At 41.0% G+C, this 60,948-nt stretch overlaps 7 protein-coding genes and 1 pseudogene across 7 annotated transcripts; 4 read left to right on the plus strand and 4 right to left on the minus strand.

Annotated features, from left to right (window-relative positions):
- Positions 1-18,965: 18,965 nt before the first annotated feature.
- LOC106582333 (gamma-crystallin 1-like) lies at positions 18,966-21,299 on the minus strand. Its single transcript, XM_014165315.2, has 3 exons — positions 21,171-21,299; positions 20,415-20,745; positions 18,966-19,322 (listed from the first exon to the last, which is right to left on the minus strand). Exons 2-3 carry the CDS (start codon positions 20,427-20,429, stop codon positions 19,050-19,052), a joined length of 288 nt encoding a protein of 95 aa, XP_014020790.1. The 5' UTR covers positions 20,430-20,745; positions 21,171-21,299; the 3' UTR covers positions 18,966-19,049.
- Positions 21,300-25,346: 4,047 nt separating this feature from the next.
- Positions 25,347-27,045, minus strand: LOC106582332 (gamma-crystallin M2). Its single transcript, XM_014165314.2, has 3 exons — positions 26,848-27,045; positions 26,376-26,618; positions 25,347-25,760 (listed from the first exon to the last, which is right to left on the minus strand). The coding sequence occupies exons 1-3, from the start codon at positions 26,854-26,856 to the stop codon at positions 25,485-25,487; spliced, it is 528 nt and encodes a 175-aa protein (XP_014020789.1). The 5' UTR covers positions 26,857-27,045; the 3' UTR covers positions 25,347-25,484.
- Positions 27,046-30,240: 3,195 nt separating this feature from the next.
- Positions 30,241-34,294, plus strand: LOC106582331 (gamma-crystallin M3-like; annotated as a pseudogene).
- Positions 34,295-35,224: 930 nt separating this feature from the next.
- Positions 35,225-36,071, minus strand: LOC106582311 (gamma-crystallin M3-like). Its single transcript, XM_014165266.2, has 3 exons — positions 36,016-36,071; positions 35,648-35,896; positions 35,225-35,550 (listed from the first exon to the last, which is right to left on the minus strand). The coding sequence occupies exons 1-3, from the start codon at positions 36,028-36,030 to the stop codon at positions 35,269-35,271; spliced, it is 546 nt and encodes a 181-aa protein (XP_014020741.1). The 5' UTR covers positions 36,031-36,071; the 3' UTR covers positions 35,225-35,268.
- A 2,004-nt stretch (positions 36,072-38,075) lies between these two features.
- Positions 38,076-39,020, plus strand: LOC106582329 (gamma-crystallin M3-like). Its single transcript, XM_014165311.2, has 3 exons — positions 38,076-38,120; positions 38,350-38,598; positions 38,695-39,020. Exons 1-3 carry the CDS (start codon positions 38,112-38,114, stop codon positions 38,974-38,976), a joined length of 540 nt encoding a protein of 179 aa, XP_014020786.1. The 5' UTR covers positions 38,076-38,111; the 3' UTR covers positions 38,977-39,020.
- Positions 39,021-48,470: 9,450 nt separating this feature from the next.
- LOC106582327 (gamma-crystallin M3-like) lies at positions 48,471-49,506 on the plus strand. Its single transcript, XM_014165309.1, has 3 exons — positions 48,471-48,534; positions 48,732-48,974; positions 49,107-49,506. The coding sequence occupies exons 1-3, from the start codon at positions 48,523-48,525 to the stop codon at positions 49,410-49,412; spliced, it is 561 nt and encodes a 186-aa protein (XP_014020784.1). The 5' UTR covers positions 48,471-48,522; the 3' UTR covers positions 49,413-49,506.
- A 3,918-nt stretch (positions 49,507-53,424) lies between these two features.
- Positions 53,425-54,352, plus strand: LOC106582330 (gamma-crystallin M3-like). Its single transcript, XM_014165312.2, has 3 exons — positions 53,425-53,520; positions 53,657-53,899; positions 54,023-54,352. Exons 1-3 carry the CDS (start codon positions 53,509-53,511, stop codon positions 54,302-54,304), a joined length of 537 nt encoding a protein of 178 aa, XP_014020787.1. The 5' UTR covers positions 53,425-53,508; the 3' UTR covers positions 54,305-54,352.
- Positions 54,353-58,570: 4,218 nt separating this feature from the next.
- On the minus strand, positions 58,571-59,664 carry LOC106582326 (gamma-crystallin M2-like). Its single transcript, XM_014165308.2, has 3 exons — positions 59,513-59,664; positions 59,050-59,292; positions 58,571-58,928 (listed from the first exon to the last, which is right to left on the minus strand). The coding sequence occupies exons 1-3, from the start codon at positions 59,540-59,542 to the stop codon at positions 58,632-58,634; spliced, it is 570 nt and encodes a 189-aa protein (XP_014020783.1). The 5' UTR covers positions 59,543-59,664; the 3' UTR covers positions 58,571-58,631.
- Between the last annotated feature and the right edge of the window lie 1,284 nt (positions 59,665-60,948).

The raw sequence follows: 60,948 nt of genomic DNA on the forward strand, positions 1-60,948 counted from the left end.
CCTATTCACGAAGAACACTTTTCACAGAGAGGGAGTCTGCTCTGTTACCTGTCACTGCTTTCTACCCTGTAACACAACCTACCACTAGCCGTGTCCAGGCAGACAAACACATGCTGATTTCTGGAGGTCGGACTTGCCGACAAACTCAATTTGGGTTGCCAAAAATAGTTTGGCTTGGTAACGTTTGTTGTTATGAATTCTTAAAGTGGAAATGAAGACCTCATATAGAATAGAAGCTTCCAGTTAAAAGACCTGGACAACAGAACAGAGGGCAACAATGAGAGGAGCGGAGGTTCAAAAACATACCACTCTTTATTTAAGCAATAAGGCCTGAGGGGGTGTGGTATATGGCCAATATACCACGGCTAAGGGCTGTTCTTATGCACCACGCAAAGCGGAGTGCCTGGATACAGCCCATAGCCGTGGGATATTGGCCATATACCACAAACCCCTGAGGTGCCTTATTGCTATTATAAACTGGTTTCCAACATAATTAGATGTTTTGTCATATCCGTGGTATACAGTCTGATATACCACGGGTGTCAGCCAATCACCATTCAGGGCTCGAACCACCCAGTTTATAATATCAGATAGATACTGAATGTCTGTTTTCTTCCCTGAGCCCAGAGGTCTAACAATAGGCATCCACTGAGGGAACTTTAATTCCATTATTTGCTTGTTTTTCCATTTGTCTCCATGGCAATTCCTTCAGGACACATTAAAGGTTCACTTCAAATACATCCAAAAATACACACACAGAGGAAAGACTGACTGACTGACTGGTGAAGCCAGGGAGGGTATTGGTTAGATTCTCATTTCCTGAGTATTCTCTCCTAGAGGTCTCATGCTCCCATGGCCCTCCATAAGGGGTTGGGGGTTATGTATGTGTGTGTGTGTGTGTGTGTGTGTGTGTGTGTGTGTGTGTGTGTGTGTGTGTGTGTGTGTGTGTGTGTGTGTGTGTGTGTGTGTGTGTGTGTGTGTGTGTGTGTGTGTGTGTGTGTGTGTGTGTGTGTGTGTGTGTGTTTATTAGGACTAATTAGGACTCACCACTATCATATCACAAAGCAGAGCTGGCAACGACCTCAAAAACAGGGAGGATTACCCTTTTCATTCGTATGTCAGTATCGTTTGTTATGAAGTGTAGAGTTTGAAAGTGATATATGAAGGGAATATTACGTAATGTTAAAAGGCAGAAGGAGCTATATTTTGATCACACTCTACCGTCTGTTGTGGTAACCAGAGGAAAAACACTGTCAGGGCAGCGAGAGTGTCACTGAATGCATTACACAAGAATGCCATACACAAGACTGCAGTACAAGGTACATAATAATGTCTGCCTACCTTCACAATAGACCCTGACACTGCTTGGGGTTCCAATGTCTCACTCTCTTCGAGACACAAAATAAACATAGCTTGTTCTAGTAGTCGTTCACAGAGACAATTCCAACACCATTACGTCACCCTAAAATTCTGTGACGCAATTTCGCTCTCAATGCGGCATAAACAAACAGTGAGAGAACAGAATCCAAAAAATTAAAAAAATTAAATGGAAATTCAGGGGGGACAAGACAGGGGTTCCCATCCCAATTCCCAGCTCGTTCCATTTATTTACAGCACCGTCAAAGCTTCTATAGAAAGAGCGAGGGAGAGACTTTACAGAAGGAAAGGGGATACCTAGTCAGTTGCACAACTGAATGCATTCAACCCAAATGTGCCTGTCTCATTTAACCCAATCCGTCTGAATCAGAGAGGTTCGGGGGGCTGCCTTGTTGTTGGGGAGCAGTTGTTGTTGGGTGTTAATTGCCTTGATCAAGGGCAGAACAGCAGAGGCTACCTGTCACCCCTTTGCTTCATAGCAGCCTTCCAACCCACACACACACACACACACACACACACACACACACACACACACACACACACACACACACACACACACACACACACACACACACACACACACACACACACACACACACACACACACACACACACACACACACACACACACACACACCCTTAAAGAAAGAGTTGTTTCATAGCCACCATCCAGATCCCCTTCATAGTCATTATTAGAATGCACCTCCCTCCCTCCCTCCCCCTCCCTCCCTCCCTCCCTCCCTCCATACTGCGCAGAACAACAGAGAGGAATGATGAAAGCAGAGCTAAAAATATCACCCTCCTAGGATTCCCCCCGTCACACTGTAAACACTATGAGCCAGCCCAGTGACAGCACGCAGCATCAATGCACTGGCAGACACTCTGCAGCCCTACAGCCTTGGCTTCTCTGCTCCTCGTCCCATATAAACCACTGTTTAGATTGTCAGGCAACACATCATCAACTGGGAGAAGAAAGGAGGCATACGATACATTGAAAGCCATCTGTGGTGTTTTACTTAAAAAGGCTCAGAAGCATGTACTGGACAATCAATGTTACTGCAATCTCTCTTGCAAAAGAGATTGCATAAATAAAGGTTGAATAAGAAAATCAGTGACTGGCGATCATTTCAATTGGGTGAAACCAGAAAGACCAAATCAAGGTGAAAAGCACGGGGGCCCCTCACTGGTTGATTATAGAGAGAGGATCCTGTGAATGTGAGCTACAGAACAGAAAAGTCTGTCTGTCTGTCATTTTATCAGAGACCTCTCCTCCATAAGTAAGCTGCAACAGCTCCAGCCTGATAATGCCCTTTCCCTGTAGTCTGTTTACTCAAGTGACTTAACCACCAAGATAATGTTACAGCGTTACATATTGTACACACACACTACGCACTGTGTACAAATACACACTGTTATCAAAACAACAAATCTCAGATTAATTTGCCAGGATCATATAAAAGATGATGTGAAAGTAACATACTGTATCAAGCATTTTAATGACTGGAACAGGACAACTCCTGTTATCTTATTTATGTAGCATAGTCTTACGACTTAGATTCAGGGGGTTTGGAAATAACAATATTAGGCTACACTAAAATCTGTGACACCTGGGCTCTGATAGCATATCACAGTAATTACAAAGGGCCGTTGAGCTAATTTAATACAATACAACTTTATTGTCCAAAGTTACAGTAAACAACAGAAATGTGTCTTCTGCTCTCTTCATTTCTCAACCCCCATGCACACATCACACAGATACACAGTTGAAAGGAGTGAGGTTATGGGCCTTGGTCAAGGGCCCAACGGTAGGGGATTGTTGTTCATAGGAATGGCTGAACAAACCAGTGGTAAATCATTTCAAATTTTTAGGACTACAAGCTGGCGAACTCTATTCCCTACAGTCTGTAGGGCCTGTAATTTACTCAACAAACATCTACACACACAACGTTTTGCTGCAAGTAACTCATGTAATTTCTAAAACTTATGGCCTCAGGCATAGTCTACATGAAGACTAATAGGCCTACACTAATAGGCCTATGATCATGAAGACTAATAGGCCTACACGATAAGACAGCGTGCTAAAAGGGATTCAGTGTTAAGGTAAAGAAACCTAATTCACTAATGTGTTTGTGAGATCATGTAATAGACCTAGATCATGCATGATTATGAGAGAATTTTCAATTCTTGATGTGATGTGTGTGTTTGCCAGGAGTCTGATGTCAGAGGACAACTACTGCTGGAGATACAGCAGCATGGGGAAACTGGGGAAATGGGTTTCCATGGCAATACTTTTTTCATTTGGTTGACGTCACATCAGCGTCTCTGGTAAATCCTTTGCACAAAGGTGTGTGTGTGTGTGTGTGTACGTTGTGCATGCGAGGTGCATGCGGGCGTCATAGAGCTATAGACAAGGAAAGGCATCTGACCGCACAAATCTATACTCCCTGTAAGATGACTGTAATTTGAGTAGTCTGTTGACTGCCTTGATTGAGGACAAAGTCAGTCACACAGTCATAGTGCTGCTTTTGCATAATTGTAGGCTACACCTCACCCTTGTTTTAGTCTGGTTGGGTTGTAGGGCTTTATAACAGCATTATAAATAAATTAGTTAGGAAGCTACAGGATACCTTGTTAAAGAATTGTACTGAACAATATTTTTGTATTTATTAGGATCCCCATTAGCCGACGGGTCCGACATATAACGAAAATTACATGATGGTATGTTATCTGATGCAATACAGACACATCAAATCGAAGTTTATTGGCCGTGTACACATATTTTGCAGATGTTATCGCATGTGCCGCGAAATGCTTATGTTTCTATCTCCAACAGTGCAGTAACACCTAACAGTACATACATACAGTATTGACAGGGACACATCTTAACTCTGCTGACTTTTAACACTGAGCCATGTCACAACTCATATATAAAATGGTAAGACTACTATGCAGGAATAATGCTGTGAAGGTGCCCAGTTCGGACAGACGTCATAATGTTCAAAGTCAAACAACAGTCAAAGACTGTATGAGCAATGTCGCCACCTAATGGTAACAGCATAACATTGTAAAGGGGTGTACAAAAAGGAAAACGCTTGACCTACTGCTCACATGGAAACAGGTAACATAAAGTAAGCATGTGTATCCAATGTACTCTCTGTGAGGGATGTGGACTAGATTATTCTATCACAGTTGTGAACAAATCCCTTTTGTTACTAGCTACACACCTGTAATCCCTGTAACATGAGTTTTGACAGAAGAAACGCAGCCCATCCACCCGTGCTGTGCATGGAACAAGATGTGATTTGGTGCCTGTATACTTCATATGTACAAACATAAAATACTGATGTGTGTGTTCCCCATGTCATTTTATTTGATTAAAAACCAAGCATAGCCTCCCCTCCTCTCAATGAAGTATGTTTTCTTTTTGTCCTGCCCAATTTAATCAAGTAGGCTAGTCACGACCTTTATTAAATTGTTTGCCTCATGAGACCGCTTGGAAATTAATGTTAATCTTTGTTAAAAGCTTTATTAAAATGTCAAGTGTGAGAGGAGCAAAACAGTGAGCTGACGTTCCCTTTTTCTATATGTATTGTAGGCAGGCCTGCATTATTTTAGCCATGCTGTCACGTCTACTTCCTCTCCAGCCTCTAGGTCATCAGGCTGCTGATTATCCCGCACACCTGTCACCATCGTCTCGCGCACCTGCGCCTCATGACACTCACCTGGACTCCATCACCTCCTTGATTATCTTCCCTATATCTGTCACTCCCCTTGGTTCTTTTCTCAGGTGTTATTGACTCTGTTTTCATGGCGGTGTGTTGTTTGTGTTACGTGTTCATAGTATTTATTAAGACACTCACTCCCTGAACTTGCTTCCCGACTCTCAGTGCACTCGTTACAGAATAACACCTCACCTAAGGGAAGCATCAGGGAGTGGTTTTTTTTTATTTATATTTTTTGTGTCAGAGAAATGATGTCGGGTCCGTGAAATGCTACAGGCTCTCATGCCTCAGCCGGACCGTCAGGCTCTCATGCCTCAACCGGACCGTCAGGCTCTCATGCCTCAGCCAGACCGTCAGGCTCTCATGCCTCAGCCGGACCGTCAGGCTCTCATGCCTCAGCCGGACCGTCAGGCTCTCATGCCTCAGCCGGACCGCCAGGCTCTCATGCCTCAGCCGGACCGTCAGGCTCTCATGCCTCAGCCAGACCGTCAGGCTCTCATGCCTCAGCCGGACCGTCAGGCTCTCATGCCTCAGCCGGATCACCAGTCTCCCCTGCCTCAGCCGATCTGTCAGGTTCCCACGCCCCAGCTGACTCGACAGGTTCCCGTGCCTCTGCTGGCATGACAGGTTCTCGCACATCAGCAGGGGTGACCAGTCCGCTCCTGATCCCCGGGTTCATCCCCTTTGTCGGCGTTCTGAGGCTGAGCCACGTGTCGGGGAGGGGGTACTGTCACAAACTTCCTCTCCGGCCTCTAGGTCGTCAGGCTGCTGATTATCCCGCACACCTGTCACCATCGTCTCGCGCACCTGCGCCTCATGACACTCACCTGGACTCCATCACCTCCTTGATTATCTTCCCTATATCTGTCACTCCCCTTGGTTCTTTCCTCAGGTGTTATTGACTCTGTTTTCATGGCGGTGCGTTGTTTGTGTTTCGTGTTCATTGTTTCTTGTATTTATTAACACACTCACTCCCTGAACTTGCTTCCCGACTCTCAGCGCACTCGTTACACATGCATGATGTAGGCTGTGTCCATGCTCATCATGAAACGAGAGATGAGAACCTTGGTGAGTATGGGTGACCTCTTATTTAGAAGTTATTTTCCTGTAACTTTTGTTTTCCGTTTCATATTTCTAAAACCAAAACCATCCTTAGGCTTCCTTTACCCTTGGCCTACTATAAAGAAGGCTGTTTCAACAGCAATTTGTCTTGTCTTTATGCAGCTCATTTTTCTGATATCATTACATGTATTTATTGTTTTTGAAAAACTAACAGATTGCTTGTTTTTCGTAATGTTATTCAAATCAAACTTATTATAATGATTCACTGTCCTTCCGTGACACGCATGCAATGCAACTTCTGGAGAAGTGGGAATGCGATCTGTAAGTTTAACGTGAGACATTCTCCCTTTCTCTTTATGTTGGATCTTTGTCAAACTACTGTGAAATGTTTGGATGTGAGTAAAACCCTCCATACTCTGTTTTAATATTATATTCCCAATGGAAGCAATTATGGTGCCTGTAAGTGTACTTAGATAGCCTATTTATAACACGTTTTTCGTTTGGTTTACAATTTGATTAGAATTATTCTATTTTTAAGCCTTATCAATAATAAATGGAATCTTGCTCAGACATGATGTAATTTACAGCAGGCCTAGCCCCAATATCAATGTGAATGCTATGTATACACACTGCTCAAAAAAATAAAGGGAACACTAAAATAACACATCCTAGATCTGAATGAATGAAATAATCTTATTAAATACTTTTTTCTTTACATAGTTGAATGTGCTGACAACAAAATCACACAAAAATAATCAATTTATCAACCCATGGAGGTCTGGATTTGGAGTCACACTCAAAATTAAAGTGGAAAACCACACTACAGGCTGATCCAACTTTGATGTAATGTCCTTAAAACAAGTCAAAATGAGGCTCAGTAGTGTGTGTGGCCTCCACGTGCCTGTATGACCTCCCTACAACGCCTGGGCATGCTCCTGATGGTCTCCTGAGGGATCTCCTCCCAGACCTGGACTAAAGCATCCGCCAACTCCTGGACAGTCTGTGGTGCAACGTGGCGTTGGTGGATGGAGCGAGACATGATGTCCCAGATGTGCTCAATTCGATTCAGGTCTGGGGAACGGGCGGGCCAGTCCATAGCATCAATGCCTTCCTCTTACAGGAACTGCTGACACACTCCAGCCACATGAGGTCAAGCATTGTCTTGCATTAGGAGGAACCCAGGGCCAACCGCACCAGCATATGGTCTCACAAGGGGTCTGAGGATCTCATCTCGGTACCTAATGGCAGTCAGGCTACCTCTGGCGAGCACATGGAGGGCTGTGCGGCTCCCCAAAGAAATGCCACCCCACACCATGACTGACCCACCGCCAAACCGGCCATGCTGGAGGATGTTACAGGCAGCAGAACGTTCTCCACGGCGTCTCCAGACTCTGTCACGTCTGTCACATGTGCTCAGTGTGAACCTGCTTTCATCTGTGAAGAGCACAGGGCGCCAGTGGCGAATTTGCCAATCTTGGTGTTCTCTGGCAAATGCCAAACGTCCTGCACGGTGTTGGGCTGTACACATGCACATTTGTGGCCTGCTGGAGGTCATTTTGCAGGGCTCTGGCAGTGTTCCTCCTGCTCCTCCTTGCACAAAGGCGGAGGTAGCGGTCCTGCTGCTGGGTTGTTGCCGTCCTACGGCCTCCTCCACGTCTCCTGATGTACTGGCCTGTCTCCTGGTAGCGCCTCCATGCTCTGGACACTACGCTGACAGACACAGCAAACCTTCTTGCCACAGCTCGCATTGATGTGCCATCCTGGATGAGCTGCACTACCTGAGCCACTTGTGTGGGTTGTAGACTACGTCTCATGCTACCACTAGAGTGAAAGCACTGCCAGCATTCAAAAGTGACCAAAACATCAGCCAGGAAGCATAGGATCTGAGAAGTGGTCTGTGGTCACCAACTGCAGAACCACTCCTTTATTGGGGGTGTCTTGCTAATTGCCTATAGTTTCCACCTGTTGTCTATTCCATTTGCACAACAGCATGTGAAATGTATTGTCAATCAGTGTTGCTTCCTAAGTGGACAGTTTGATTTCACAGAAGTTTGATTGACTTGGAGTTACATTGTGTTGTTTAAGTGTTCCCTTTATTTTTTTGAGCAGTATATTTCAACATTGAAGCCATACAATGTGGACTGCAAACAGGTTCAAGTTAGCATACTTACATTTTGTTTCTGTAAGCTATTTAACAGACTAACTGTCACGACTTCCACCGAAGTCGGTCCCTCTCCTTGTTCGGGCGGTGTTCGGCGGTCGACGCCACCGCCGATCCACTTTTCATTTTCCATTTGTTTTCTGTCTTACACCTGGTTTCACTCACCCAATTACCTGTTTATTATTTAACCCTCTGTTCCCCATGTTTGTTTGTGAGTGATTGTTTGTTGTATTGTGGGCTTGGTAATTCTCTTGTATTTTGATGACTTTGAGTAAAGTTACTTTTATTTACTCATTTCTGCTGTCCTGCGCCTGACTCCTCTGCACCAGCTACACATAGATCCTTACAGTAACTTTGGAATTAGAGTTGATACAACACAAAAGACCATAAATAAACAACTTGAAGCAACCACTTATTTCGCCATGGAGTATGTTCTGATTGGGCAGTGAGGGGCCAAGCCTCGACACACCCACAACTTGTTTATTCCTCAAAACCCGGCCCCTTCACGCCAACACCAGCAACTGCGCTGATAATTATTGTTGTGAAAATAACTTTCTGACACATCCCCGAACCTATAGCGCTACCGCCAACGCTTAGATTGACTTTTGCATTAGGTTTGTTAAATAGAGCCCCTAATGAGAGAAGAGAGACTGTTGCATATAGACAGACTGGCAGGTTCAGTAGGAGCAGTGGAGCGTCTTCCCGGCTTGGGCCAGGAGCCCTAATTAATGTTCCAGCATGCAGTTATGTGCCAGGCGAGGTGTGTGGCAGGGAGGTTGTCAATGCCAGCTGGGCGCATGATGGTCATACAATACACAGCACAGCGACCTCAACAACATGGCCTCCTAAACACACACTAAAGTCAGCAAAAACACTGAAGTGAATACTGCAGTATTTACAGTTAACTACAGTATAAATACTGTAGTAAACTAATATATACTATATTAATGTACTGTTTTTGCAGATTGTAGTATACTGTAGTATTTGTTGTAGGGTTTAAGCAGACTTTACTGTAGTATTTTTGTGTTATATTTGACATAGACATAAAGGAAACCTTCTGGAGAAATACTGAAAGAGCACATTTTTCCATAACCTGTACGTAGGTAGGAATGGAACTTCTGCTCTTTTCGATAACCTGTTGGGCACACAATATGGTCTATACTCGGCATGCAGTTCTCTCACTTATGGGTGGCACAAATTGCGATGTGAGGGAGTGGAATGGGCAGGGTATATGCAAATTAAACATTGTAGTAATTACTAAAGTTAAAAAAGTGTCTTGTTTTTGCGGACTATGGTGTTTTTTCGTGGTTGATACTGTAGTATTTACTACAAGTGTTATTTTGCGGATAATACTGTAGTATTTATTGTAGTATTCTACAGTATACTACAACATTATATAGTAAGTACTACACATGATCGGGGAATACTACAGTGTGTAGTAAACTACAGTTTACTAAATCATAATATAGTAAGTACTGTAGTAAACTGAAGTATTAAATAGTTTTGTGCGGGTAGTTCTATGGTTCTTACACTAGATGCAACTATATCATTTAGATTGCAGTTGTCTGCCTGCCTGTCCAGAACTACAGTAAAGCAGCGTGGCCACTCCTTACTAGCTGAGAGACACAGAGCAATGGAAAGAGAGCGGCACTGTCGGATGATCAATTCACAAGCACTTGCTGAGAGACAAAATCGTTAAGATCGAAGCACCTCTATCCACCTTAATGAACTGAAGCTTGTTTTAAGAGCTCTCTTTCAGCTGCAAGCTGATTTATGAATTAGGGCTGTGTGACCATAGTTTTCTTCTTAGGGAGATTATTTTGGTCACAAGCCATAGCAGACAAATCTTCCCATCCACGTCATGCCATTGTCATTTCCCATAAATTATTTATCAGTCTCTCGGGGATGATAGGAATAGTCTTTATATGCGGATTTTAAAATGGATCTTGGAATTAAGTTCCAAGATCGTAAATGTTCAGTGACATTTGTCTGCCAAATTAAACTTCTAACTTTGGTGATGTTTATAAAAGCACATTTTTATCATGGCTCCCATTATTACATCATTGTTAAACAACGTGTGAGAGAAAAGTTACTTACTCTTTCTGCACCTGTCTAAAACAAGTGACATAACACTAATGCAAAGATTTTCATGAGCAACAATGTTTTGCAGTGTTTTAAAGCTCTGGACCTGATGACTGACAAGTGGATGGGATTTAGATGTTTCGATTTTCCAATGAACCACAAAAAGCCTCGTTGAAAAATGGACACCACCATTATTGCATTTGTCATAAAACATAGCCACCTCGTAAAAAACTTGGCACAAAAAGATCAGTTTATCACCAAGACCAAATAGTGCAGTGTATGTATATTGCATGTACGGCTATTTATAGCTATGATCATTTTGGATCAGACATTCTAGTAACACTGGACCTTGAAATGTGCCAAGATGTCAAATAGGGCTTTAAATGTATCCCCTTAAATGAAGTGCCTCAGTGATCCTCATTTATTAAACAGGCCATTAAGAATATTGCAGAGAGAGCTGATCATGAGAATAGCTAATGTCAGGTTTTGCTTGGTGTCAGGTTTGGGGTGTGAACCCCCTTCCTATAAGAGGTATGTCATCCTGTAAACCTCTCAGACAGACCTCTGGGGAAGCCGAGGGAAGGATTTCATCACAGCTTCTGGCTGGTAACTGTACTGTATTGGCTGCACTGTTAACTTCTTAGTGTAATAGGATAATAGGGTCAGCTATTAAACATGTATTAAACTTGGGGAAATCTTATCCCAAGCAGATACACTACATGACCAAAAGTATTCCAAAATCATGGGCATTAATATGGAGTTGGTCCCCCATTTGTTTCTATAACAGCCTCCACTCTTCTGGAAAGGCTTTCCACAAGATGTTGGAACATTGCTGCGGGGACTTGCTTCCATTCAGCCACAAGAGCATTAGTGAAGTCAGGAACTGATGTTGGGCAATTAGGCCTGGCTCGCAGTCGGCGGTCCAATTCATCTCAAGTTGTTCGATGGGGTTGAGGTCAGGGCTCTGTGCAGGCCAGTTAAGTTCTTCCACACGAATCTGAACAAAACATTCTATATTGACATCGCTTTGTGCACGGGGGCATTGTAATGCTGAAACAGGAAAGGGCCTTCCCCAAAATGTTGCCACAAAGTTGGAAGCACTGAATCGTCTAGAATGTCATTGTATGCTGTAGCGTTAATCCTCCTCCACCAAACTTTACTGTTGGCACTATGCATTCGGGCACGTAGCATTCTCCTGGCATCTGCCAAACCCAAATTTGTCTGTCGGACTGCCAGATGATGAAGCGTGATTCATCACTCCAGAGAACGTCCAATGGCGGCGAGCTTTACACCACTCCAGCCGACGCTTGGCATTGCGCATGGCGATTTTAGGCTTGTGTGCGGCTGCTCGGCCACGGAAACCATTTTCATGTAGCTCCCGATGGACAGTTATTGTGCTGATGTTGCTTCCAGAGGCAGTTTGGAAATCGGTAATGAGTGTTGCAACAAAGGACAGACGATTTTTACGCCCTACGCACTTCAGCATTCGGCTGTCCCGTTCTGTGAGATTGTGTGGCCTACCACTTCGCGGCTGAGCTGTTGTTGCTCCTAGATGCTTCCACTTCACAATAACAGCACTTACAGTAGATTGCAACGGGTGTGGCTGAAATAGCCGAATCCACAAATTTTAACGGGTGTCCACATACTATTGTATATATAGTGTATATAACACTATTGTTTTGGTCATACTCAGTCAACCCACAGAGAAGGTTAGCCCCTTGTCAAGGAGTCGCCTCAGCACTCACTTTTTCTCTCTTTTTCGCTTCTCTCCCTTTCTCTTTTTTCCCCCTTTTAGATGATCTTTTTCTCTCTCTACTTTATTTTCCCTTCAATCCATAGCAGCCATACATGGCAAATCTCTGGTCTAGAAAGTTTATTTTCACATTCTTTCCCTGGGGTTAGAATAATTCCTTTCAGCCGACCTCAACAGAGATAAATAGCTCAGAGAGGATGAGGGATGTTGGCCAGTGTGGTCCAGCTTCCGAACCACAAAGAAGATGACCATATCGGAGAGGGACATGTTTGCTTATGTCTTAATGGCTTTTACAGTAAAGGCTCTATGGTGCATGCAGTGGCGATTTTAGCCTGTTAATCTTGGTGGGGCAAACTCAACATTATTTAAAAAAAATGTATGCCAGCAAAGCCACTACACAACACAAAACAACACTAGGCAATACATTCATTGCACTATAACAATGACAAACTGTGTCTACAAACTGTTAAGACCTACATAAAGCTGTCCCAACAGCAGAGTTTTCTTTTCATCACAATGGAGTGAATGCTTACCACTGCTACACCTGGCTATCAGCGGAGACTTGTCTGGCAGCGAAACAGTTCATTCAGCCTCATTTACTACCGTTAAAAAAAACATAGTTGTGGCTGACTTGCTTAAACAAATTTGGTTGCTAATGACAATTGAGATGTACAAACTATGGCATAAGGGAACGATGAGCGGATAAGAGGCAATACGTAATTTTGATTAAGACATTCATGAGCGAGCTAAGATGGACGTAGTCAAAATAACTATATGTTCAGCACTTTTGAAATGTACAGTGACAGAATTCAGAACATGGGCCGTTCTTACAGTATTCTCCCTGTACACCAAGTCAGAACCGTAGGATAAATAAAGGGAGCATATAAGCAGACAATGAAAGCAATTACAATATTTGATGGTGACATTTCTCTAAAACAGGCTATAGGCTACATGTGCACCACCAAGTCAGAACAGTAGGCGAAATTAAGAGGGGTAAATAGACCAAATTATTAGGGTGAGGCACAACAGCTTACTACACAACATACACTTAGTATTACTTTTTTATCTTCCTGGCATATCACATAATTCATGCAGCAGCATACAATACATTTTTGGGCTCACCGTTGCACTGTGCTCACTTGAACAGAAAAGTGGCGCAGCGGTCCTTCTTGTGGGCAAATTTTGTCATGAAACTTTGTCATCAAGTCTGGCATTCTCTGGATTGATGGTGCTTTCAAGACAACTGGGAATCGGGAAAAAAATCGAAGTCGAATCATGACGTCAGTGATCTTCAGTCAGAGCTCTAGAAAAAGGCCAAGTTCCCGACTTGTAATTCCGAATTGGATGACCGTTCAAAACGTATTTTCACAGTTGGAGCAAAACATTTTTTTGAGTTCCCAGTTGTCTTGAACTCACTGAAGTCTGCAATTTCCCAATTCCGAGTTTCCAGTTTTTTGGAATGCGCAGAAGTCATGCTGGACTGACAACATGGCCAATGTAGTCAACCTTTTCTGGCTCATGGTGTTGAGTGTGAATGTTTATCCTTTTAAGTTTGGAAAAGAGACCCATAAACCCAGACTTGGACCGCACTCCCTCTTCATTGAATAGCAGGGGAAGCAAAATATTGATTGCTTTGCACTGCTTGCAGTCAGCCATTGATTCCTTCCAAACCACTCATTGCTGAATTTGCAATTTTAAACTTGTTGTGTAATGTTTTTATCCAATGGCAGATGAGCACCGATACGTTTTATCTATAATTTATCTTCATAATTATGACAAGGATTGAAAAGGATTTGCCAGTAGATTGTCAACTTGATTCATGATGATGACTGCTTGTTTAGCTTGCTAGCTAAGATTTTGAAATTATGATGTTGACATGATCAGTCCAATCAAAGCTTCGGGAGATATGTGATTTGACGTCATTTTATCTGTGGCCAATGACCTTGAGCCTTCTTGGATATGCACTTCTAATGAAAATCTGTGGCAGCACCCAAGGGGGCTTGAACTTTCTACAGTAGCTCTCCCTGTAGATTTTGCGGTGACGTAGTGTCCTAATGAGTGACAGAACACTGAGCCAATCACGGTGCATCTAGAGAAGATTACCAACCCCCACGCTCTGTATTTTTTGATGACTGCCCCACCAATACAGAAAGGACTGAGCTAGGCTGAAACACCTACATTTTGGAGCTGCTTTACTCAAGAAAGCAAAAAAGGGACCATGTTTTTATGTAGCTTTATTAAATCAATATAGATATATTTTTTTACATTGTTTGGAAACTGTTATGTGACACGTATTAATGCCAAAATAACATGCAAAACAGGTATGTCACAGGAAGGCCAAAAACATCATCAAGGACATCAACCACCCGATCCACGGGCTGTTCACCCCACTACCATCCAGAAGGCGAGGTCAGTACAGGTGCATTAAAGCTGGGACCGAGAGATTGAAAAACAGCTAATATCTCAAGGCCATTAGACTGTTAAATAGCCATCAATCGCCGGCTACCACCTGGTTACTCAACCCTGCACCTTAGAGTCTGCTGCCCTATAAACATAGACACAGGTCACTTTAATAATGGAACACTAGTCACTTTAATAATGTTTATATACTGGTTTACTCATTTCATATGTATATACTGTATTCTATTTTACTGTATTTTAGTCAATGCCACTCCGACATTGCTCATCCTAATATTTAGATATTTCTTAATTCCATTCTTTTACTTTTAGATTTGTGTGTATTATTGTGAATTGGTAGATATTACTGCACTGTTGGAGCTAGGAACAGAAGCATTTCGCTACACCCGCAATAACATCTGCTGAATATGTTAATGTGACTAATGCATTTTGATTTTAGTTGGAGAAAAAAATATATATATACAGCATATATTATAAACTCAGAAAAAAAAGAAAGGTCCTCTCACTTTCAGCTGCGTTTATTTTCAGCAATCTTAACATGTGTAAATATTTGTATGAACATAACATTCAACAACTGAGACATAAACTGAACAAGTTCCACAGACATGTGACAAACAGAAATTGAATAATGTGTCCCTGAACAAAGGGGGGTCAAAATCAAAAGTAACAGTCAGTATCTGGTGTGGCCACCAGCTGCATTAAGTACTGAAGTGTTTCTCCTCCTCATGGACTGCACCAAATTTGTCAGTTCTTGCTGTGAGATCCCAAGTGGCGCAGCAGTCTAAGGCACTGCATCTCAGTGCAAGAGGCGTCACTACAGACACCCTGATTCGAATCCAGGCTGTATCACAACCGGCCGTGATTGGGAGTCCCATAGGGCGGCGCACCATTGTCCCAGAGTCGCCCAGGTTTGGCCAGTGTAGGCTGTAATTGTAAAAAATTATTTGTTCTTAACTGACTTGCCTAGTTAAATAAAAAATAAATAAAAGATGTTACCCACTCTTCCACCAAGGCACCTGCAAGTTCCTGGACATTTCTGGGGGGAATGGCCCTCACCCTCCGATCCAACAGGTCCCAGATGTGCTCAATGGGATTGAGATCCGGGCTCTTCGCTGGCCATGGCAGAGCACTGATATTCCTGTCCTGCAGGAAATCACGCGCGGTATGGCTGGTGGCATTGTCATGCCAGGATGAGCCTGCAGGAAGGGTACCACATAAGGGAGGAGGATGTCTTCCCTGTAATGCACAGCGTTGAGATTGCCTGCAATGACAACAAGATCAGTCCGATGATGCTGTGACACACCGCCCCAAACCATGATGGACCCTCGACCTCCAAATCGATCCCGCACCAGAGTACAGGCCTCGGTGTAACGCTCATTCCTTCGACAATAACCGTGAATCCGACCATCACCCCTGGTGAGACAAAACCATGACTCGTCAGTCAAGAGCACTTTTTGCCAGTCCTGTCTGGTCCTGCGACAGTGGGTTTGTGCCCATAGGCAACGTTGTTGCCAGTGATGTCTGGTGAGGACCTGCCTTACAACAGGCCTACAAGCCCTCAGTCCAGCCTCTCTCAGCCTATTGCGGACAGTCTGAGCACTGATGGAGGGATTGTGCGTTCCTGGTGTGACTCGGGCTGTTGTTGTTGCCATCCTGTACCTGTCCAGCAGGTGTGATGTTCGGATTTACCAATCCTGTGCAGGTGTTGTTACACGTGGTCTGCCACTGCGAGGACGATCAGCTGTCCGTCCTGTCTCCCTGTAGCGCTGTCATAGGCTTCTCACAGTACGGACATTGCAATTTATTGCCCTGGCCACATCTGCAGTCCTCATGCCTCCTTGCAGCATGCCTAAGGCACATTCACGCAGATGAGCAGGGACCCTGGGCATCTTTCTTTTGGTGTTTTTCAGAGTCAGTAGAAAGGTCTCTTTAGTGTCCTAAGTTTTCATAACTGTGACCTTAATTGCCTACTGTTAGCTGTTAGTGTCTTAATGACCGTTTCACAGGTGCATGTTCATTAATTGTTTATGGTTCACTGAACAAGCCTAGGAAACAGTGTTATACCCTTTACAATGAAGATCTGTGAAGTTATTTAGATTTTTACGAATTATCTTTCAAAGACAGGGTCCTGAAAAAGGGAAGTTTCTTTTTTTGCTGATTTATTATTATTTATTTTTTTAGCTAAACAGGTGGGGCTCAAAATGGGTCGCCGCTGCGTGCATGCATGTCTGTACTGTATTGCCTGAATGGCGGGTCGCCACTGGGTGCACATCTCTACTGTATCGCCTGGTAGTTTGGGCCTTCTCTGTCTATTGTCATTCCCTGGGCCTGGGTAGAAGCAAAGCTCTGTAGATTAAATCCCCAAGCTGTGATGTTATGGTGGCAGCCTGCTAGGTCGTTGTGTCAGATGTCTTCAATGGACACAGAGATTCTCCATTGGTATGAGATGCAGTGGCAGACCCCACAGGTACCAGGTAATTAACCCCTGAGTTGGCCTAGTGACAGGGCTTTGGCTTGGTACACTCTTAGAAAAAAGGGTTCCAAAAGGGTTCTCATAGGAGAACCCTTTGAAGAACCCCTTTTGGTTCCAGGTTGACTCATGTGGGTTCTCCTATGAGGATCTTTTTTGGTTCTTGATAGCACCTTTTTTTCTAAGTGTGTACACCTTCCTGTAAGTTCTTCTTATTCATTACCAAAGTCAAAACCCTGAAACATTCCCTGTATTTGTCAATGGTCCCAGCTATCTTGGATCCTTGGGACGTCCTGACATTACACCATTGAAGTTGACATTTAAAATGGTGAAGGTAATGGTTAAGGTTAGGGTTAAGGTTAGGATTAGGGTAAGGTTAAGGGTAGGGGTTTAAGGTAGGAACGTCCCAAGGATTCTGGATTGCACTAACCATTTGGCAATGTCATTCAAGCGTATTTCCTCTCAGTTGTTGACCAGGGCAAGCATGGCTGGCTCCCCTATCTGGATGGAGGACATTTTGCTATCACTATATGACCCAGGTGTGACACACCACACCAAACAGCAGGGGTCACTGTCTGTGTAACTCAGTGTAACTGCACCCCCATGTATAATCTGTCTGTCTTCCTAAACCTCTGCGCATTTTGGCGTCCATGCTATTTGGCGTCCATGCTAGAAGAGGCCAGTTTAGGTAAACAAGGGTATAGTGGAGGCCAGTGACCCCGCTGGGGGAAAGTGCTGGCATAGGGCCTTTTTGTTGAAAAGGCCTGTGTTGTTTCAGAGAGCCCTGTGCCTGCTAGTATCAGCACCAAGCGGGACTGGCATGCGCTGGACCCCATTGGCAAATCCCATGAGTCATCAGCACAGTGGTCCGACCTCTTTGTTAGAAGGTTTAACTGCATGCTGCCTATTGACCACTTTCTATGGTAACGGTGCTGGACTCCTGGCATACCACATCATGTACCGCGGGCAAACATAGGCCTGCCCCCCTGACCTGACGCATCACACACACCCATCTCTCTCCAACCCTCCCACCTGGGCCCTACAAACAGAGACAATACATAGGCCTAATACCTTTACCACATATTTTTTTGCAAAACTTCATAGTTTCCCTAGTTACACCCAATCTCTATCTGAAATATTTAGCATTTCATGTTATTGACAGAAAACAACTGTATTGACCAGAAGTAGAGAGTATATTTATTTATTTATTTATATTTCTTTTCCACTGAAATTCAGGTATTAAAGTATATGGTGAGCAATTCCAGTAGAGGGGTAGAGAGAGTTTCCCGTTGATAACCAGAATGGGAGTCAATGGACAGTAGGTGCTGGCTCAATGAGAGAATAGAACATCAGAAACAAAGAGAAGAGTGGAATGCTTTGCCAGTCTGATTCTGCAATAAGTCTTGATAGTCTGCGATAAATCTTGATAGTCTGCGATAAGCGTTGATAGTCTAACAAATATTGATAGTACTCAATAAATCTTGCTGGTCTGTAAAAAGTTTTGATGGCCTATGATGAGTCTTGACAGCCTGCAATAAGTCTTGATGGCCTGTGATCAGTCTTGATAGTGAGCAATAAGAATTGATAGTCTGTAATAAGTATTGATAGTCTGTAATAAGTTTTGATTATCTGCAAGGAGTTTCATAGTCTGCAATAAGTATTGTTAGTCTGACTGCAATAAGTCATGATAGTTGCAGCATCCAATCTTTGCATGATTTAAGTTAATTGAATTGACTCCTTTCTAACCCATTAAAGTAATTTATCTGAATGAAATATACCCCTTGATTTAGAAGAATTATCATTTTGCATCATAAGCGGATGATTTCTGTATTTTGAAAGTTGGATATCTTGAAAACGTTTTTGTGACTATGACAACAATGGACTACCGAAACGAATACCAAAGAAAGACCGAGGTTCATCTATCATTTGAACACAATATTTTAATTGTATTAATAAATGTGAAATAACACTTATGACTATTAACAGGCATGTAGTGAGGCAACTCTAAATGTTCTGAACACGGCGGATGGACCCCACGTTAGGGTGCATGGCGTTCCACTCGGTGAAGCAGCGGTACTCTGCCCTCTCCAGCAGGTGCTGGCGGCCGCGGTAGTTGGGGTGCTCGTAGAACACCCAGGCGCCGTCCATCACATTGCAGGAGTGCACCTCGCGGTGAGACCAGCGCTCGGGGAGGTTAGGCTTGTCTTCGCTGAACTCCATCATCTGACCGGCAAAGTCAGGACGCTTGTAGAGGCGGATCCTGAACATGCCAGAGGTCTAGAATACAAAGAGGGAACAGAGAGGGTATTTGTATTTATTATGGATCCCCATGCCAAAGCAGCAGCTACTCTTCCTTGGGTCCAGCAAAATGAAGGCAGTTTATACCATTTAACACATTCACAGATTTCACAACACACTGTGTGCCCTCAGGCCCCTACTCCACCATAACCACATATCTACAGTACTAAATGAATGTGTATGTATAGTGTGTGTGTGTGTGTGTGTGTGTGTGTGTGTGTGTGTGTGTGTGTGTGTGTGTGTGTGTGTGTGTGTGTGTGTGTGTGTGTGTGTGTGTGTGTGTGTGTGTGTGTGTGTGTGCCAATGTTTGTGTTGCTTCACAGTCTCCGCTGTTCCATACGGTGTTTTTTATGTTTTTTACATCTAATTTTACTGCTTGCGTCAGTTACTTGATGTGGAATAGAGTTCCATGCAGTCATGGCTTTATGTATATACCCATGCTCATAACTTTTTAACTGTTTTAAGGCATTGCATATCTGATTCCACACCTGTGCTGTTAGATTTCACATTTGGATATAGGTAGTTAGTAATCCACTAGGCTACAGTGTGGATCATAACGATACACCTACATATTAGTAGGTTTTCATAGGTTTTCTTCCAATACCTGGTTACTGATTTTGATTGAATGCAATACAGCATATTCAGGACATTTGGTTGTACAGTATGATTGATGAGATAGTGGGTAAAGCTATTGTGGGAAAATGCTACGTGGAGATATGCAAGGTTTGGTTCCACATGATGTGGCTACTGTGCGGTGGCAGTTATTTTTCACAGAATTTTATATGGGGAAGACACTTGACACTCTTTCTCCAAGAAGCATCCTCCAGAGCTCTAACATACAGCAACTGTGTTTTCTAGGTTTTGAGTTGTGTGAACTTAGCTTTGCTACAACATTGATCTTATCTACTATTTCTGTGTATTTCTCAGTCTCCTCATAAGCCTGCCGTTATGCTGCACAGGACACATGTTGTAACACGCAGGTTTGTGTGTGCCAACCTCTGTGTGCGCATGTGTGTGATTGAGAGAGGAAGGTTGAGAGAGAGGTAGGGAGAGATAAAAAAATAGAATTACATTCTCTATTGGCATTAACCCAAACCAACGCTGCCCGGCATGGCCCCAATCTTGAAGCCAAACCCTTGGCCTCCTGGGTGGGACTTAGATTGCGGATGATGCGGCAGGACCTGATGTTGTCATTGTAGCCCATCCAGCGCTGGTAGTCAGGGTACTCCCCCCTGGTCAGGATGTACTGAGAGCCCAGGTAGTTGGGCCTCTCCTACAGCACCCAGTACCCACTCTCCACCCGGATGGAGTTGCAGCGGCTTAAGTGGGAGCTCAGCTCAGGTCAATCGCTACTGCATTCAAAGTGGTGACCCTGGAAGTTTTTGTCCTCATAGAAGATGATCTGTGGATTGAGAAGAGGGGAAGTGGGTGAGTAGCCTAGAGAAACCAAACTGATCTTGCGATAGCTCACATTTTGTTTAACTTCAAGACTAACTAAACGTGAGCACAGTGGTCAGTCTGCTTGACCAGGCTAGTGGGTGAGAGTATGCAAGGTAAATTAGATGGTTGCACATTTTCTGAAACTTTCACAAAGTTCCCAGGATATTCAGAAATCCCAGTTGGAGGATTCCCAGTTGGAGGATTCCCAGTTGGAGGATTCCCAGTTGGAGGATTCCCTATCCGCTCATTCCTTCCTGATTCCGGGAATCCTCCAACCAGGATTTCTGAAAAACCAAGGAACATGGAAACGTTTCTGGAGTTTTGCAACCCTGTTAGGTAAGAATATGGAGGTGGTGTCAAAAGGAAAATTACAGTTAAATGACCTACCTTTCCGATGCGGTCCATGATTGGGGCTTATCTCTGACTTTTTTGATAACTGAATGTTTATACCCCCCTATCATATACAGCAGTATCACTACTGGTGTGGACCATATTTATATATGTGGGACATTGAAATGCAATGCCAGGGGAATCATTGTCATTTGAATAGCCTCAGCATTGTTATCGGCACAATAGCTGATGTGGCAAATGTTTTAAAAGTGCACCCACTTTATACAATGTTTGTCCGGTAATTGTATACCAGCTGACCTTTCGATCATACAACGCCCGATTCCAGGAAATGATTTATTGATGTAATTACATTGTTTTCTGGGCAGCTGGTAGTGCGATGGCCTCCATGAAGTTGGCTTCTGGCCACACGGCTCTGTCCTGTAAGCTTTAACATTTGCAATGGAACTGATAGGAGCATTTCCAACAGCCATCATGCCCCACCCTCCATCTTGGCTACTGTACAGCACACCACATTTACTGTAGAATGAGTCTACCAACATGGAGTTACTCATATAGAGTAGAAGGATTATAATCTTAGTCTTGGAATGCCCTTACAGTTCAATACACCGCAAGATTCCAACACATGGTAAAAGGTTTTCAGTGTAAACTTAAAACAACAAAAACAGATATACAGTATATAGAAAAGATAATAGACCAATATATTTTTTAATACGATCATCTTTGAGAACTTATAATTATAAAAACTAGACAGTCACAGAGAATTTTAAATTCCCAAAATGATCCATTCAGGAGTATTTTTTTCCATGGCATGGGGCCCACATTGATTTTGTTAGAATGTTTGAGTCACTCCGATAGCATAAGAACATGGCATAAGCTATGACAACATGTGTAGAATTGCAGGAAACTAGCTTTAAAATAGCTAAATGTTCTCTATGCGGCCAAGAGGAGGGCCTCTAAAACGTTGGGTTGGCGACCGCACTAATGGCCAAGCCCACTGCCACACCCCGCCATGCCCACCACCTACGCCCCATTTTGATCCAGAAAAAAACCCTGACAGTATCCCTTAATTTAGATAATCCTTTATATTTACATTGAAATTACTATTAAAACGTGAACAAATGTAACATTTAAGAAAACTTTACAGTTAGGCCAGTCGTACAGAGTCATAAAGGTAAAATCCTAATGAGGCCAAATATGATTCTCTATGCAGTTCATACAGTTCATGCTAATGCATTCTTTACTCAGTATGCCAACTGTTGGCATTCATGCTGTAGTTGATGAAACCATGAATTATGTTGTGTAGAGGTTAAAAGTGACATTAATTTCTGCAGTCTCCCTCTGCATTTTTTCATCCATATACTGTAGCTCTGTTTCAAACCAAAGCAACTGTATATAAAGTATTTAACTTGCAGAAAAGCCCACCAGCACAACACCAACACAGATTTCTAACAACTTTAGTAAGGCGATATAGTTCTATGATTCTGATTGTAGCTAGCTTTAGCTATTGGTTAAGTTATTCATTTTATTTGCACTGATTTACAAAATTGTTATAGACAGATCCAGGATCAACACAGCTTAATGACGATCCAGGATCAACACAGCTTAATGACGATCCAGGATCAACACAGCTTAATGACGATCCAGGATCAACACAGCTTAATGACGATCCAGGATCAACACAGCTTAATGACGATCCAGGATCAACACAGCTTAATGACGATCCAGGATCAACACAGCTTAATGACGATCCAGGATCAACACAACTTAATGACGATCCAGGATCAACACAGCTTAATGACGATCCAGGATCAACACAGCTTAATTAAGATCCAGGAGTTAGATCAACATGAACTTGTTTCACAGTCAGAACATTGGAATATGATCCAATAAAGGATTATCTAAAGATGTGGAAGTACATGCACGCTGCGCCTTGGCTCATTTATGACAGGGAGTTTGAAGACAGTGACCGTGACAGAATTACCCACCACAAAAAGGCCAAGCAGCGTGCGCCTACTGGGAAGACGAGCTGGACCGGGGAGAATCAACCACGACGCAAGCACGAGAGGCAGCCCCCCCCCAAAAAAATAGGGGGGGGCACACGGGTTGGTTGGCGGAGCGAGGTTTCAGACCAGAGCCAACTCGCTGTAAAGAGCGTGTGACCGTGCAGGCACCATGCTTTGCGGTTACTCGTACTGTGTCTCTGGTACGCATCCACAGCCCGGTGCGCTCTGTGCCAGCTCCCCGCATTTGCCGTGCTAGAGTGGGCATTCAGCCAGGACGGATTGTGCCGGCTCAGCGCTCCTGATCTCCGGTGCGTCTCTTCAGCCCAGGATATCCTGCGTCGGCTCTGCGCACGAAGCCTCCAGTGTTGATCCATGGCACGAAGCCTGTAGTGATGATCCATGGCACAAAGCCTGTAGTGATGATCCATGGCCCGAAGCCTCCAGTGATGATCCATGGCCCGAAGCCTCCAGTGATGATCCATGGCACGAAGCCTCCAGTGATGATCCATGGCACGAAGCCTCCGGTGATGATCCATGGCACGAAGCCTCCGGTGATGATCCATGGCCCGAAGCCTCCAGTGATGATCCATGGCCCGAAGCCTCCAGTGATGATCCATGGCACGAAGCCTCCAGTGATGATCCATGGCACGAAGCCTCCGGTGATGATCCATGGCACGAAGCCTCCGGTGATGATCCATGGCACGAAGCCTCCGGTGATGATCCATGGCACGAAGCCTCCCGTGATGATCCATGGCCCGTAGCCTCCAGTGAGGAGCCAAGTTCCGGAGTCTCCAGAGACGGTCTGCAGTCCGGAGTCTCCGGCGACCGAGAGGAGATGCCCACCCGGACCCTCCCCTATAGGTTCAGGTTTGCAGCCTGAGTCCGCACCTTTGGGGGGGGGTACTGTCACGCCCTGACCTTAGAGAGCCTTTTTTATTCTCTATTTGGTTAGGTCAGGGTGTGACTTGGGTGGGCATATCTATGTTTCTATTTCTTTGTTGGCCTAGTATGGTTCCCAATCAAAGGCAGCTGTTTATCGTTGTCTCTGATTGGGGATCATACTTAGGCAGCCGTTTTCCCACCTGTGTTTGTGGGTAATTATTATTTTCTGTGAGTGTTTGTGTGCGCCACAGTTGCGTCACGTTTGATTTGACCTGTTTTTTGTGAAAGGTTTCACTTCCATTAAAGATGTGGAAGTACATGCACGCTGCGCCTTGGCTCATTTATGACAGGGAGTTTGAAGACAGTGACAGTCATGCACGAAGTAGATGTCCTAACCGACTTGCCAAAACTATAGTTTGTTAACAAGAAATTTGTGGAGTGGTTGAAAAACGAGTTTTAATAATTCCAACCTAAGTGTATGTAAACTTCCGACTTCAACTGTATAAAAATGCAGGTCAGGCCATTATTTTTGCAAATATCTTGACTACCATGGCTATGGCCCTATAGGATGACAAGGCCTCCATCCACAGGGCACGATTGGTCACTGAATGGTTTGATGAGCATGAAAATTATGTGAACAATATGCCATGGCCATCTCAGTCACCAGATCTCAACCCAAATTAACACTTATTGGAGATTCTAGAGATGCGCCTGAGACAGCATTTTTCACCACCATTAACAAAACACCAAATTATAGAATTTCTTGTGGAAAAAATTGTGTTGTATTCCTCCAACAGAGTTCCAGACACTTGTAGAATATATGCCAAGGTGCATTAAAGCTGTTTTTGTTCATGGTGGCCCAACACCCTATTAAGACACTTTATGTTGGTGTTTCCTTTATTTTGGCAGTTACTTGTACATTCCTTTGTTCAGAGACTTTCCTTCTTAATCCAATTCTTACTGAACTGTGTTGTGTGCTGATATGATATGGTATTCTAGGTCTTTGAGTGGCACAGTAACATTCTGATTCATTGTAATGTGTCTTGAATTTAAACATGCATCTTCTGTTATCATCCAACTTTTCATTATGACTTGTATTGTATGTTCATTTTTATTGTTAACCTTTACAGAATTGTGTAAATACTTATTTCCTTGGAGGGCAATAAACTGTTATATATTATTCTATTCTGTTATATTCTGTTCTACAGTTGATGAAATGCTAGCAAAGATTATTAAAGAAAACTGAGTAAGTAGATCTACTGGTGTTGACATACATGTGTGCCCTGTGTTGATACCCATGTCAAAGTAATGAAGACAGCAGCGTGTGTGCAGATTAGACACGGTTTTATTTGTTGGACTGCAACACTCTCACACAGAGGTGGGTGTCATAAGAACGGCAGAGAGGTTAATGGGAAAGGATGTAGTCGTAGGGCTCTAGAACTAAAACAATAGGGGTCTTAGGATTCTAAAACTCTGTGATCCTGCGGAAGGAGCCCACGACAGGGGAGGTGGCGCCCCAGTCTGTGAAGTTACGGTACTCTCCACGCTCCAGGAAGTACTGCTGCCCCCTGTAGTTGGGCAGCTCATAGAAGACCCAGGCACCGTCTATCACTACAGCAGAGTGGAATTCACAGAACTTGAAGGCTTTGTTGACCGATGGGCAGTCTTCGCTCCACTCTGCCATCTGGCCAGCTAAATCTGGCCTGTCATAGAACCTGATCTTGTAGGAATTTTCATAGACCTGCAAAATAAATACAACCAAAAATACATAAATGCCAGTATCCTTAATTATTAATATAAAAGTAATCACTTTAATTATTTAAATTGCCATTACTCTGTATGTTCTTAACAATATTAGGCCTTTGGAATGCCTCTTTAAATGGGTTTCTTGGCTGTTGTCCTGGTTTCCTTCAACAATTGATGTGCATGGGCCTGGACGTGAGGGAAACTGCTGCCAAAACATGAGCCTTTTATCTCTCCTTATTGTCTGTTGGCTTTTGACTGATCATTGCCTGGTTGGTGCACCCTGGGGCATTCCATTCACTGCCCTGCATCCAAATCTGGTCAGATACTTTTTAACATCCTAATTGCCAAAACCCAAATGTAATATAAATGACAAGTTTATGATGTCTCTCTGATATAAAATGTAGAACATTTAAGATCTGGGAAAGATCTGTCAAAAAGCAAAGAATGCTGGAAATATAGCAAATCAAGAAGCGCAGATTATCAACTTCTTGCCTCAAGTTGTCAGTATCTATCTACTGACACACGTCCGATCCATCAGTGCCATCTTCAAACTTAACGATGAAGTTAGTAGGCTTACAGTTTGTAGCCTACTATTGGTAGGAAGGCTTACATTTTTAATAGAGCGACAGGATCTGATGTTGTCGTTGAAGCCCATCCACTGCTGGTGGTCAGGGTACTCCCCAGGGGTCAGCACGTACTGGTAGCCTCCGTAGTTGGGGCGCTCGTACAGCACCCAGCAGCCGCTCTCCACCCTGATGGAGTTACAGCGGCTGAAGTAGGAGTGCAGGTCTGGGCAGTCGCTGTTGCACTCATAACTACGACCTTGGAAATTCTTATCCTCAAAGAATACGATCTGGAAGAGAGAGAGAGAGAGAAAGAGAAAAGCCTGGTAAGATACAAGCCATACGTTTCATACAGTATGTCTTCCAATCTGTGGCTGTCACGATTGCTTTTTTGGCGAAGCTGCAATACTGCAATACATACAATGCTGCTTGAAGTTACAGAAGTTACAAAAATCTAATGTCAACTTTTTTGTAAAGTTTTAAATGTATTCTTGTATATAATCCAAAGGCTCTTCTCACCTTTCCCATTTTTTTATTGTTATTGTTCACCTCCCACTCACCAGCAGCACTGCCGAGGTTTATATCCAAATCCAGAATGTGCTGACAATGGTAAAGCCTTTGTTAACTAAATTAGCCTGATTTGCATATCATCAAAATGGTTAGTTCAAGTTTGATTTCCCTTTGTCCCAATGTAATGGCTCTGTATCAAAGAATTGCCAGAACTGTGACGTGAAAGTTATAAAGGCCAAGTCTCCCAACCTATCCCCTAAATGCGTTATATGGATTGCTTTCAATCAGTCTGCTATCAAGGAACCTTTATTGGTTTCTATTGGCGTCTAGTATTGTGTGATCTATAAACGTTTTTTGGGGGGTGGCGATTTCATTTTGTCTTGAGCATGATGTTCAGGAACTGTCTTGTTTTGCAACTGTCTGGTCTCATCGTCTGGAGTTGTAGAACTGTCTGGTCTCATCGTCTGGAGTTGTAGAACTGTCTGGTCTCATCGTCTGGAGTTGTAGAACTGTCTCGTCTCATCGTCTGGAGTTGTAGAACTGTCTGGTCTCATTGTCTGGAGTTGTAGAACTGTCTCGTCTCATTGTCTGGAGTTGTAGAACTGTCTCGTCTCATCGTCTGAAGTTGTAGAACTGTCTGGTCTCATCGTCTGGAGTTGTAGAACTGTCTCGTCTCATCGTCTGGAGTTGTAGAACTGTCTCGTCTCATTGTCTGAAGTTGTAGAACTGTCTCGTCTCATTGTTGAATTCGCCAGGTAGCCTAGTGGTTAGACTGTTGGGCTAGTAACCGAAAAGTTGCAAGATCGAACCCACGTGCTGACAAGGTAAAAATCTGATGTTCTGCCCCTGAACAAGGCAGTTAACCCACTGTTCCTAGGCCGTCATTGAAAATAAGAATTTGTTCTTAACTGACTTGCCTAATTAAATAAAGGTAAATATATATATATATATATGGTATGGTAACAGACACAGCATCTCAAGGGGAAAATGAAATCAGATGGCCCAAAAGCATCAGGCAAGCAGTTATTTAAATAATTCTATGATGGAACAAGGCAAGAATGTCTCAGAGAAAGATAGCCTAACTAATACAGAGGTACACACACATTTCACACGCTCAAACCAATCAGGGATCTTCGGGATGAGAAGACAATATTGAATTTACTTGAAAATTCTGTTGTAATCTCAGGTCAAGGTCCGAATTGCTCCTTCATTAACAAAGGAAAACTGTCCCTGTTCAATAATCTATGGTTGATATTTGATCTTTGTCCACTGAGATTGAGACTAAATCAATCTCAAGGCGATATCAAAGGATTAATGAAACGGAAGTTAGGCAGCAATGCTTTAGCCCAAAGTTCTATGTGTGCTACAGAGGTCGTCCAGGAGGGAGTCCCCTGTGGGGACCGGGACAGTTTCTGAAGGACATGAATAATGTCCTTCACAGTATTTTATCATTTTCCAGGGCTAGTTCCTTTGTTATTAAATGGTGGCCATTTGACGGTTGTCAGTAATCTGATTTTGAAAAGGTGGAAGATGAGGAAGAATGGTTCCCTCTGAACTGGGTGTCTTCCTGGATGAGGCGAAGCCATGGAAGAAGAATGGAGATCTTCCTCCCCCATGAAGAGGTGTCTCCTTATTTGAAGGTTGTTTGTCCTTCTCCATCTTGGTGTCAACTGTAGATTGGGAGAAGGAGGTGTCTTTCCTAGTCAGTGGCACGGCATGAAGTCGCTACAGCTCTAACGACTGAACTTTCATCCCAATAGTAGTTATCGAGTCATCATTTAGTAGGAATTGATGTGTTCCTTTTGTGACTTCCGCTGTGCTCTTAATTTACAGTAGATACAGAGGAATGAGCATGCCAATTGATTGTTAACAAAACTGCCTGAAATGATTGATGACACAACATGAACTCCGAACCAAAGCAAGGATATTTTCTCAGGTTGCAAGTGTGACCACTATGACTTAATTTCTTCAATCTTTCAATGAATGTCTCACTCGGATTGTGAAATAGTATTGACATATTTCAAGAATGACAAAGGAACTCCTCTGTGAGCTCTGTGCAGTGTAGAGAGTTCCTGGATGACTATATAGGGACTTTGTGACTCCGTTCTATAACAAAACGATGTGAAAAATGTGATTTGATATATTAACTCTGAATCTAAGGCTGTATTACTCCATTGAGTATTTCTAAACAAACAATGTATAGCTTCAACATGTTTAAAACTGTCATGCCGATCTCATGGACTGTCACTTTTAGTTATACTGTAGATCTGTCATTCTCATTGAAAGCAAGTCTAAGAAGCGGTAGATCTGTTCTATGTGCACTATTTCTGTGCTTCCCTTTTCCTTTCTGGGTCTTTTACTTTCAGCTTTGTATATCTGCTTCAAACCGCTAAAAATACAATATTTTTGGTTTATGCAAAATATATTTCAAAACGGTTAGATGGTACGATGATCCTCTACACTATACTTGCTTGTTTTGTTACATAAACTGAAATTAAGTGAACTACTAGAATTTCAGCAACCAGGAAATGGCGGAGCGATTTATGCATAGAGCACCTTTGATTTCTTGAACCACTGTTGGCATTTTGAAGCATGCCCTTGATTAAAGCCACAAACATTGGCTTTGTATGGGGGATAGGGCTGGGGAAATGTAACCACAGAGCTATGGATGCCAGGTTTGACTGTCCATGAGATTGAAATGATAGCTTTGAATGTTTACAAATACTCACATGACAACACAAACATAAACAGTGGAGTAAAACAAACTTATATTTTTCATTATTATTGTGGAAAGACATTTGCACTATGTCAGTTCCCACATATTTAGGTCACTTATTGTGGGAAATTGGACTGACGTTTGTATTTTATAGACAAGTCTCTCTTGAGAAAGAGAGCAACAGATTCAGTATAATATTGGCAGTTCAATGTTTAAACTCACTTTCCTGAAATGTGCTGATTATTATCATAATAAAAACCAGCATTTTGTGTTTTTGTATGGCACTCCTAAACGGTAGACTAATACACGGTAAACTCCTAAATGGTAGACTCCTAAATGGTATACTCCTAAACAGTAGACTAATACACGGTAAACTCCTAAACGGTAGACTCCTAAACGGTATACTCCTAAACGATAGACTCCTAAATGGTATACTCCTAAACGGTATACTCCTAAACGGTATACTCCTAAACGATAGACACCTAAACGGTATACTCCTAAACGGTAGACTCCTAAACGGTATACTCCTAAGCGGTAGACTCCTAAACGGAATGCTCCTAAACGGTATACTCCTAAACGGTAGACTCCTAAACGGTATACTCCTAAACGATAGACTCCTAAATGGTATACTCCTAAACGGTAGACTCCTAAACGGTATACTCCTAAGCGGTAGGCTCCTAAACGGAATGCTCCTAAACGGTATACTCCTAAACGGTAGACTCCTAAACGGTATACTCCTAAACGATAGACTCCTAAACGGTATACTCCTAAACGGTAGACTAATAAACGGTAGACTAATAAATGGTAGACTCCTAAACGATAGACTAATAAACGGTAGACTAATAAACGGTAGACTCCTAAACGATAGACTAATAAACGGTAGACTAATAAACGGTAGACTCCAGTAGACTAATAAATGGTAGACTAATAAACGGTAGACTAATAAATGGTAGACTAATAAATGGTAGACTAATAAATGGTAGACTAATAAATGGTAGACTAATAAATGGTAGACTCCTAAACGGTAGACTAATAAACGGTAGACTAATAAACGGTAGACTAATAAACGGTAGACTAATAAATGGTACACTAATAAACGGTAGACTAATAAACGGTAGACTAATAAATGGTAGACTAATAAACGGTAGACTAATAAACGGTAGACTAATAAACGGTAGACTAATAAACGGTAGACTAATAAACGGTAGACTAATAAACGGTAGACTAATAAACGGTAGACTCCTAAACGGTAGACTCCTAAACGGTAGACTAATAAACGGTAGACTAATAAACGGTAGACTAATAAACGGTAGACTAATAAACGGTAGACTAATAAATGGTAGACTAATAAACGGTAGACTAATAAACGGTAGACTAATAAACGGTAGACTAATAAACGGTAGACTCCTAAACGGTAGACTCCTAAACGGTAGACTAATAAATGGTAGACTAATAAATGGTAGACTAATAAATGGTAGACTAATAAACGGTAGACTAATAAACGGTAGACTAATAAACGGTAGACTAATAAATGGTAGACTAATAAACGGTAGACTAATAAACGGTAGACTAATAAACGGTAGACTAATAAACGGTAGACTAATAAATGGTAGACTAATAAACGGTAGACTAATAAACGGTAGACTAATAAACGGTAGACTAATAAACGGTAGACTAATAAACGGTAGACTAATAAACGGTAGACTAATAAATGGTAGACTAATAAATGGTAGACTAATAAACGGTAGACTAATAAATGGTAGACTAATAAATGGTAGACTAATAAATGGTAGACTAATAAACGGTAGACTAATAAACGGTAGACTAATAAATGGTAGACTAATAAATGGTAGACTAATAAATGGTAGACTAATAAACGGTAGACTAATAAACGGTAGACTAATAAACGGTAGACTAATAAACGGTAGACTAATAAACGGTAGACTAATAAACGGTAGACTAATAAACGGTAGACTAATAAATGGTAGACTAATAAATGGTAGACTAATAAACGGTAGACTAATAAATGGTAGACTAATAAATGGTAGACTAATAAACGGTAGACTAATAAACGGTAGACTAATAAACGGTAGACTAATAAATGGTAGACTAATAAATGGTAGACTAATAAATGTTAGACTAATAAACGGTAGACTAATAAATGGTAGACTAATAAATGGTAGACTAATAAATGGTAGACTAATAAACGGTAGACTAATAAATGGTAGACTAATAAATGGTAGACTAATAAACGGTAGACTAATAAACGGTAGACTCCTAAACGGTAGACTAATAAACGGTAGACTAATAAATGGTAGACTAATAAATGGTAGACTAATAAACGGTAGACTAATAAACGGTAGACTAATAAACGGTAGACTAATAAATGGTAGACTAATAAATGGTAGACTAATAAATGGTAGACTCCTAAACGGTAGACTAATAAACGGTAGACTCCTAAACGGTAGACTAATAAACGGTAGACTAATAAACGGTAGACTAATAAATGGTAGACTAATAAATGGTAGACTAATAAATGGTAGACTCCTAAACGGTAGACTAATAAACGGTAGACTCCTAAACGGTAGACTAATAAACGGTAGACTCTTCAAAATTAGATTCCTAAGCGATAGACTCCTAAATGGTAGACTCCTAAAAGGTTTACTCCTAAACGGTAAGAAATGGACTCTGTTCTCTACATTCCTGCTTCCTCCGTGTGTCTTCAGCTGGTCCTCAGTGCCATGGGCACTCCTTTCTGGTAAGTCACGACAGTACAAAAAAAAGAATGACGATTGCAGACCTGCTTATTCATCAGGTTCCAGAAAATGTGAATAACAAAACCCCATTGCTGTCTGTATAAAAAACCCCTGGCAGCTCCAGGTCATTGGACAGAATCCCACAAACAACATCAAACATGGGCAAGGTATGTACAGATCAGCCAAATGTGGGTCAACCTGTCAGTCCTCTAACGCAGCACAGTCATATTCATCTGGGATTCAGCTAATGGAAAAGAACAGCAGACAGCTTGAAATGGGATCAAGATAAACAAAGATGGATAATTAGATCATTACATATAGTAGGGTGACTGTGTCTTTTCAGGCATGATGAAAGCAACGGCTTAGTGTCACTCATCCTGTGTATTAGTAACAAAACTTCACAGAACTTCAGCAAACAACTTGAGAAAGTGAATTGAACATTTGATGTGTGGTCTCTTTCAGATAATTGCTACGAGGACAGGAACTTCCGGGGCCGCTCTTATGAGACCAGCCAGGACTGCCCTGACATGTCCTCCTACATGTCCCACTGCCAGTCCTGCAGGGTGGAGAGCGGCTGCTTCATGGCGTACGAGCGCCCCAACTTCATGGGAAACCAGTTCTTCCTGAGGAGGGGAGAGAACTCAGACTACATGCATATGTGAATGAGTGACTCTGTCCTCTCCTGCCGTATGATCCCTCAGGTAGGAGAAAGTCTCAGTGATCCATATAACTCGATACAATATCTCTGGGGATATTTTATCATCGGTGTATTTCTGCTTAAACCAGCTTGATTTGATTTTCTTTATTAGGTTCCCCATTAGCCGACGCCAATGACGACAGCTAATCTTACTGGGGTCCGACATATAGCGAAAAATACATTACAGACCAAAAACTTTACAATTGTCATACTGTAACTGTAATTTCCTATGTATATTGGTTTGGCTTGCTTGTGTTGTTTTATAAACTAATGTTATTTTCTTCTGGGAAATCCCGATCTCCAAATGTCTCTAATTCATGTTACAATGGATGCTGTAAGGAGCTGTTGATGTCTACACAGATTCAGTTGAATGTGACGGAACATTTCAAATCAACGCAATGTGGTATTAATAATATGAAAAGTTTTATAATACACAAGTCTTATTTCATCTAGGTTCCAAAAGAGATTTATCAGCCATGACAAACTTAATTTTCCCTACACTTTAGCAGAGGCTCTTACCAAGAGCAACTCGGTTCAAGTGCCTTGCCCAGGGGCACATTGGCAGATTTTTCACCTAGTCGGTGCTAGGATACAAAACCAGTGACTTTCCGGTTACTGGCCCAACGCTCTTAACCGCTAGGCTACCTGGCATACTTTAATTGGAATTACAGCTGTAAAGGAGTGGTGATTATGAGCATGATTTATTTTGCACAACAGCGCAGAGGATCCTTCAGGATGAGAATCTACGAGAGGGAGAACTTCGGAGGTCAGATGCACGAGATGATGGAGGATTGTGAGTCCATCCAGGAGCGTTACCGCATGGCCAACTGCGAGGCTGCCCAGGTCATGGAGGGATACTGGCTGATGTACGAGCAGCCCCACTTCAGAGGCAGGATGATTTACATGAGGCCCGGAGAGTACAGAAACCTCAGGGAGATGGGAAGAAGCAGAATGAGATATAGTTATGTGAGACGCATCATGGAATCCTGTTAAATCTTTTAATTTGTAGCCCTTTTCAATTGTGAAACACGTAGTGATAATGCAATAAAATACCATCTAAGAACATTTTTGTATCTGCCCACCTTTATTGTAAATGATTGTGGTTTTTGTTGTATATTCTGATTTATTTAGAATTGAATGACTGACTTTGGTTGTTCCTCTCAAAATACAACCTAAAATGATTTGTCCACTTGGCTGTAGTTGATTCCCCAAGACAAACCTTGGGGATTTAGTTCCCTTACTGAGATACTTCATCGATATGTTTTGGCAGCATTATATTTTTCAAGTCGATTTATTGATTTAAAAAAATGGGGGTTGCTTCAGCTGTGCTATAATCAAACATCACATTTTAAGTGAAATATAACATAATAATGTGACTTATCAATAACATTTAAATACCATTTCAATCACGTTCAGATTATGTATCACTGTTTGAATAAGCATTGGATTAAAACAAAATTACCAAATAGCATGAAAAGTGATGAAATACTATTTCAAATACAGTTGTATTACTTATGGATAAATTAGATTTTCTGACAGCACAGCTCTTTAGAGGAGAAAAAATACAAATGCAAATGTTGTAGCTACTATAAAATAGGTGTACATATATTTGTTTTTTTGTTTTGATTTTTACTCAGATCATTGGACTATGCACTTAATTAGCCTTCAAGAAAAAAATGGAAATATGTTTAGTTTTCAAGGCTAAGCTTACATAGAACAATAAGGGTCCAAAAACTAAACCTTGCGGAACACCGAAAGTTGAATTTGGTGTTCTGCAAGGTTCAGTGCTAGGAACTTTACTATTCTCTCTCTCCATATATGCCATCCTGTTGAAATAATAACCAATAAACATTGAATGCTATTTCATTGCTATGCAGATGAAAGACAAATCTACTTGTCAATACAATCAGATGATACAATAAAGACATAAAGGATTTTCAGCACAAGCTACAGCCAGTGATTTGATTGTGCCTTTAGGTATACAGTTTTATATTTTATTATTAATATGTTCTCTCTTTGTTTATGAGGCCCTCTGCAATGCTATATATTTGATAGCAATGGTGCTTGGCCCTCTTAATTGATGCTTTTAGGTATTTTCTCATTTTCACAGATATAATAAATGTTGTATACCATGTCATGTCATATCTTATACAATGTAAGTGATATTTCAAAATGAAGAGGATGTATGTGGTGATCAAGTAAGACAAATACTGTACATAGTGTTTTTGCACATTTATTTGAACAATTGACAATCAGATGATTTAGCATATGTCGGTGATACGCCTCATGCTCATGAACCTCATGCCCTTGGCCCCCATGCCCATATCCTTGAAGCTCCTGTACTCTCCAGGCCTCATGTACATCATCCTGCCTCTGAAGTGGGGCTGCTCAAACATCAGCCAGTGGCCATCCATAACCTGGGCAGACTGGCAGTCAGACATGCGGTAACGATCCTGGATGGAGTCACAGTCATCCATCAGCTCCATGCTCTGTCCTCCAAAGTTCTCCTTCTCGTAGATCTTCATTTTATAGGATCCTCTGTGCTGTTGGTGGAGAATTTTTTTTAAATTAATTCCAAAGTATGACAGTTTTAGAAGCCTACTTTGTAATTTAAAGGAAGAAATGCTATTTCTTCCATACCATGGGGATCATACGGCTGGACCTGATGCAGTCGCTCTGGCTCATGCCCATCAGGCGCTGGTTGTCGGGGTATTCTCCTCTTCTGACCAGCATCTGGTGTCCCATGAAGTTGGGGCGCTCGTAGACCATAAAGCAGCCGCTCTCAACCCTGCAGGAGTTGCACCTGCTCAGGTAGGAGGACATGTCAGGGCAGTCCTGGCTGGTCTCATAGGAACGACCCTGGAAGTTCTTGTCCTCGTAAAAGATGATCTGCAGAAAAGGTTTTAGAATGCTATACAACACCTACTCAGAATTAAGGTGCAGTAGACACACATCAAAAGCAGTCATTTAGTTAGAATGATATGAACATTAGTTTAAATGCCACCTACCCTGCCCATGGTCATGGTGGCTGTTGGTTGTTTAAACTTGACTGTAAATGCTTGTGCCACCCTTGCCCTTTTATACTTTGTTAGATGCCCACAGCATATGTAACCACATTGTGTTCAATTCCTGAGTCATCACCATGTAATCTACTGTAAACTAAAGCAGGTTCAATATGATTGGTTTTAGTAGTGTTTGCATAATATTTGAAAGAGTTAGTATACTGTAGTAAATGAAACATGTAAATGACTTACCTATGGCGTTGATGATCATGGAACATGAACTATGATTCCTAACTCTAAACAACATCACCTAGAAGTAGAGATGGAGGTTGGCACACTGCCTACTGTGCCAACTAAGCAAAGCAAAAAGCCGCTTCACTGGGACACTGAGTATTGGTCTGCCCTCAGGCCTAGGACTAAAGTACAATAATCCCTAGTCTAAGCTAAATCACTTGGAGTCAACAGTAATGTGTTGAATGCAAGCATTATGGACTATAAAAAAAAACATTCAGTTCAAGAGACAGAGTTATTGTATTTCCTCGAAAACCATCAACATAAGCAGGGTTGGGAAGACTTTGGGAACGGATTTAATGAAGATTGCTTGGTATCCCATCCTCCCCTAGTGCCATTATTGGCACCAAAGGAATCACAAATATTTCCATTTTATTCTATTTTGTGTTGTGCCTTTCTGACTTATTTTAAGCAAAATGCAATAAAGTTCCTGAGGTTTGATATGACTATTTTTATACAATATTATTGAAAAACATGACAATTGGATGAAAATTACAACAAAGTAGGTCTAAGAAAAAAAATATATATAAAATAAAAAATGTAAAAATAAAACAAAGTAGGTCGATACCAACAGTGATGTAGTGGTAAAAAATATGTGGTTGAACTCTGATTGCCGGTCACGGTGAAAAAGGTAACACTCCCTATACTTTCAATGGATTTTTCTGCAAACGGTGGGTAAACAGTTGGGCAAAATGTGTTTACTTGCGTTTACCCTGCACTACACCACTGGATACCAACCTTAACCAAAGTTAGTGACTTAAAGGGGCAATCTGCAGCTGCTACATCCATTTTTGTACTTACAAATAAATGATACATACTCAATGACGCTTGAAGAATATAACTTAGAAATGCCCTATGAGCTTAGTTGTCTTACCCCATCAGAACCAAAAACATAAGGTTGTTTTACTCCAATGTTTGTAAACAATGTGAATGTAAACAAACACTGTATAGCTTCAAAACATGTTAAAACGATAATGTTGATATCATGGATGTTCCGTTCTTGCATCCATAGCTCTGTCTATGATTTTGAGTGGTTACATTTCTCCAGCCCAATGCCTCAGATTTGAATCTTTGTTTTCATTTCAGCAATGTTCTACTTGCGATGTGCTAGACGGCTTGCTCAAGATTGTAGTAAAAAAAAATTGACTGGGGCTGATTTGCTTGATCCCTCCTTGCTGCAGCTTTCTGCTCCTCTGATCGCAGCATCTTTAACACCTATTTAACCTTAAAAGTATTTCTGGTACCATCCCCAGGGTCTGGAAGGTGGCCCATATACTTCCCCTTCACTCCCCCTTGAAGAATGTGTTTGTTTCATATGATTGTGTTTTGCTTTTCGTGTTTTGTGTTTGCTTTTCATGTATTGATGTGCATATAGATATGTATAGTGTAATTGATGTGTATATAGATATGTATAATGTAATTTATGTGTATATAGATATATATAGCGTGATTGATGTATATAGAAGTGTTGGGCAGGTCGTCACTGTAAATAAGAATTTGTTCTTAATTGACTAACCTGTATAAATAAAGGTAAAAACAAAAAAAGCCAGAACAGTCGATGCATTCGCTGCCCCCATGCACCTGTTCCCCATAGCAGCGGGTTTCAGTTGGCACTGCCCCAGATGCATACAATCTGGAATAATAACCATTTACAGACTGATTTAACAAACTTTACAGCACGCTATGCTGTGTTGCTGAGTTAGGCATTAAAAACAATGGACCATAGATCATTTAGCAATCAAGTTGAGTATAAAAGTGACAGCGGAGGATGAGTGAGCAAAGTGGCAGTGTTGTCAGTGATAGAAGAAATCATGGGCAAGGTAGGATAACTATATCTGTTGTGGACTTCCATGGGTTGGTCAAAGTCTACGCTGACACAAACAATTCAATACGTTATTAAGTAAAAATCATGTAAATTCTAAAATACAGAAATGTGAGTGAACTCACCTAGATGGAGTTCACATTTATGTATGTGATCATATTTGACTGGTGACATAGCTCATTGAAGATGTGTATTTTAATAACTTTATAAAAACCATATCTTCCTAGATCATCTTTTACGAGGACAAGAACTTCCAGGGTAGTTCCTATGAGACCAGCCAGGACTGCCCTGAGCTGACCTCCCACCTGAGCAGGTGCAACTCCTGCAGGGTTGAGAGCGGCTGCTTTATGGTCTACGAGCGCCCCAACTTCATGGGACACCAGATGCTGGTCAGAAGAGGAGAATACCCCGACAACCAGCGCCTGATGGGCATGAGCCAGAGCGACTGCATCAGGTCCAGCCGTATGATCCCCATGGTAAGAAGAGCTAATGTTTCATGGTTCAATTCAGTGTGTTGTTTATTTCATTTACCACACATGGATAAGCAATTCCAATCAAATTCCCCAAAACAGCACAAAGGAAACTACAGGATGAGGATCTACGAGAGGGAGAACTTCGGAGGTCAGATGCACGAGATGATGGACGACTGTGACTCCATCCAGGAGCGTTACCGTATGTCCGACTGCCAGTCCTGCAACGTGATGGACGGCCACTGGCTGATGTACGAGCAGCCGCACTTCAGAGGCAGAATGATCTACCTGAGACCTGGAGAATACAGGAGCCTGAGAGATATGGGCTTGGGCCCCATGGACATGAGAATCGGCTCCATCAGACGTATCACGGACTCCTGTTAAACCCCCATCAAACTCCACCTAATCATAATAAATATATGCTTTTATCTGTTGTAAGACTTTTGCTCTTTTACTCCCTTCACAACAAGTGTTCAGTATTGTACTTATCAAATAATGTAGACTTCATGTAGCAGCCTTAATTCAACAGATACTGCATTAAGACTTCACTTTCAACCAGATCTCGCATACTTGAGATGTACAATTCATATTTAAAAAACATTTAAAAAAGGATTGTACTCTAGGTTTGAGAGATGTTCTGGTTAGGGTTCCATCCGGAGAATAAATCCCTTTTTCTACCAGGTAACCCGGTATTTCCCGGCAAAACCGGAAATATAATTCTAAAGCTTTATAAATCATTATAAAGCATTATAAATCATATAAATGTCTAGATATGATTAGAGCTTTAATCAGCATGAACATTCAAATCTGATGCTACCTGACCCTGACGTGCCATATATTAAATACATGTTATGAGCCCTACTTTAACAACATTTAATGAGCCCAAGCCCAAAGAAGCCCAAATGATTGTGCCGTTATCCAATACATATGTGATATAGGCACATTACGCACAACAGAAAAACATAAAAGCCAATAGATGTAGCAAGCTATATATGATCTCTTGGGTAAATAAATTAAACAAGCTTCAGTAGGCTAAACCTTTTGAGTGTCAGCTGTATTACTGTACTGTATTGTATTATACTGTATTATATGGACTGGAATTATGCACATCATTCAAACCATGATAAAGAAGAAGAGAACATGCGATACTGGTGCAGCACATGTTACCTATGAAGGTACAAGTATTGGCTAGCGAATTAGATTTAAACTTTGAAATATAATAGGGCTTATTTGTATAATTAGCAGGCTGACGCACATATACAGTTGAAGTCGGAAGTTTACATACACCTTAGCCAAATACATTTAAATTCAGTTTTTCACAATTCCTGACATTTAATCCTAGTAAAAATTCCCTGTCTTAGGTCAGTTAAGATCACCACTTTATTTTAAGAATGTGAAATGTCAGAATAATAGTCGAGAGAATGATTTATTTCATCTTTTATTTCTTTCATCACATTCCCAGTGGGTCAGAAGTTTACATACACTCAATTAGAATTTGGTAGCATTGCCTTTAAATTGTTTAACTTGGGTCAAACGTTTCAGGTAGCCTTCCACAAGCTTCCCACAATAAGTTGGGTGAATTTTGGCCCATTCCTCCTGACAGAGCTGGTATAACTGAGTCAGGTTTGTAGGCCTCCTTGCTCGCACAGGCTTTTTCAGGATTGAGGTCAGGGCTTTGTGATGGCCACTTCAATACCTTGACTTTGTTGTCCTTAAGCCATTTTGCCACAACTTTGGAAGTATGCTTGGGGTTATTGACCTTTAGGAAGACCCATTTGCGACCAAGCTTTCACTTCCTGACTGATGTCTTGAGATGTTGCTTCAGTATATCCACATAATTCTCCTCACTCATTATGCCATCTATTTTGTGAAATGCACCAGTCACTCCTGCAGCAAAGCACCCCCACAACATGATGCTGCCACCCCCGGGCTTCACGGTTGGGATGGTGTTCTTCGGCTTGCAAGCATCCCCCTTTTTCCTCCAAACATAACGATGGTCATTATGGCCAAACAGTTCTATTTTTGTTTCATCAAACCAGAGGACATTTCGCCAAAAAGTACGATCTTTGTCCCCATGTGCAGTTGCAAACCGTAGTCTGGCTTTTTTATGGCGGTTTTGGAGCAGTGGCTTCTTCCTTGCTGAGCGGCCTTTCAGGTTATGTCGATATCGGACTCGTTTTACTGTGGATATGGATACTTTTGTACCTGTTTCCTCCAGCATCTTCACAAGGTCCTTTGCTGTTGTTCTGGGATTGATTTGCACTTTTCGCACCAGAGTACGTTCATCTCTAGGAGACAGAACGCGTCCCCTTCCTGAGCGGTATGATGGCTGCGTGGTCCCATGGTGTTTATACTTGCGTACTATTGTTTGTACATATGAATGTGGTACCTTCAGGCGTTTGGAAATTGTTCCCAAGGATGAACCAGACCTTTGGAGGTCTACATTTTTTTTTCTGAAGTCTTGGCTGATTTATTTGTATTTTCCCATGATGTCAAGCAAAGAGGCACTGAGTTTGAAGGTAGGCCTTGAAATACATCCACAGGTACACCTGTGACATAATTTTATGGAATTTTCCAAGCTGTTTAAAGCCACAGTCAACTTAGTGTATGTAAACTTCTGACCCACTGGAATTGTGATACAGTGAATTATAAGTGAAATAATCTCTCTGTAAACAATTGTTGGAAAAATGACTTGTGTCATGCACAAAGTAAATGTCCTAACTGACTTGCCAAAACTATAGTTTGTTAACAAGACATTTGTGGAGTGGTTGAAAAACGAGTTTTAATGACTCCAGCCTAAGTGTATGTAAACTTCTGACTTCAACTGTACCTTTCATAATATTTCCCCAAATGTTATTAGCCTACCTCCTCTTTCTCTCTATGTTGTTGCTTCATTCCTTCCTCGTTTTCAACAGTTAATTGAAATACGTTTCATTGTCCTTATCTTCATCATAGCTTCCCTGTGGCTCAGTTGGTAGAGCATGGTGTGTGCAACGCCAGAGTTGTGTGTTTGATTCCCATGGGGGGCCAGTACAAAAAAGAAATGCGTGAAATGTATGCATTCACTACTGTAAGTTGCTCTGGATAAGAGTGTTTGCTAAATGACTCAAATGTAAATGACATCTTTGAATAATATAGAATTAGATGCAGAAGGCTTTCACTTCTCTTCATGAATATTGGATGGTTATGGTTCTGAATAAATACATTTTATATCCGTGAGTTCTATTGGCTGCTGTATTTAACATTCAGCAAAAAAGAGGTTGCGTCCCTCTTCAAATTCTTTATTGGTATAGGAAATGCGAGAAAAAAATGATGTCCAGCAAGCTATTGTAGTCTAGCTTTTCCGTGAGAGAGTGCTCAGCTGTGCACTGATTTAAAGCAATGCTAGATAATCGAGTTATAGGCTGCTCTAAAACTCTGCAGCTGCAATAAAAAATAAAACATCTTTATAATTAAAAAACAAGGTGACCCCCGAATGCCAGATGGAGATGGGTAAATTTGACGTGTATTCGGTCTTTATATGACTATAGCATAGGCTATGCTGCAGCAAATGTAGGCCTACCTGTCACAAGAAAAAAAAGTTACCAAGATGAGATGATAGGTCTACACATGCATAGTGAACTGCAGTCCATACTGAGATGGGCTGTCTGTCCCCACCCTGAGGGTTGATGATTCATCATGCAGAGGCGTTAGAAAAGACAGATTTAGACATCACATGTAATTTAACTGTTTCATTTCACGCCATGCTGTTCATATAAATAATTGATTATAATTTACTGGTTTCTCACAGTTATTTATCCCAGGTAAAGGGACTGGTTTTGGGCGGTAAATCCTGGTAAATCCCGTAACCAGGTTTTTAAGCCTTGAGACAATTGAGACATGGATTGCAGTCAAGAACTGCAATGCTGCTGGGATTTTCATGTGTATCAAGAATGGTCCACCACCCAAAGGACATCCAGCCAACTTGACACAACTGTGGGAAGCATTGGAGTCAACATGGGCCAACATCCCTGTGGAACACTTTCGACCCCTTGTAGAGTCCATGTAACAACGAATTGAGGCTGTTCTGAGGGAAAAAGGGAGTGCAACTCAATGTTAGGAAGGTGTTCCTAATGTTTTGTATCCTCAGTATATGTTGAAGTATTACAAAAGAAAAGTCAAGATGTGATACAGTATATGGAAAGTTGGACAACAGGTTACTGAAACACCAGACATGTTTTTGTTTGACTCAGTGAGTGTCATATTTTTGTTAGCTAACTTTTAAACTAACCCTAGCCTTATCCAGTCACTAGCATGGTCCACCACCCAAAGGAACTTAACTCTAACCTTAACCTAACCCTGACCTTAAACTGGAGCTAGAATACTAACAGTTGTCCCGCTTCCCAAATGTTCACATGTTGACATTTGAGAGTGAAAATAAGAGATTTGACTTTATTGGAGATAAACATTAGTATGTAATCCAAGAGAGTTAGACTGTGTATGGAATGGACATGTTGCTGTTGCAATGGGAGTCTGACAACGTTACTGCTGGTGTAAATGTCCAGTGTTTACTTCACCATTAGCATTTCATACGTGGTGCATCTTGTGTCACACTTAATGATGTCCCCATACACCCCACTTATAGTGTACTAGTTCCAGTTTAACCCCCGCCCATTAATATATCCCCCTTCTTTTAATGTGAAACAACAACAATGTTCAATGTATCTCACAGGCCATTGTTCAACGCCCATCTGTCTATTTGTTTTGGAATGAACAAGGTGGCCATACTTGGGATTGGGCTTGCTTGTCCTCCTAAACCGTGTGACTATCGCCAGCTAGGAGAGCTGGCTCAGGTCAAACTGTTTCAGACACAGCTTCAGTGTCAGGGGCAGTGGGGACAGGTTCACTTTTCCCTGTACTCTCCCCTTTTCCATTTCCTTTTTTCTCTTTTTCCTTCACTTTTCCCTGTACTCTCCCCTTTTCCTTTTCCTTTTTTCTCTTTTTCCTTCACTTTTCCCTGTACTCTCCCCTTTTCCTTTTCCTTTTTTCTCTTTTTCCTTCACTTTTCCCTGTACTCTCCCCTTTTCCTTTTCCTTTTTCTCTTTTCCTTCACTTTTCCCTGTACTCTCCCCTTTTCCTTTTCCTTTTTCTCTTTTTCCTTCACTTTTCCCTGTACTCTCCCCTTTTCCTTTTCCTTTTTTCTCTTTTTCCTTCACTTTTCCCTGTACTCTCCCCTTTTCCTTTTCCTTTTTTCTCTTTTTCCTTCACTTTTCCCTGTACTCTCCCCTTTTCCTTTTCCTTTTTTCTCTTTTTCCTTCACTTTTCCCTGTACTCTCCCCTTTTCCCCCCACAGTTTTGTGTTCAGGGTCCAGTTCTTAGCACCAGCAACAGGTGCCGACGGTTCCTCACATAGTTTGCGCCTTCTGAGGTGGCATCGTAGCTGTCTCTATGCAGGAGACAGCAACCTTCCCGGGAAAGCAAAGCAGCATGGATATTGGGCCTCTTTTTGCTGAAGGCACAGCGCTCCGCCAACCCGTTTGACTGAATGAGTTCGAAATCCCATGTTGAGGCAAAATTCTTAAAAGTCCTACATACAAACAGGGTTCCATTGTCTGTCATCAGACACTGGGGAACCCCATGGACAGCCTCTTCAGTTTTCAAATCACAGTGGTGCTCCTCATATCTGACAAGGTAGTCCAGTTTAAACTAGCCTGAAAACGAGTCCACCAGGACCAAGTGCACCATCCGAACAGGTCTGCAGCAGTCATCGACCAGGGCAGTTCAGGTATGTCATGCAACAGATTTAGCTCCTTAGCCTAATGTGGTTGAAGAGCATTTCAGGGAGCACAGTGGGACACCTCCCTCTCTATGTCAGCATACATTTAGGGCCCGTACCTAGTCTCCCTTGCTCTACATTTTGTTGTCTCAGCCCCTGGGTGCCCTTGATGCAGTTGGCCTGTATAGAATTCAGCAGCCTTTGACCCCGCAGTACTAGCCCATTCTGTACTGTAAACTATTATTTTATGGCATAATAGGGGCACACGTCTTGGGGAAGCTCCGTTGACAATTTTGGCCAGCCATTTAGATTGACTTCTCTGAGGCGCTGGCATGTTATGTCTATTGCCACCGCAGCCACCACATGAAAAAATACTACAGTTTACTATAGAATACTACAGTACTTATACTACACACTGTAGAGTCCCTCGATCATGTGTTGTACCTACTATAGAATGTTGTATTATAATGTAGAATACTATAGTAAATACTACGGTATTATCCACACAAAAACACTGTATTAAATACTACGGTAATGTTCCCAAAAAAACTACAATCCGTAAAAACACAACACTTTTTTAACTAGAGTATAAACTAAAGTATTTAATTTGCATATACCCTGCCCATTCCCCTCCCCCATATCGCAATTTGTGCCACCCATACAGTAAGTGAGAAACGTACATGCCAAGTATAGACTAAATATTGTGTTCCCTACAGCTTATAGAAAAGAGCTTAGTATTTCTTAAGTAGGTTTCCTGAAAGTAGATGTCCTCCACTTCTAAATCAAAGATAATAAAACTGAAGCACTATAGTAAATACTACAGTAATGTCCTCATGAATACTGCAGTACTATAGTATACTACAAGCCTAAAAACACTACATTAATTACTATAATATATACTACAGTTTTCTTTTACTACAGTATTTATACTATAGTTGACTGTAAACAGTACAGTATACTACAGAATACAGCACTAAATATTACAGTAAACACTATAGTGAATACTACAGTATAGTACAAAAAAAAGACTAGTCAGTACATTTGAAGTATAATTGCAGTACATTATGTACTTATATGATATATTATATTGTCACATCCTGACCAGTATAAGGGGTTATTTGTTATTGTAGTTTGGTCAGGACATGGCAGGGGGTGTTTGTTTAGAGTGTTTCGGGGTTTGTTGGGCTATGTTCATATTTAAGAGGGGTGTTTGTTTAGAGTGTTTCGGGGTTTGTTGGGCTATGTTCTTTGTTAGTCTATTTCTATGTTAGTTCTAGTATGTCTATTTCTATGTGATGTTTATTGGGTGGACCTTCAATTGGAAGCAGCTGCTCCTCGTTGCTTCTAATTGAAGGTCCTATTTAAGAGGGGGTGTTTTTCTATGGGATTTGTGGGTTGTTGGTCCTTGTATAGCTGTAAGCCTTACAGGACTGTTTATTGTTGTTATTTTTGTATACTTTTGTTTTTCCCTTCTTTCTGCCGAATAAAAGAAGATGAGTATACACATACCCGCTGCATTTTGGTCTAATCCTTACGACAACCGTGACATATATATCTTACAAGTATTCACACCTCTTGACTTTTTTTGTGTTACAGCCTGAATTTAAAATGGATTAAATGTAGATGTTTTTGTCACGGGCCTACACACAATACCCCATAATGGCCAGAGGAATTACGCAACAAGAAAATGTACTAATTAATTTCAAATGAAAAGCTGAAATGTCTTAAGTCATTAAGTATTCAAGCCCTTTGCTATGGCAAGACGAAATACATTCAGGAGCAAAAATTTGAGCAGGGAATTTCAAACACAGATTTAATCACAAAGACCAGGGAGGTTTTTAAATGTCTCACAAAGAAGGACACCTATTGGTAGATGGGTAAACATATAAAACATCTGACATGGTGAAGTTGGTGCATGGTGAGCATGGTGAAGTTATTCATTACACTTTGGATGGTGTATCAACAAACCTGGTCATTACAAATGTACAGGCGTCCTTCCAAACTCAATTGCTGGACAGTAAGGTAACCGCTCAGGGATTTCACCATGAATTCACATTGAAACAGGTTCATAAACGTAAACACAAGGTCAAATATACACTGGAGTTTATTACCAAGAAGACAGTGAATGTTCCTAAGTGGTTGAGTTACAGTTTTGACTTAAATCTCCTTGAAAATCTATGGCAAGACCAGAAAATGGTTGTCTAGCTATGATCAACAACCAATTTTACATTTTTTAAAGATTAATGGGCAAATGTTGCACAATCCAGGTGTGGAAAGCTCTTTGAGAAATACTCACAGCTGTAATTGCTGCCAAGGGTGCGTCTACAGTACAAAGTATTGACTCAGGGGTGTGAATTCTTTTGTAAATTAGATATTTCTGTATTTCATTTTCAATAAATTTGCAAAAATGTCTAAAAACATGTTTTCACTTTGTCATTATGGAGTATCATGTGTAGATGAGAAAATAATCTATTTAATCCATTTTGAATTCAGGCTGTAACAACAAAATGTGGAATAAGTCAAGGGGTATGAACACTTTCTGAAGGCACTGTAAGTGAATAGTGTGTAACTACATTGCAATTATACCTGCATATACAGTATATACAGTGTAAATTCCAAAATGATTGCTGGGCATTAGTGGACAGGTGATCCATGATCTCGCCATCACGGTTGACAACTCCCTTGTGTCCTCCTCCCAGAGTGCTAAGAACCTTGGCGTGATCCTGGACAACACCCTGTCGTTCTCCACTAACATCAAGGCGGTGACCCGATCCTGTAGGTTCATGCTCTACAACATTCGCAGAGTACGACCCTGCCTCACACAGGAAGCGGCGCAGGTCCTAATCCAGGCACTTGTCATCTCCCGTCTGGATTACTGCAACTCGCTGTTGGCTGGGCTCCCTGCCTGTGCCATTAAACCCCTACAACTCATCCAGAACGCCGCAGCCCGTCTGGTGTTCAACCTTCCCAAGTTCTCTCACGTCACCCCGCTCCTCCGCTCTCTCCACTGGCTTCCAGTTGAAGCTCGCATCCGCTACAAGACCATGGTGATTGCCTACGGAGCTGTGAAGGGAACGGCACCTCCATACCTTCAGGCTCTGATCAGGCCCTACACCCAAATAAGGGCACTGCGTTCATCCACCACTGGCCTGCTGGCCCCCCTACCTCTGAGGAAGCACAGTTCCCGCTCAGCCCAGTCAAAACTGTTCGCTGCTCTGGCACCCCAATGGTGGAACAAGCTCCCTCACGACGCCAGGACAGCGGAGTCAATCACCACCTTCCGGAGACACCTGAAACCCCACCTCTTTAAGGAATACCTAGGATAGGATAAAGTAATCCTTCTAACCCCCCCCCCCTTAAAAGATTTAGATGCACTATTGTAAAGTGGTTGTTCCACTGGATATCATAAGGTGAATGCACCATTTTGTAAGTCGCTCTGGATAAGAGCGTCTGCTAAATGACTTAAATGTAAATGTAAATGTGATGGAAGTGAAATAAAAATTCTTCATAGTTACTAGTTACATAGTGGCCATCTGATGTTTGAATACATTTACTGAAGATTTTTGCCTAAAACTATTACTGTGATGAAAGCATGTGACATAAAATTAACACAGTTCTAAATTATATACAATTCCTATTTGTAGACTATGAGCTCATCAATATAAATATATTCCTAAGAACATATGCCCTTTGTTGGTATCATTAGGCTAGAATAATGACAAAGTGTTAAGTATTTAATAACATATTTCTGAGGAATATGTTTCAGAATGATATTCTACAATAATGACTAAAGACAGACACGAATGTCAAGTTCAATCGCCATATTGCTATATTACCTGATGTAACAACCATATGTTTTTACATACGTAGAGTCAATAATATACACTATATGTATAATACGTTGTCATGAATGTTTAGAATCTTCTGTTTTACTCTTTATATGTTGAACACAATATGGACACACATGCACCTGCGACAGAAAAGCATACAGAGACAGATAATAACCCTTTGAAGTCCACACTGAGCAGTAGGTCCCTGTGCTGTGTTGTTGAGTCAGGACTTTACACAATGAGAGGCCACAGATTCTTTGGGTGTTGGACAGGTATAAAAGTTAGGGCTAACACAGACAGGAATTCAGTGCAGTCACAGCGCAGTCCTGAAGAACAAACGCCATCATGATGGGCAAGGTATGAACCTGAGCAGAATTTTCCCTCTGTTTCTTCTATCTATATGTGGTAGACTGTTTGACATCTACAACAATTTCATAATGTCAGACATCATTTCGGGGTAAATGTAGTTCAAGTTCAATGTCTATTTAGTTAGTTATCTATTGTAGCTTCTCTCTTCATGACAGTATTACTCACAGACCGTATGTCATCCCCAGATCATCTTCTACGAGGACAAGAACTTCCAGGGTCGTTCCTATGAGACCAGCTCCGATTGCCCTGAGTTGACCTCCTACCTGAGCAGGTGCCACTCCTGCAGGGTTGAGAGCGGCAACTTCATGGTGTACGATCGCCCTAACTTCATGGGAAACCAGTACTTCATGAGGAGGGGAGAGTACTCTGACTACATGAGTATGATGGGAATGAGGGAGTGCATCAGATCCTGCCGCATGATCCCCATGGTAGGTTGAACGTTGGTAAATCTATTCTTGAAAATAAAGTATGTTTTGATGGTGGTATTCTTAACAAAATGAGTTTGTTAATAATTTCACTGATCAATAAAGTAACCCTATGATGTTCTTTCCTCCTAACAGCACCGTGGAAACTACAGGATGAGGATCTACGAGAGGGAGAACTTCGGAGGTCAGATGCACGAGATGATGGACGACTGTGACTCCATCCAGGAGCGTTACCGTATGTCTGACTGCCAGTCCTGCAACGTGATGGACGGCCACTGGCTGATGTACGAGCAGCCCCACTTCAGAGGCAGGCAGATGTACATGAGGCCTGGAGAGTACAGGAACTTCAGAGAGATGGGCATGGGAATGGGCGGCATGGGCGGCATGAGTGGCATGAGGTGCATGAGCATGAGACGTATCATGGACAACATGTCAATGTAAATGCTCCAATGTTTAATGAAAAATGTATTTCTGGTTGGTCTATGTGGGACGATTCATGAAAGGTTAAAAAAATAAAAACATTTTAACTCCAAAATCTGAGTTTGAGTGATTTGTTATCAGTGACATGGTATATTTACTTTAATTTAAATACCACATAAAATGTTTTAAAAAATCACAACTATCTACTACGTACTAATACAAAATATATTGTTATACAAAAAAAGCAAGAAATAAAATACGTACAAATTATAAGAAAATAATATAAAGAATGAAAAAGGAGCATTTTTATGCTTTTTAAAAGGAACAAGATTTTTCTTAAAAAGAATTATTCGAGTTTCTGAGACATGGTTACTTAAAAAAAATGTAGTTGAATTTTATTCACTTCGACATAATTACATCTATAACAATTTGTGTATAATTATAAACATAAATTAATTTTACAAGCTAGCTAGTTTCATCACCATAAAATAGTTGCTTACAATACTTTTATCAAAATAGTTTGTGAATAAATGGATTGTCAAGTACTATAGGAAGGCACAAGGACTACCTTAAAGGTGCAATATGCAGAAATCGCATGGCTATTTCCTGGTTGCAAAAATTCTAATGGTTCGCCTAATTTCAGTTTTTTTGACAGTGTTGAAAATCATTGTACAATCTAAACCGCTGTGGATTATATTTTCTATATCCAAAACAATTGGATTTTCAGCTGTTTGAAGCTGGTGTAAATGGTGTACACAAAAACGAAACTTAAGAATGGGAAGCATATAAATAGCACACAGAACAGATCTACCGCTTCTTAGACTTGCTTTCAATGAAAATTAAAGGTCTGTAAGTTACACATATTGCAGTTATTGCTCTTGCTAAGAAGCTATTTGTGTTTCTTTTTGACCATTTTAATTGAAAACAATCACATTAAGTTACTTAATTGTTACCTAGAAATGATTTGATATTGAGATAAAAATGGTTGCATTGGACCTTTAATGAAGGCAAATAATTAGACATGTAGTATGTCCTGAAGATTTTAACACAGTTGTCTTATTTTGTTCAGAACATCAGTCACAAACCATTTGCATGTTCTGTGTTAAACTCTCAGCGGTTACACCAGCAGTGGTGAAATTGGGAGGGGGTACGAGGGAGTGGGAGTTCATAAAGTGAAAATCTCTGTTATTGGTTGTTACTGGCTGATAAGATGCTGTCAAACAATCTTACCATAACAATTTTAACCTTTTCAACTTTAAAAGATTAGTTACCAGACTTAAATAAAATGTTAAGTTGTATATTATTAATTTCTTTCCAATCTCAATTTGATTTCCTAATTTGACATAACTTGTGATAACATTTTAACAAAGCAGGGTATTTCATATCTCTATTTCAAAGTTACCCTGCTGCCTTTATGTTAAGAAATGTTGTTCAAATAGCTGATGCAAAAAAAAAGTTAAATTGCCAATAACGGAGCGGTTATGTACTGTAGCTTCAACTTCAACAAAATAAACCATTATTAATCCTAAATTCAGACAATACATGCAATTTTCCAACACCATCAAGTGCATAAATCTTCACCACTTACAGTGCATTTGGAAAGTATTCAGACCCCTTGACTTCTTCCACATTTTGTTACGTTACAACCTTATTCTAAAATTTATTAATTCGTTTTTTTTCCCTCATCAATCAACACACAATACCCGATAATGACAAAGCAAAAACAGGTTTTTTGTTTTTTTTGCAAAATTATAAAAAATAATAAACTGAAATATCACATTTACACAGGAGCGCATCTTTGGTTTAAGAAGTGGGGGGGACATATTATATATACATACAGATATTGCTCTTTGCTAAGAAGCAACTTTTGTTTCTTTTTGACCATTTTAATTGAAAACAATCACAGTAAGGTACTTAATTGTTACCCAGAAATGATTTGATATTGAGATAGAAATGGCTGCATTGGGCCTCCTTAAGAGTCTATTGAAACACACGGGAGTAACATAAAAAAAAAATCCCCATCAAAATCATTCGGTTTTAATCCTCAGCATCTTCCTATGTCGGCCTTCTGCATCTATGGTGGAAGGTGGCCGAGCTACAACGATGTTAGTCAGACTATGAGACTTCCCTAAAATCGGTCTTTTCACAAAAACGTCTGCAGCATACGAAAAAGGGGAGACTCTCACGAACACGATGGTGTTCTCCGTTTTGCTCTACGACCCCCACAAGTGTCACGGGACTCATCTGAAAGTAACCCAAACAAATGAATGGAGGTAGTTTTGTGCCAACAAAAATAAGGGGTGAAATACGTATGTGTAAAAAAAAACGTTAATATTTCCTGAGCTTTCTTATATCTCTTAGATATAGGACAAACACTTAAAAAACGTGTTCCTTATTATTTATTTTTTGACTCTCTTTTTTTCTATTTATGAATGTGTTATTCAATGCACTTCTATGGACTATAGTAGTAAAGGCCAAATTTGTACCTAAAGGGGTCCTAAAATTCAAAATCAAATACCTAAATGATCCTGTGACGTCCTGACCATAGAAAGCTGTTATTTTCTATGGTAGAGTAGGTCAGGGCGTGACAGTTTTTTTTTTCTAGTTTAGATTTTCTATGTTGTTATGTTCTAGTTTTTGTATTTCTATGTTGGGCTTTTTTGGGATGATTAGAGGCAATTAGAGGCAGCTGGTCATCGTCGTCTCTAATTGGAGATCATACTTAAGTAGTTGTTTTTCCCACCTGGGTTTGTGGGAGATTGTTTATGAGTAAGTGTATGTTGTAACGCTTCGTCACGGTTTGTTGTTTTGTTCATTCAGTTTATTTGTATGTATTGCATAGTTTCACAGTTTATTAAAGAAAATGTGGAACGATACACACGCTGCGCTTTGGTCCACTCCTTCATCATACGACAACCGTGACAGACCCGTGGTATGACCAGCTTAAAACAATTCAATATTTTAGCTTAGTAAAATCCCTCCCAACGGCTTAGAGTTTTAGAGGTTGAAGCAAATATAGTATAATGATTAGGCAATAACAAAAACCAAAGGCCAGAATAAAACATCCTAAAGCAGGGTGTCCAAGACCACAAAATATGTTACAGTGTTCTGCAAGGGCTTAATCCTAACTTAACACCTTAGCTTAGACTTTCACAAACGTCATACACTGAATTGGAGTTTTGCGTTATAGATTGAGGTATGCAAGCAGAATTCAAGTTATCATTCTGCCCCCAGGAAATGATGTTTAGTGGTCCTGTGTGGCTCAGTTGGTAGGAGCATGTCCATAGCAACGTCAGGGTCGTGGGTTCAATTGCTCCTGGGGTCACCCATGTGCAAATGCATTCTTTCACGGATGTAAGTCGCTTTGGACAGAAGTGTCTGCTAAATAGCAAATATCATGTTAGAATTAATATGAACACTGCAGGGATAAATATGAGGAATTCAAGCTATATTACACCTCTAATAAAGAGAAAATGAGGCAGTGAGCTATAGGGGAGATTATAGGTCAACTTTTATGGTCGAATGAGGGAAATATATAATTAATACATTTATAATCAATTATAAATGTTCTGGCAATTTCTTTTTCATTAAGAGTGACTACTTAACGACACTGTAATATCTATCTACTACTATCATATCCATCAAACTATGTGATTGTTATCTATTTTCTTAACTAATTTGTTTGCATCTATACACAGTAGTTAACTGTCACGTGAAAGCAAAATGAAAGCTGTTGGTATAGATTTATGGATTATGTCACTGCTATACCATTAAAAACGAACTCAAGCTAAATAACACTTTTACTGAACATGTTTCACTAAATATCTGGTGTGTTTTTAAATGTGTAAAACAGACCATTGTATACTGCTTTGAAAAGCTCAGTTGTATTGGCTTCTAAATGGAAAAACCCATTCTAAAGTCTTCTAGGGACCCAGTCACATGGAAATGTAGGGAAAGCACTTCAGCACTCTACAGGCCTCTATACTGTGTTGCTGGGTCAGGGGTTTACACAATGGGACCCACAGATTCTTTGGGTTAGGTCAGGTATAAAAGTAAGTGTTAAAACAGGCAGGACACCAGTGCAGCAGCAGCACAGCTAAAGGAAACAACCGCAACCATGATGGGCAAGGTAGGCAGTGTTTCATCCTATAATTTTAAGTTGTTTAATGCTTGACTAATGGCTGGTTAAGGAAATCATAATTGCTATATCTTTTGTAATATTTAATTGATAATAATATTTCCATATTTTATTGTTGTGTTTTCAGATCATCTTCTACGAGGACAAGAACTTCCAGGGTCGTTCCTATGAGACCAGCCAGGACTGCCCCGACATGTCCTCCTACCTGAGCAGGTGCCACTCCTGCAGGGTTGAGAGCGGCTGCTTCATGGTGTACGATCGCCCTAACTTCATGGGAAACCAGTACTTCATGAAGAGGGGAGAGTACTCTGACTACCAGCGCATGATGGGAATGAATGACTGCATCAGGTCAAGCCGCATGATCCCCATGGTAGGTTGAAAATATGTCATCTTAAAATAAACTAATCTTGTCATTGAAAATAAAACTCTCCTATTACACAAATTTTATATATAATTTATCTGATCAATGAAGCCTGTTCTTTCCTCCTAACAGCACCATGGAAACTTCAGGATGAGGATCTACGAGAGGGAAAACTTTGGAGGTCAGATGCACGAGATTATGGATGACTGTGACTCCATCCAGGAGCGTTACCGTATGTCTGACTGCCAGTCCTGCAACGTGATGGACGGCCACTGGCTGATGTACGAGCAGCCCCACTTCAGAGGCAGGCAGATGTACTTGAGGCCTGGAGAGTACAGGAGCTTCAGGGATATGGGTATGAGTGGAATGAGGTTCATGAGCATGAGGCGTATCATGGACAACATGTCTATGTAAATTCCTCAAATGTATGAAAATTGTTGATTAAATTGTTTTCAAATTCTATAACTGCTAAATTGTCTTCTTTTGTGATAATTACACTCAGAGCACTCCATGTTTAAGAATTTCACTATTTCACTCCCTACATCTTTAACATTTCAAAGTTTCTGTGTACTGTAGATATGAATGTGTTCAACAGATGTATGCTGGATGTAAAACAATATCCAGTGATATCTCAGATATTTACATGCTATTTTGCAATGCACATTTTTTAGGATTTTCAAAGAAACTAACTTTCAAAATCAAGATAACAGAGTTATCTAAAACAATGATTATAGGGTGAGAGGAACATTAGCAACAATTCATTTGCATTTGTTTACAAATCGTATATCTATGAAACCAGTCAAGGTGTAATTACACATATCGCAAACAAGTGTAAAAGTTGTAAGTACTATCTATCAATGTGTAGCTACGGTGCCTAGTGAAAGTCTACACATCCCTTGCACAGCCTTATAATGTAATCTAAAAATATGATTATATTAGATGTTTGTCCTACTGATGTACACAACCTACTCCACATGTTCAAAGTAAGAACAAAATTATAGAACATTTTCCAAATTAATTCCAAATACATAGTTGGTTTTTTTTGTATTAGGAACATTTTCTATAATTTTTCTTTCATTTTGAAAAAGAGAAGGTTGTGTAGATCGGTAAGAAAAATATAAAATGTGTGTACACATTTAGGTACACATTAAGGTACAGTACACATTAGGTACAGTACACAATTAGGTACACATTAAGGTACAGTACACATTTAGGTACAATACACATTTAGGTATACATTTAGGTACAGCACACATTTAGGGACACATTTAGGTGCACATTTAGGTACAGTACACATTTATGTGCACATTTAGGTATAGTACACATTTAGGTACACATGTAGGTACAATACACATGTAGGTACACATTTAGGTACAATACTCATTTACAATACGTACAGTACACATTTAGGTACACATTTAGGTACAATACACATTTAGGTACACATTTAAGTACACATTTATGTACAGTACACATTTAGGTGCACATTTACGTACAATACACATTTAGGTCTACATTTAGGTACAGTACACATTTACAGTAGGTACAGTACACATTAGGTACACATGTAGGTACAATACACAGTTAGGTACACATTTAGGTACACATTTAGGTACAGTACACATTTAGGTACACATGTAGGTACAGTACACATTTAGGTACACATGTAGATACAGTACACATTTAGGTACACATTTAGGTACAGTACACATTTAGGTACACATGTAGGTACAGTACACATTTAGGTACACATTTAGGTACAATACACATTTATGTACACATTTAGGTGCACATTTAGGTACAATACACATTTAGGTCTACATTTAGGTACAATACACATTTACAGTAGGTACAGTACACATTAGGTACACATGTAGGTACAATACACAGTTAGGTACACATTTAGGTACACATTTAGGTACAGTACACATTTAGGTACACATTTAGGTACAATACACATTTAGGTACACATGTAGGTACAGTACACATTTAGGTACACATGTAGATACAGTACACATTTAGGTGCACAATTAGGTACAGTACACATTTAGGTACACATGTAGATACAGTACACATTTAGGTGCACAATTAGGTACAGTACAGATTTAGGTACACATGTAGATACAGTACACATTTAGGTACACATTTAGGTACAGTACACATTTAGGTACACATTTAGGTACAGTACACATTTAGGTACACATTTAGGTACAGTACACATTTAGGTACACAATTAGGTACAGTAGACGTTTAGGAACACTTTTATTTTTATTTTATTTATTTCACCTTTATTAAACCATTTAGGCTAGTTGAGAACGAGTTCTCATTTACAACTGCGACCTGGCCAAGATAAAGCAAAGCAGTTCGACACAAACAACAACACGGAGTTACACATGGAATAAACAAACATACAGTCAATAATGCAATAGAAAAAGTATATATACAGTGTGTGCAAATGAGGTAGGATAACGGCGGTAAGGCAATAAATAGGCCATAGTGGCGAAATAATTACAATATAGCAATTAAACACTGGAGTGATAGATGTGCAGAAGATGAGTGTACAAGTAGAGATACTGGGGTGCAAAGGAGCAAAATAAATAAAATAGATAACAATATGGGGATGAGGTAGTTGGATGGGCTAATTACAGGTAGGCTATGTACAGGTGCAGTGATCTATGAGCTGCACTGACAGCTGGTGCTTAAAGCTAGTGAGGGAGATATGAGTCTCCAGCTTCAGTGATTTTTGCAGTTCGTTCCAGTCATTGGCAGCAGAGAACTGGAAGGAAAGGCGGCCGAAGGAGGAATTGGATTTGGGGGTGACCAGTGAAATATACCTGCTGGAGCGCGTGCTACGGGTGGGTGCTGCTATGGTGATCAGTGAGCTGAGATAAGGCGGGGCTATACCTAACAAAGACTTGTAGATGACCTGGAGCCAGTGGGTTTGGCAACGAATATGAAGCGAGGTCCAGCCAACGAGAGCATACAGGTCGCAATGGTGGGTAGTATATGGGGCTTTGGTGACAAAACAGATGGCACTGTGATAGACTGCATCCAATTTGCTGAGTAGAGTGTTGGAGGCTATTTTGTAAATGACATCACCGAAGTCAAGGATCGGTAGGATGGTCAGTTTTACGACGGTGTGTTTGGCAGCATGAGTGAAGGATGCTTTGTTACAAAATAGGAAGCTGATCCTAGATTTAATTTTGGATTGGAGATGCTTAATGTGAGTCTGGAAGGAGAGTTTACAGTCTAACCAGACACCTAGGTATTTGTAGTTGTCCACATATTATAAGTAAGAACCGTCCAGAGTAGTGATGCTGGACGGGCAGGCAGGTGTGGGCAGCGATCGGTTGAAGAGCAAGCATTTAGTTTTACTTGCATTTAAGAGCAGTTGGAGGCCACGAAAGGAGAGTTGTATGGTATTGAAGCTCGTCTGGAGGTTAGTTAAAGTGTCTAAAGAAGGGCCAGAAGTATACAGAATGGTGTCGTCTGCGTAGAGGTGGATCAGAGAGTCACCAGCAGCAAGAGCGACATCATTGATGTATACAGAGAAAAGAGTTGGCCCGAGGATTGAACCCTGTGGTACCCCCATAGAGACTGCCAGAGGTCTGGACAACAGGCCCTCCGATTTGACACACTGAACTCTGTCTGAGAAGTGGTGAGCCAGGCGAGGCAGTCATTTGAGAAACCAAGGCTGTTGAGTCTGCCGATAAGAATGTGGTGATTGACAGAGTTGAAAGCCTTGGCCAGGTCGATGAATACAGCTGCACATTATTGTCTCTTATAGATGGCGGTTATGATATCGTTTAGGACCTTGAGCGTGGCTGAGGTGCACCCATGACCAGATCGGAAACCAGATTGCATAGCGGAGAAGGTACAGTACACATTTAGGTACACATTTAGGTACAGTACACATTTACAGTATATACAGTACACATTTAGGTACAATACACATTTAGGTACACATTTAGGTACAGTACACATTTAAGTAAACATTTAGGTAAAGCACAAATTTAGGTACAGTACACTACACATTTAGATACACATTTAGGTACAGTACACATTAAGGTACATATGTAGGTACACATTTAGGTACACATTGTTACGTAGTACTTATATTCTTCAACTTTTATACTTACTTTTGTAGATATTAGATATGGAAACAAATGCTAATTAATTGTGGCTCACCTTCCCCTCACCCTATTTTTATTGTTTTAGATAACTGTTACCTTGATTTTGAAAGTTTGTTTATTTGAAAATCCTTAAAATTGTGCACTGCAAAATAGCATGGCAGGATCGAGTAATATTTTCTAAATTAAAGATCTGAGATATCACTGGATATTATTTTACATCTAGCCTACAGTACGTCGGGCTCCCAAGTGGCACAGCGGTCTAAGGCACTGCATCTCAATGCTTGAGGCGTCACTACAGACACCCTGGTTCGATTCCAGGCTGTATCACATCCGGCCCTGATTGGGTGGAGTGTTTGGCAGGTGTAGGCCGTCATTGTAAATAAGAATTTGTTCTTAACTGACTTGCCTAATTAAATAACGTTTAATTATCTACTGTACACAATCATATCTACACAGAAACTTTGAAATGTTAAAGATGCAGGGTGTGAAATAATGAAATGCTCAAACATGAAGTGCTTTGACTAAAAGCATGACAAACAGAAGACAATTTAGCAGTTTTAAAATAGGAAAAAATTTAATCAGCAATGTTCATACAACATTTTAAGAATTTACATAGACATGTTGTCCATGATACGCCTCATGCTCATGAACCTCATGCCGCCCATGCCTCCCATTCCCATCCCCATCTCTCTGAAGTTCCTGTACTCTCCAGGCCTCATGTACATCTGCCTGCCTCTGAAGTGGGGCTGCTCATACATCAGCCAGTGGCCGTCCATCACGTTGCAGGACTGGCAGTCGGACATACGGTAACGCTCCTGGATGGAGTCACAGTCGTCCATCATCTCGTGCATCTGACCTCCGAAGTTCTCCCTCTCGTAGATCCTCATTCTGAAGTTTCCACGATGCTGTTAGGAAGAAAGAACACGTTTCATTGATCAGATAAATTATTTATAAACTTGTGTGATATGAGAGATTTCTTTTCAATGACAAGATTATTCTAGTTTAAGATGAAATATCTCAACCTACCATGGGGATCATGCGACAGGACCTGAAACCATCGCTCATTCCCATCATACTCTGGTAGTCAGAGTACTCTCCCCTCTTCATGAAGTACTGGTTTCCCATGTAGTTGGGGCGCTCGTACATCATGAAGCATCCACTCTGGACCCTGCAGGATTGGCACCTGCTCATGTAGGAGGAAATGTCAGGGCAGTCGGAGCTGCACTCATAAGAGCGGCCCTGGAAGTTCCTGTCCTCGTAGAAGGTGGCCTGAAAATAAAAAGGAATCATTTCTAGAAATTAAACAATTTTATAAAACAAACATTTTAGATACATTTGCGATGCTATTCAGTCACAATGGTAACCAGGTTATTGGGATAAGTACAACTATCATGTTGTAGTTTAGGGTGCAAGAGCATTACAGCCCTTTTGTCGAACAATCTATGAAAATTAAAGAATACATTTTTTTTTTTTACTTCCCTGTTCTTACCCTGCCCATGTTCATGCTGGTGTTGGACATGTTTGCTCACTGTACTGCTGGTTTCTGCTGCTGAACTGACTTCCTACCGGGTTTAACCCTTTCTTTTATACCTGACCAAACCTAAAGAATCCCTAGCTCCATTGTTCAAACCCCTGACCCAGCACCATGCTATAGAGGCGTACTGAGGCCACATTTCCAGGGACTGGATCCCTCACTGTCTTTAGAAAGGCTGCTTCTCAATTGGCTGTTTCTCAAACAAAGTAACATAAAGACTTTTGAGAGTAGCTAGTAACAGCCTTGAAATGGAAGGTTCTCCATACATTGAGCAATAGTTTTTTTTAAAAGGTTGCAGACGATTTATTAAGACATTTAGAAGAAATCACACATATTGACTTAAAGGGGAAATCTACAGTTGAAACAATACCAAAGCACACCCCACCTCTGTTTTGGTAAAAAGCTGAAAGATGTGCCTGGAGAAATGTAATCACTCTCAAATTCATAGACAGAGCTCTGGATGTAAGGACTGACCATCCAATATATGATAATTACTGTTTTAAACATGTTTGGAGGCTATAAAGCATTTGTTCACGTCTACAATATTTACAAACATTGGATTCAAACAAGCTCATATTTTGCGTTCTGATGGTGTACAACAGTTAAACTAAGGTTATGATGCATTTATAAAGTATATTCTTCAAGAACCAATGGGTATATATATTTTGTTCACAGTGGCTTAATGTAGACCGACATTCCTACTCATTGAAATGACGTGGAAACAACATTGATTCAACCAGTGTGTGCCTAGTGGGTAACCAGTGTTCCTAGTGGGTAACCAGTGTTCCTAGTGGATAACCAGTGTGTGCCTAGTGGGTAACAAGTGTGTGCCTAGTGGGTAACCAGTGTTCCTAGTGGGTAACCAGTGTGTGCCTAGTGGATAACCAGTGTTCCTAGTGGGTAACCAGTGTTCCTAGTGGGTAACCAGTGTTCCTAGTGGGTAACCAGTATGTGCCTAGTGGGTAACCAGTGTGTGCCTAGTGGGTAACCAGTGTGTGCCTAGTGGGTAACCAGTGTGTGCCTAGTGGGTAACCAGTGTGTGCCTAGTGGGTAACCAGTGTGTGCCTAGTGGGTAACCAGTGTGTGCCAAGTGGGTAACCAGTGAATACATAATTAAAAGTGAGTTGTTACTTAACTAACCTTTATAGTTGATAATTATGATACTAAATACATTTGTACAAAACAAATTGTATTATGTATTTCTAAATCAAATACATCAATAATGTATTAATTTGTTAATTAAATAGATTGAATGGGATCTTAAAATACCCAATGCAGCCGTTTTTATCTCAATATCAAATCATTTCTGGGTAACAATTAAGTACTTTACTGTGAAGCATGGTGGTGGCAGCATCATGCTGTTGGGATGTTTTCCAGCGGCAGGGACTGGG

The sequence above is a fragment of the Salmo salar genome, chromosome ssa21, assembly GCF_905237065.1.
Source record: "Salmo salar chromosome ssa21, Ssal_v3.1, whole genome shotgun sequence".
NCBI lineage: Eukaryota > Metazoa > Chordata > Actinopteri > Salmoniformes > Salmonidae > Salmo > Salmo salar.

Coding starts and splice junctions, on each gene's coding strand:
- LOC106582332 (XM_014165314.2), bottom strand. Junction 25,761..26,375: donor CCTGTCGCTCTATTAAAAAT/GTAAGCCTTCCT, acceptor TTTATTTTGCAG/GTCTATGAAAATTCCTACAA.
- LOC106582311 (XM_014165266.2), bottom strand. Junction 35,551..35,647: donor CCAGCCGTATGATCCCCATG/GTATGGAAGAAA, acceptor CTCCACCAACAG/CACAGAGGATCCTATAAAAT.
- LOC106582329 (XM_014165311.2), top strand. Junction 38,599..38,694: donor CCAGCCGTATGATCCCCATG/GTAAGAAGAGCT, acceptor TCCCCAAAACAG/CACAAAGGAAACTACAGGAT.
- LOC106582327 (XM_014165309.1), top strand. Junction 48,975..49,106: donor CCTGCCGCATGATCCCCATG/GTAGGTTGAACG, acceptor TCCTCCTAACAG/CACCGTGGAAACTACAGGAT.
- LOC106582330 (XM_014165312.2), top strand. Junction 53,900..54,022: donor CAAGCCGCATGATCCCCATG/GTAGGTTGAAAA, acceptor TCCTCCTAACAG/CACCATGGAAACTTCAGGAT.
- LOC106582326 (XM_014165308.2), bottom strand. CDS start 59,542: ATGTCCAACACCAGCATGAACATGGGCAGG. Junction 59,293..59,512: donor CCAGCATGAACATGGGCAGG/GTAAGAACAGGG, acceptor TTTTATTTTCAG/GCCACCTTCTACGAGGACAG. Junction 58,929..59,049: donor CCTGTCGCATGATCCCCATG/GTAGGTTGAGAT, acceptor TCTTCCTAACAG/CATCGTGGAAACTTCAGAAT.